Below are 65,979 nucleotides of genomic sequence, written 5' to 3'. Positions count from 1 at the left end.
GGGCTACCTATGGCCATTGAAAGATAAAAAAGCAGGTGTTTGCCTTTGTAAAGAGTAAAATTAGTAACAAGTTACAAGGATGGAAACAGAGGCTACTACGCCAACAAGGAAAGGAGGTACTTATCAAATTAGTCATAATGGCCATGCCAACATATGTAATGGCATGCTTTAGACTTCTTAAAGGATTGTGCAGAGAGATCACATCAAGGATTGCAAGGTTCTGGTGGGGAAATGGGGAGAAAGAGACTTGTGTGCATTGGGCAAGCTGGAAGAAACTCTCAGAAATAAAGGGAAGAGAGGGAATTGGCTTCAGGGACTTAAGAGGCCTTTAATATTGCCTTGCTTGCAAAGCAAATTTGGAGATTCTTAACTGCTCCAAATTTGCTAGTAAGCAAGGCAGTGAAGCAAAATACATGAAGGACCCTAACTGGATAGAGAAAGAACCCCCAAACTTAGCATCATGGAGCTAGAAGAGCATACACAATGCCAGAACACTGCTGTTTGCTGGCTTATGGAAGAGAGTTAGAGATGGAAGTAGAGTAAACATATGGAAGGACAAATGGATAATCGGATCAGAGAAAGGTGAAAGTGACCTTTGAAAAACTTGAGGATTGCTAGTTGGAAAGGGTTAGTGAGCTGATAGAAGGGGAGAAATGAAAAAAAGAAACTCTGCAACAATGGTTTTGCAGAAAAGATGCTGAACTGATTGAGAGCATTCCCATTAGTATACATTGAAGAAAGGACAAAGTATTCTGGAAATTCTCCAAAACTGGAACATACATAGTAAAGACTGGATATGCAGTGTCAAAATAGGAATGTGATCAACACTGAGCCAAAGAAAGAATCAATGCTGAAACTAGTTGGGAGATAAGAAAACATAGTGTTTGGAAAAAGTTACGGTAATTGAATGTAAAGGTCAATTGAAACATTTTATGTGGAAATGCCTGCAAAACTGCATACCAGTAAGCGAGATTACATTCAAAAGGTTAGGAAAAGAGGAGAGAAGATATGACTGTTGTGGGGAGGATGTCGAAACCATAGAACATTTGTTCTTTTTTTGTACAAATGCAGCACTGGTCTAGAAACTGGTTGTAGTGAGATGGGATGGATTGAAAGACAAACAGCATAACTTGTGGCTCTAGTGGGAAACGACCATGCAAACAATCTTAAAGGAACAAGGTCAGGATCAAATAAACCTCACCATTAACATCTTCTGGCAAATTTGGAAAGGTAGGAACAAAAAAATGTTTGAAGACTCTAATCCGGATCCAAGCAGAACAATACAGAAAGCTCAAGGTGATTGGATCGAGTACGAATAGGCAAGAGAAGCAGAACAAGAAAACACTACACTACATGTTAACAATAAGACACAAGTCAGAAGAGAGCCATCAAAGAAAAATGTGATATACCTGTATCCGGATGCTACAATCTCTGCAAGAATGATTAGAACAGGCCAAGGGATAATTGCAAGAAACTGGAGGGGAAGGATTGTGAAGGCAAAAGGGATAGTGAACCAAAGAAAGGGAGATGCAAGCAAGGAAGAAACTGTTGCAGTAAGAAATGCAATGGTGATGGCCAAAATGCAGGGTGGACTAAAATAGTAGTTCACACAGATTGCAAGTCAGTTGTAGATCAGATTAATAGCTGCAATGACTATGAATACAACATTGCAACTATTTTGAAAGACGTTCAAGAACTAAAAGCAGATTTTGAAAACTGTCATTTCTTTTTTGTAACTAGAATAGAAAACGAAATCAGCCATAGACTTAGCACAAGATGTAAAGTTAGTGCATGATGTAGAATGAGAACAAGATTTCCCAATATGGTTGATAGATGCATTTAATATTTTACAATTATGAAAATTATAATACATATATATACACACACATAGTTATTCAATAATATACATAATTATAAATGAAAGTATATAAAACATAAACTTTATATACTTAAATTTTTGGGCGAACTTCAATTGAAGTCCAAGGTCATCCTAATCCAATAATATACAATGCCCAACTCTAAATTTTTCAAACCCATTTGGTTGACTTCGGCTGACCCATTATATTTTAAGGACTAAAGTGAGACAGATCTTACTTACGTAGGATAGAATAGGTGCTTCAAATAATAAAATGTCATGCTTTGAAATTTAGGTATCAAAGTGAAAATTTAGGTATAATTAAAAGATGAAAAATAAAATTAACTTCTCTCACTCATTATTTGAGACACTACATTTAACTTATTACACCCCAAGGATCAAAGTAAATTACCAAAAAGAAAGGACCCTTTTGTAAATTACCAGAAAGTAAATTACAGAAAGGATCAAAGTTAATTACCAGAAAGGACCCTTTTGAGATGCCAATTGTCAAACCACAAAGATGTGGTGGCCCTATTGCCTATTCTATTCAAATAAATGGCCTAATCAAACGCCTGAACTGCAATATTTTGTGCCAAGCCCAACTACAGCCCATACGAACAGAAATCATCCAAAACCACTTGTCTTTTAGTAAAAGCCTTTGCACCCAAACAATCCATAAATGATCTTTCTTAGCACAGATGTTCTAAATTAGTTTATGTAACAAAGCTTGATTCCATTTGACCAGACTTTTAACTCCCAAACCGGCAGTTTTTAAAGGTATACACATCTTTCCAAGCTTGTTTTCAAAGCAGTTGTGGGCAATAGGAATATACTACACCAACATACTACACCAGCTTGGGCAAGCTGGTGCCTGAATCTAATTTTATTACTTCAGGACTGGATTTGCGTAATCATTTGCATTCTGTATGCGTGTTTTTTAGTTGGATTAGACATGTTTTCCAGATTTCTTACTGTCTGGGTTGATTTGGAAGTTTTTATCTTGGCATGACTTTTTATCAGTTGGTATGATTGAATTTAAAGCAAATTTTATATATACTGACAGTGTATACGTTATCATTATTGGATCCATAATACATAGGTAAAAGTTAAATTTCAAATTTAAATTTCATATTGTTGTTATTTATTTAAAACGTACAATGTATATACTGACAATAGAGAACATTAATCCCTAAATTTATAGCATAGCATTTTTTAGATTTTCTTGTGGGTCTAAGACGTTACCCAAAAAAAGTACTACTACGTAATTATTTAGTTAACTTACTATTCAAATCAAAGCAGGTAGATAAAAGCCATTTTCAATGGATTTAAGTACCTATAAATTATTTGCACATTTCAGCCAAATTTGAAGCCAAGACCTCGTTATCTGGTCTGCACTAGTTATCATCCTAGCGGATATACAATTTACAGTCTTGAGTTCAACAAAGATATGGAAACGCCACTTTGACTGTCAACTAGAATACGTGCATTAATGCACTAATTCGTGTATTAATTTGCCCTATCAACCCAACAAGAAGGGACAATAACTCTTGCGTCTTTTAATGGTTTTGGGCGGTTGGCCACTTTGGCTCAAAATTGCATAAAATTGATACTTAGTGCTCAGAGTTCAATAATTTAGTTTCATGTGATACTCAGTGCTCAGAGTTTCCACTCTATTGTACTACTACCTCCGTCCCACTTTGATAATACTGGTTTTTTTTTCACACAGTTTAAGAAAAAGTAGTTAACTTTGTTGGAACAATCAATTTAGGTAGCTATTTTCCTGAAATACCCTCACATTAATTAGAGTACAACTTTATGGGAACTTGAATTGATGGTCAAAAAAGAATCAACTCTCATTAAATGAGGTAGGTTTATAGTAACAACAAATTACATTGAATAAGGGTATTTTAGAAAAATTTAAATATAACTACATTTTTCAATTGGAAAGTGGACTATAATTTGGAACAGACAAAAAAGGAAAACAGAACTATCAAAGTAGGACGGAGTGAGTATTAGTAGGGATGGCAACGGGGCGGGGGATGGGGGAGTTGCCTACAACCTCCCCCCGCCCCCGCCCCATCCCTGCCCCTCCCTGCTCCCCCCGTCCCCCCGCGGGGGCTAATAAAAAATTGTTATATAATTTTATTATGGTTAAATTTTAGCAAATAATCAAATACTAAAATATCAACACATCATCAAATTATTATTCATTATAATTTTACAATTGAAACTTATAAAAACAATCAAATAAAAATTATTTGAATACAATCCAACATGATGAAATAAATATAACTAAAGTAGTCAAGTTTTTACTTTTGGCACAAATACAATCACTAATTTATTATTGTGCTTATACTTTTTTTAAGAAAAAAATGTTATTGTATTAAGTGTAATTAGGGATTTAGTATAAATGTATTAGTAAATTTAGTATAACCAATTAATAATTTGTATTAGTACACATATATAATTATTAGTATAATTAATAATATCAATTATATTATATATACTAATAGACATTATATAATACATATAACTAATAATATCATTATCATAAGTTTGTAACTAATTAAATTATATATTATATATAATTATATACATATATATTTTATATATTTATTTTTTTAAAGCGGGTGGTGAGGCGGGGGTACACTCCCCAGCCCCCCGCCCCGTTTCTAAGCGGGGGAAAAAAAATTCCCCCCATGCCCTCCCCATTAGCCGCCCCCCGCGGGGCCGGTGCCCGCGCCCATTGTCATCCCTAAATATTAGTTTTCACTGTCCATGCCGTACATCTTGTGACTTGTGAGTGACATTAGACATTGCACAAAACAATCCATGGTTAGCTCTCTTGGATCTTGCTTTTCCTCTGACAGGTGATAAAATCTTTCTCTAAAATCTTGCTGTTTTGAAAATCCTTTTTTTTTTGTACTTGTTTCATGTACTTATTTCTAAAATCTTTTTTGGATCTATATTTTATTACATATACTGACAGTATATATACATTATCATGATTAAATACATGATACACGTGTAAAATTTTAATTTCAAAATCAAATTAAAATTAATCATCGTGCATCTAGATTTGATTGTGTATGAAAGATTAATTCTTGATTCATTAATATAATCAACTTTCCAGTTTTCACGTTACTGAAGTAGCTAGATTTCAGTCACAATGATTATATAGCTTCTCACCTAAGGCTTTCCCGCAGTTTTTGTCTTGCAATGAGGGCCCAAATGATGGCGTGCTTGACGAATAGAACACTTAAAAATGTATAGAAATTATTATCATTTGCTGTAATTGTATCAATCTATTGTCTACTCTAATAGATGCATTTTCCTGGAAAAAGCATTACAATCTTTAAAAATGAAGCCAAGTCGTACGGTTGGTTAATATTCTGATTAGGAGTGCAAAAATTGGAGTATATATATTTGAATTCTAAGACAATAAAAACATAGAGACGAACTAAAACTCCTCCTTGATGAAGTATCTTGTTTGATTGAAGACTTTCATTTCAACTAACATAAAATTAAATCTAAAATCCAGTAAAGCTGTTGATGGAAGAAGTGAAGATGGACAATAATCCAGAAGATGAGAGTTTGCTTGATCGTTCACCAGAACCAAGAAGAACGAAGGGTGGTCTCAAGACCATGCCTTTCATCCTAGGTATGCATGGAAATGTTGTATGGCTCTGCATTCTGTCATATTGGACAAAAGTTTTGATCTCTCTCTCTCACTCTCTCTCTCTCTCTCCCTCTTGGTCAGTGAATGAAGCATTTGAGAGGTTGGCAAGTCAGGGGCTATTGCCAAACATGATACTCTACTTAACAAAAGTTTACCATTTTGAAACTGCCACTGCATCCACTATACTCTTTATCTGGTCTGCTCTATCCGATGGTTTGGCCCTTTTTGGTGCTTTCTTGGCTGATTCTTATTTTGGTGGGTTCCGGGTCATTGCTCTTGGATCAATGTCCAGCCTTCTTGTGAGTCTCTTTTACTTATTGTGTAATTTAACATATTGCTTTTTGTTTCTTTTCCCCACATAAAATTCTGGAATTGCTCATCTGTACTAAGTTTTGGACCAATATTTGCAAGTTTTGTATGCAATTACAGTTTAAAGTCATTCTGTTGCTGTTTCTTGAGATAATCAACAGTAACAAATATAGAAAATTTACGACTAACAAATATAATACTTAATTTGAATGATCAGTAACAAATATAGTACTTAATTTGAAGATCAGAAATGTTAAATTTGTTGTAGCTTATCTAAGTATAGCTGAAACGGGGTCAATGCCAGGGACAATTGAATCTAAATATTATGCATCAGAATCTAATTATTATGCATCAGGTGCCTTTACTTATTGGACTATAAAGTCCAGCAACAAGAAAGTTTAGAGCTGTGGAAAAGTTTTATTGATCTTGAACAGATTATGAAACAGGTCTTGATAAACCATTTGATGAATGAAAAATGTAGAAAAAGCTCTGCTTAAGACTTGGGACTGTAAAATGCCCATTCATGGCCAAAATTTACCAATAGAAGTATGATAGGAATGGTTGCTATTGGACGTTTGTGTAATAACGAACAAACACACCATGATGATCTGAGCTTCTGTCATATCTAGTATTGCTCTGCGTGGTTGGACATTTTTCCTTTTTCCTGCCACTTATATATGATAAAAATTGGGTAACTAAAATAAGAATTTTTTATCTAATTCTTAGTCCCCCTTTTGGTTGTTCAGAAATCAAAATATGGTCTGTTTCTGCAGGGAATGGTTATTCTGTGGCTGACTTCTATCATTCTATGGTTCCGCCGTTGAAGCCTTTACCTTGTGACCAGTTGCACAATTGCAGTGCACCAAATGGAGCTCAAATTGTTTCCTTATTGTCTTCATTTTTGCTAATTTCTGTAGGAGCTGGTTGTATTAGGCCTTGTTCTATTGCTTTTGGTGCAGGCCAATTCGACAACAAAAAGAATCCCAACAATGAGAGGGTTATACAAAGTTATTTCAACTGGTATTATGCTTCTGCCACAATCTCAACTGTTGTTGCCATGACTGTAATTGTTTATACCCAGGATCGTTTGGGCTGGTCAGTTGGATTGGAATCCCTGCCATCTTAATGTTTATCTCTGCTCTGATGTTCTTAGTTGGCTCCTCTCTTTACATCAAATCAAAACCTAGTGAAAGCTTGTTAATCGGATTTTTCCAAGTTCTCGTGGCAGCATTCAGAAAGAGAAAAATTGATTGCCCTTCGAAAGACAATTACAAGTGCTACCATAAGACCAGGAAGCCAGAGCTTCTAGCACCCACTGAGCAGTTCAGGTATAGCTGCCACAGTATCAATTGCCATCACATAAGTTCCTTAAACTCTGGCAACTTTTGGTTATGCTGATTTTTGCATCTTCTGCCACTGCCAACTAATGACTTTTCTAGAGAAAATTTTGTAGTTATTAAAATCTTAAAAAAAATCTTAATCTTCACTAAAAAAGTAGTAATCAAAATTAGGAGGTGCTGTCTCCATTTTGCTCCACTCAGGGCAAGATAGGAGAAACACTTTCTGCATGATCAATATAAGTTTACAAGAAAATCACTTTGAAACCATTTCAAGCAGGAACGTTAGTTATTTTAGTTGATAGTTTATATCTATATATACAGGTGTCTAAATAAGGCTTGTATTATTCAAGATCCAGACACAGAATTAACTTCAGATGGAACAGCTTTAGATCAATGGACCCTCTGCAGTGTGGAACAAGTTGAATCACTTAAAGTTCTCCTTGGAGTTGTTCCCATGTGGTCCACAGGCCTAATATTCTTAGTTATCATTGATCAGACTTCTTTTCTAACACTTCAACTGAGTTCAATGGATAGGCACATATTGAATTTTGAAGTTCCAGCTGGATCCTTTACTTTGTTCATGGTGATTACCATGGCAATTTGGATTGCATTTTACGATCGTCTACTAGCACCCTTTTTGGCAAGATATACTGGTAATCCACAAGGACTAAGTCCTATAGTACGGATGGGGATGGGATTGATAATGTCATGTATATCCATGGTATTAGCAGCTATTGTGGAGAGCATAAGGCTGAAAAAAGCAGTTGATGAGGGGGTTCAGGGCGAGCCAGATGCCGTCGTGGACATGTCTGCAATGCTGCTACTGCCACAGATTGTATTTCTCGGATTGGCCGAAGCTCTGAATGCAATTGGACAGTTGCAATTCTTTTACATGGAGTTCCCTAAGAGCATGTCCAGTATTGGAGTAGCAATTTATACATTTGGATCGGCTCTGGCTAACCTGTTTGGGAGTCTTCCGGTGAATATTGTCAATAGCATTACTGGTTCCGGTGGTAAAGCAAGCTGGTTGGCCAACAACCTGAATGAAGGTCACCTTGACTGCTTGCCATCTTGAGTTTCATCAACCTTTTCTATTTTCTGCTTTGTTACCGCTCCTTTGAATCTCATCACAATAGGAATCTGCTGCTTAACAAACCATCAAAAAGGGACCGGTCTTTGGCTTCAGCTTGATCAGTATGTAGTACTAATGTCTACCTTCTGCTTGAATATTGAATCTGTAATGATTCCCTCATGTCTAAAGAAATACAAGCATTACCGATGGAGCTAAAGAAATATATATATATTTGCTTGCGTAGATACCAATCTTCTCCTTGAAGTTGAAAGATAATTAAGTAGGATTAGATCCAATTATATTTGCATGTTGACTAATCAACTCCTTGGTTGATATCGATGAACCAAAATGGTGGTTAAGAACATAGTTAACTTTATCTTGATGTTGACTTCACACACTATTATGCCAGCTAAAAATCCCAATTAAGATGGAAAAAGTACATTGCATTTTCGAGAACCAATTTCGACCTGTTTAATCCAAACATAGTTTTGTCTGAATCCGTTGGGAGTTCCATTTTTTGGATCCATTAAGATCAAAATTAATCGATTGAGCGATGAATTTATTAGATTTGATTCGATTAGATTCTAACGCGTACATTAATGCATCGGAAAGTATATTTATTCTATAATTGAAAGCAAATTCGGTATTTTGATACAAATAATTAGTCAGGTGTTACTAAGCATGTCCATTATTATTAGCCAAATTTATCTTATAATGCTTTGCGTGAAATTGTGAAGATCATGGAAGATGCATCAATGAATTAGACCAATAAAGTCGAACTACTGCGTAATAATCACACCTCTAATGCAAATTGATTATGTTTTTATGTTTGGGTAAAATAATGAATTGCGTGGGGTTTTGAATCAAATGGTGTATGTCTATATTATCTGAAGACAAGGACATATTGGGCGAGAATGCATACATAGGAATGGAGAGAATATATCAAATCAAATATGAGACAAGTACATGCAGATTTGAAATTAACAGATCTGAAAAATCAATAGAAAATAAAGATAATATTTATGTTCAACATATTTTTCATTCAAATGAATCATTATAGTCCAACAGGTTTGTACGAGTCTTCCAGCAATCAAATCTTATTAAAAATTGGTTTGACTCCAAAGAAAATTTTAGATCTTTCAATGATAAAACGGAGAAATTGTGGATCCAAGCAATTACATCTACAGAATCTCGAAAAAGGACTGATATATTTATACAAACTTTATTCTTGCTTAACGCACACTCTACATGTGTGTGTCTCAAATAAGTACTGAATATCAAAATTCGTGTAGCAAAAGAAAAAGAAAAAAAAAATGCAAAGTTGAGCTTTAATTTGCTGCATGTAGCTTTAACCCTAAAAAGTATAAAGATAGGATTTAGTTATTACCCATCAAGAAACTGACATTGTAAAATTGTGAACTGGAATATAAGGATTTGGTAGATGTTGTGATTTTCACAATTACATACCAGTCGCAGCCATTAATTTTTTCAAATCTATCGTTATCTAATCTCCTTACCGCATGATTGATTTTTAATGGATCAATCTTTTCTTACCCATGTTTCGTATCCGGATTACGGAATGCCCAGAATGGAAAAGTCTTTCCACTCAAAATGCTTTTCTAGTTAGAACGATATGGAAAAAAAAATTTTCATTCTAATGTCTGGTATGCATGTTAGAATCAAATGTTCATCCCATTTCCAGTATCTGGTACAATCAATTTTTAGAGGTCAAACTGGAATAAATATGTATAAAATTGACTTAATTACCCTGAAATCTTTTATTGAGCATTACATATTTTTGTATATTTTGTTTATTCGTGCTATACCATTTGTTACTTTATATGAGGAACTTTGACTCTTTTTTTTTTTTTTTGTACATTATGATGGCTTATGTGCTTATTGAAATCATTTGATTATAATATTATATCATTTTTGGATTTTAATTAACAATGTAATCACTAGCTTACAAAAAATTAAATTACGTGAAGTTAAACATTCATATTCTCTATTTATTAGTTTTTACCATTTATGTGAAGTGCCAAAAAGGAATCCTTACATATTTGCCCAGAAGTTTAAAGAATAATATCTTAAAATTAGCAAAGAAAAAATATTTTAAAAATAACTGGAATAGTTTGTAATTATGGTCAATTATTAATTAAACTAACAAAAAGCCTACTAATTGTTAATAAAACAAAGAGATCTATGAGGATAAATTTGACTACAATAATTTTGGACATTCTAGGATAAAGGAGGAAAGAGCTTTTCTTAGAATTTTATGACGAATGAAATTTTCATGAAAAAGTTGGGATGAGTTTTCCAGGAATTCCAACTCAAAAAATCTATACCAAATAGGAAAATGGAATGAATGAGTCGAAAAGACCTTTCTATTCTAGGCGATTCTTGCGTACCAAACGAGAGATAACTGTGTGTACTATAGATAATGACGACTAATCTTACTTTTAATTTGAATTCTAAGTTTTACATATACGTCATGCATCCGAGATAGCTAGTATAATGTCACGCCCAAACCCGTAATCGATAGGTTTGGAGTCAAGCATGAGACCTTACTTGCATCAATACAATACATCTTTATTGTGACTTATAAAATTCACTCAAAATTAAAACTTACAAGTTTCTCAACAATAATAGAACCTCAACTACTTAAATCAAATCAACAGAAACTAAAGTTATCAACATTGGTCCAAAAACTTAACATGGGACGTAACAAGTTCTTAAAACTTTAGAAACCTGCTGGTACTTTAGTCAACAATTCTTAGAGTTCTCCCTTATTTGGTAGGCTTAAGAGTTCTCCCCTATTGCAGAGTACACTCTGGAAAATCTTTACCTTAACTGCAATACCATTTCCTGTGAAATTTCCTCATAACAGCATAGCAGTGAGTATGTTTCTGGAATATAAAGATTCTTACATGTTTTCTGTCATCCTCTGTTTAAGTGTTGAACTATGTTGAGCATTATGAGCCTCGTATCAGTAAATTTCTATCACCAGTAGTGCTTGAGGGACCTTTCTCTTTGGTTCCTAGTAAATAATTTGCTCACACACAGAATTGAAACTCTGGAAATTGTATGCTGAACATTGGACAAGCATATATACAAATATCGTATCATCAATAAATCTCACCTAGACAGGACGATCCATTCATCATTCTACATTTTTATAGTTTTGCTAACATTCTTTTACATACATAATCGAAAATGATCTGTAAAAGACTTCTATTATCCTGCTCTTCTGCTAACTTGAGAACATGTGCAACTCGTGAAAAACCATCATGCTCCTTTAACAAGCTAGCTTCCGTAACCTCTAGCTTCATCTCCTTTTTGGGAAGTCTTGGCTGCTCCAATGCCCATTGCATTGCCCATATTGCCAGAGGCCGCATGTAACCCAGGGATCTGTACTTGCCATCTATGCTCCAAGCCTCTGGTGTTTGAAAAGAGAAGCTGCCGAGGAGCACAAACAACATCACACATGAGCCAAAAGAAGTTCCACCTCAGTATTTGTGGAGTAAAGCTAGAGAGAGACTTATGGAGATAACGCATTTGGACTGCTCAAAAAGAAAAAAAAAAAAAACACATTTGGACCTACCATACAACGGAAGTTACCTAGAAATGCTTACAATCGACTAATCGCCTACAACAGATTTTTTGTTTATGCAGTACTTCTGTGATTTTTGTATACAAACTCCAACTCAAATGGTACATGAGAAATATATATTGACAAGCACAGTCCCAACATCGTCTATGTAAATGGTGAAGTTTCAACATAAAGCTTGACAAAATTTAGATAGGGATCAGAAGTACTAGATCTAGAAACATGAAAAACAGATATAGGGATCAGAAGTACTAGATCCAGAAACAAACAAAACAGATTTTCCATATCTGTATACCCTTCTTCTGTAAGTGATGTCTTAACATACTTAAATGCAGCTTAGGTAAGGAATATCTATCCAAGCCATCATCAAGAAATAAAGGCAAATATGCACAAAATTTGAGGCATCTGCCTGAAGTTGAGAATGTCACACTGTGGTATGTAAAGTTTGTGGTGCATATAGGATACATATCATTCTGAGAAACAATGTGAGCATTGGAAGAGTAACAAGATTGTTATGCCTCCATCAAAAGATAGTTCATCTTCAAACCACCTCTGTAATCTCTTCTGTTTTTAAAAAACTAGTTTTTCAAATACTATAAAAATTTTTAAAAATTACTCTAAAAGGTACTCCAAAAAATAGTCTAAATTTTTTTTAATGTTTAAAAAATATCCCGAAATATATTTTAAAAACTCTACTACTCTTAAATTTTTCAAAATATTTTCTAAAAATATCCCAAAATATACTCTAAAAACTCTGCTACAGTAAAATTTTTCAAAAACACCCCAAAAACAGCTAATCCAAACAACTAATAAGCCCAATATTTTATGAAATGTCAATGCCAATAACAAGTATAAAAACCTGCCAAGAAAAAAAGTAAAAAAAGCCTTTTGAGGCTGCCCAGAAATGTTTTTTCAATTGAGGTTGTAAGGCAACGAAAAATGTTGTATTCTCAAAAACAAAAGTCAGAGTTTGCTTAAGCTAGAGACAGGGTACAGAACTGGAAAGAAAGACAATTTTGAGGTCAAAAAAAAAAACGAAGACAAACAGAGTCAGAAGTTTCTAAATTCTAGGAACTTTCATCATTAAGGGAGAAGAAATGACGGTGTTAACATACCCAAAACCTTCTTTTGCCCAAGCAACTTCATGGACTCCACCTGCTGTTTTAAATGCCATCTCGATTAGATCTTCCTGCATCATGGCTGCAGCAACAGCATATGTAACTCCACTCCATATTTCCCTTGATTGGTGGTGAGACACGTCTGGTTCTCCACTAGGCAGCATCCCGTTAAGAGCTCCAATCCTTCCATCTTTTACCCTTAAGACATTGAAATTGTAAATGGTCTCTAGGGCAATTTTTGCTTTCTCTTCATCAACTATGGGTAATAGACCACAAGCACGAGCATACCTACCAAAATTTTTCTCAAATTAGGTGTTGATTGTTCATGAAAGAAGCAGTTTCTTCATCTTGAACTAACATACAAAATGAAAATTTACATTTTACACTATGTGTTCATGCCCTTCACAACCTTCACTAGATTACAGTAGTATACTTGTTTCATAACTCTTCTTCACTCGACAACCAAACACATTCATTTGACAATCAATCACAGCATATAGAATATGTGAAGAAAATTTATGTACGAAACCTACCACTGTCCAGCCAACTGATCCGCTTGAATTGAAGAACCGGCACTGCAACCACTATTGTCATAGTCAAAGTACGATCCATTCCATAATTTTCCATACACTCTCTTTGCCTTCTGAAATTTGAACCAAAAGTAGTCCTCAGAACCCTTGTCACCAACTTCACCAGCCAGTGCTGAAGCAGCTTGCAGGGCAGCAACCCATAGCCCACCACAGTATGCACTCACTCCAGACATAGACCATGTATCATATGTCTGATCAGGAAACCCTTCATTTTCAATCATCCCATCCCCATCCTTGTCAAATTGATCCATATAAGCCATTGCAACATAGCTGACCGCCAAACAGCTTCGGCAAATTTTTCATCACAAGTTGCGACCACATCCCTATAAACTCGCAGAACAAACTTTGGGTTCAAATCTTTCCACCTATCAGTGTTGTGAAGGCTGAAGACATTTACTTCAAACCATGGATCATTCATTCCAATATCATGAGGAACAGCACCAAGAACTTTTCTTGAAACCAAGCTTCCATCATGCAAAAGTCTCTTATCACTGGGGTCATGCATCAAAACTGCAGCAGCAAAGTCTCTTTGGATGCTAAGTTCAAGTTTTGGGAAGAGCATAAGTAAGGGAAATGACGCATAAAAGTGAACATCATAGGCATTACACATGTGATACTCAATTCCTTCAAGATAGAGGAACTGGCCAACGTTTTCGAGAAATTTCCAAGTTTGTGATGAAATTTAAAAAAATTCTACAAAAGGGGTGATTTTGGTGAGGTATTCCGTAAGGGGGATCTCCGCATTCCATGAATGCGAGCTCACCAGAGCTCGCATTCCAGGAATGCGAGCTCAGCAGAATTTTTCGCAATTTTTTTTTTGAAGGGCAATAGAGCTCGCATTCGCGGAATGCGAGCTCTCCCAAATTTAAGCTTTGGGCATTTACGCTATCCCAAATGACACCTGCATTGGCATTGAGAAAGTGTTGTAAATGCTGTCAATATGATGGTCTATGTACTGGTTTTACTTGCCTGAATAGTCAGATGTGCAACTTCTGGCAGTTATCTGCTGCTGAACTGGGATCACACTGAATACTTTAACAGTACTAACAATGAGATGCCTACGAGAATTATCCGTCACTTGGTATGGTTGCCCAGATTTCTTTTCTGAATTTGTGAAAAGAACTCTGATAGCAGATTTTAGTTCTCCGAGTAGCTCTCCGAGTAGCTGAGCAGGGGAAAGAGCTGGAGCTCACAAAATTTTGTTTCCCCGGGACAGCTTAAAGTCATAGAAATGCAAGCTCTCCCAAATTTAAGCTTATTGAGCTCGCATTCGCGGAATGCGAAGACCCTATTTGCAGAATAGTCTCCAAAAAAGGCCCCAGTTGTAGAATTCCTTTTTTTTTTCATCATAAACTAAGAATTCACCCCAACGTTTTCCTCCCCGCTTTGAAGCAGATTTTTTCCAGAGGCAGAATTCAACGACATAGGAGAATGAATCTCCTCAAATGTTGAACACATTCTTGCTAGGATGTTTGTAGCAGTGTCACTTTGATTGGAATGACTGATGGTGTTTTTGAGAGCTGAAAATGATCTACCGAGTGAAAACCTTTTGTCCTGTGTGGCAGATAAACTATGCACAGCTGGTAATCCATCTGTATAACAAAATATATTTAAGAGCATTCAGCCAAATCAATTTAGCGCTAGACCATAAAGATTTGTTATCCCCATGTACCTGTCCAAATTGATCCTCCTGTATTAAGGTAATAGAGTTCATTGAAAAGAGTGATACGATACCTGAAATGAACCATCTTGAAAGTGAGCTTCATGATACACACAGGCAACAAAGATATGAAAGCTTACCATTCAGGAAGGATTTCGTCTTCAAGAATGGGCCTTTGCCAAGCTTCTATTTGCGACTCCCAATTTTCATGCTCTAAGACTAAGATTCATAACTCAAGGGCAAAGTAACAAACTTAGTAATTTAATAAGTACTATTGAGAATGAGAAGGGCATACATGCTAATTCTATTTTCATCTGTCTTTTCCATATAAATATTTTTGTATGTTTTACAAAACTAAAATGTCACAAAGCCTTCAGCATCAGTTGGAAAATTACCAATAATAGCATCACGTGCAATTGCAGATGCTGCATTTCCAGAAGCTCCATAATATTTTGTATACCGCCTGTATGTACGCATCTGAGTTATGAGAACTACAGAAGCTAGCTTGTGAAAACAAAAATATTAGAAACGTGTCATTCACTACTGGCCTGTGGTAAGTCCTTCCACCTAAGAAGTTCACTTCAGGACAGTCCCATACCAGTGAAAATGTGACACTGCGAACTGTTTCTGCTGGAACACTCAAGGAAGCTGCAATAGCTGCTCCAACAATTGAACCCGGTCTTGAATTTATTAGAAAATAGTTGGATAAAAAAATGGGTAAAATTCAAATATTTAACAATTTAATAATTTTTTTCAACCAGACATGCCACTTAAGAGAGAGAAAATGGATAATTGAATTAAGAGCTTTTATGTATATATATACGTATTAGGCTAAATTCCACTTTGGACCCATAAAATAGCTGCATTTCCACTTTAGTTTTTGAACTTCATTTTTGATACTTTACCCTTTAAAATGTGACATTCATCCCACTTCAATCCTCAAAATTTAGTTTTGGACATTTTACCCTCCTAAATATGAGATCTAATTATCTCTAGGCTTAAAGGAGTGCGCTATTCATGCCACTTCCACTTAATCATGCGAATGATTAACTGTTCAAATGAGCAAGCAAAAACACATGATTACAATGATTTCTAGTGCACTTGGTTGCGGGCAAGAAACAAAGACTCTTAGATTTGTCACAGATGCAAGAAAGCTCGTTAATCTTACAGTGGAAAAGAGGAAACTTGGCCAGCTTGCTTAGCAAAGTTGCTGGCAATCATTGCCATTAATTAATTAAAACTGCAATTGGTAGCATCAAGTAAGTTGCCATGAACGGGTCCAAGTCCTTACATTTTTCTATTTAGGGAGCAGAAAACTTATGAGGGTTCATAAACGATAAAACTTAGCAGACTATTTGTACGAAAAATGCTGGCTAAAATGGAGATAATATCGAAGGAGTTCATAAAGCCATCATCTCCAACAACCATGGATAGTAAAAAGACGTGAAACTATCCTTTCTAGATCAAATTGCACCGCCCAATTTTGTCCCTCTAATTTTCTTCTATCAAAAACATGAGTCCTCGAATGTTGATAATTCCCAAAGATGCCAGCATCTAAAACAGTCTTTATCAGAGTCATTAACAAGATTTTACCCATTAGCCGGAAGGATCAATGACTCCAATCTTTGCTTCATTGATTGTGATGACTCCGGAGCTCTTTTTATTGAAGCTCAAGTTCACGCTCAACTATCAGAAAAGTTATCCCAAAGTACAGCCATAGAGGAGCTAAACCAATATCTCCCCTTAGAGCTCTATGCCCATGATGCCGATAACATACCATTAGCTATTCAAATCAGTTTCTTTGAATGTGGAGGCATGGCAATTGGAGTTTGCATTTCACATAAGGTAGCTGATGCAATGTCGTTTGTGACATTTATGACTACATGGGCTGACGGGATTTTTATATCAATGCAAGTTTAATTCCAATTTTACACCTGTTGGACTGCAAGTATACAGATCGCAATTGTAGTACAAGATGTGTATCGGGTCGATCCCACGAGGAGCAATTTAAACAATTACTAAGCCCTTGTTTTCTCTATTATTTAGACTTATAATTAATTTGAGTAGAGAAAGTATAATGCTGTAGTCTACAAATCTGATATACAAATCTGGTTTAACAAATGCTGAAAGCAAATAGAGAAATTTCACTTAAGAAAGATTCTAGGGATGTAGATTCCACTTATGGCATAAACAACACAAATGAATGGACTTACTTCTTGCTATTATTCTTGTTTAACCAGAGATTCATTTCCAAAGTTTCCAAGTCCCATTTTCATGATGAAATGGCCTAAAGCAATATAGATTTCCCTATTTTCATGGTGAAATACTACTACTACTTTGTTTTATTTCATGAAATGCTAAATAATCCACCTAAGTGTATCTCTATTTTCATGAACATACAACTCAAGCTCTACTCATATGTTTCCATTGTTATTACCAATTCTCATTGAACAATAACAACTATAAACAAGCTATTGGTGATCAATCAATAACAAGTAATCACAGCTACACAAGTAGACAAGTTAATACAAGATATAACAAGTGTAAATTACATTCAATTCATATTATTTAGCCATAAGTTTCATCTACTCCCTAGATAAAAAAAATTAGCTACTCATGAATGATTTAACAATCAAATTCACAAGTTTATTAATGTAAAACATCATAAAGTACAAGTATAAGAAAGATAAAAGAAAATTTAGCCAATTGAAGGTGAAGCTCTCCAATTCCTGCTATACTCTTGCACAATATGATTACAAGTGAAACACTCCAAAAAAATGCTTCTCCAAAAACTCCTATCTAGAGAGAAAAATGTTACAAGATGAAAAACTAGCTACGTATGGTAATCCCCTCACCTCTCCCCTGTGTTTCTGCATAAAAAGTGGTAGAAAGTCTCTCTTTTCCTTCATAATTTCCTCCACTCAGATTTTGTAAAAAGAAGTCAAAGATATGATGTTTCTTTTTGTCTACACTCATTTGGTCTTCTCTTTTGTTGCAGAAGCATGTGCCACCGATTTCTGTCCCTCAAAATAGCTGGAAAAGTTGTGAAAAAGGTAAAGAAAAACGGCTGTGCCACTTGCTGAGGAGAGAGGCAGATCCGAGCCCCAGATCCGAGGGGTGATAATGGATTCGGGCTCGGATTTGTGGATCCGAGGACTTTCCATGATGGATCCGAGGTCGGATCGTTCTGATCTCGGATACACTCCTCCCGAAGTACAGACGAGAGCTCGGATCCCTCTTGTTTACACGGATCTGAGCTCGGATCCGTGTTGATCAATTTTTCCAGTTTTTCACTTCTTTCCTTTTTCTACATTTTTGCTCCCAATTTCTTTTGTACTTTGTCCTCTAGACGATCCTTACATTTCTTTCAACTCATGCATGAATTTCATACATTAATAACCTTCACAATTTCACAAAATTAACGCATTAATCCACTCATTTATCAAGTTTTGAACACTTAAACAATATTTAAGCAATTATCACCAAAAGAGTTCAAATATGGCTTTAATCTTCTCAAAACATACCAAAAATTCATGCCAAATTTGTACAAAATGTACGTTAAATATCCACTTATCAAATTCCCCCACACTTGAATCATTGCTTGTCCTCAAGCAATTTTACACAAAAGTACTTACTACAATGATTCAATAGATAAAACAATATTCGTACTTTTGTCAAATTTAATTCCTCAAAAATCTAGAAACCAATCATTATGTCATTTCTCATATTACACTAAATACTCATAATATTCAATTAAATAAAAATAATTATGCCTTAATTTCAACAAATTCAAATCAATCTCTCATTCTATTCTAATTCCACCAATAAGTAAATCATATAGTCAATTTTATGGCCTTCCTCATCCCAAAACTTAACAATTTAGAGGGATTTATTCACATTTCATCTTATTTAAATAGTGAAAATGTCTTTTTACGCGAAAATCAACACTTTTAGGTGAAAATTTCCGGTTACTCAACATTTCACTTATTCAAATTGCTAAGCATACTCTTAATTCCAATACCTTTTTACACGAATGTCGACATTTGTAAATGCTAACCCCCGATTACTCAGTATGTGAATCATTGGAATAGAAAATTAATAATATTATTCTCTTTTTTTTTCAACACCATATAATTTCTTTTTCCCTCTAAGCATAATTAAAGGAAGCATTTGGCCTTGTCTTGACTATATCAATCACTTACTTATAAAATTAAGTAAAAATGAGAAATATCATTAATCATGCAAAATTCTAAGCATAATTTTTCTTATTTAACTAAATATACTTTCTAAAATGTAAAAATCCTAATTGCATAATAATTCATTCCAAGCCAAATAAGGACTAAATTTTTCCAAAATACATATAGCATTTTATCTAATGGAAGAATTAGACACTTAAAATTTTAACATTTTGGCCATTTAATTGAAAGAATTGCAATGAAATATTGGAAAATATTTTAGAAATATTTTGACAGAGTTTCCCCATAAAAATGGACAAAACTCCCTGCCAACAACCTCAATTTCACAAAAATTATCCTTATGACCATATTTCCAAATATAATTCCAACATTTTTAAGCCATAAACACTAAAATCATGCATTTTAAGACACAATTATCCATAAAATAAAGTAATCCCTCCCCCACACTTAAAATCTACAATGTCCTCATTGTAAAGGAAGGTAAAAGAAACTGAAACTTCCCTCAAATAGGTGGTGATGCAATTTGAAGCCCTTAATCATCACGATCATCCAAATTCTGTCTAAAATGAGACAACAAGGGTATCAAACACCATAAGTAGCACAAGATGATTCAAATAAAAGAAAAATAAAATCTACACAGTTTGTCTTAACAAAAGAAAAGAAAAATAAAGAAATAAAGGATCCAATCCGCTAAGAAGCATCATGGCTGCTCGGAACGAGGGTCTACTGCCTCCTCGGCTCCATGAGGACCCTGTGAGGTACCAATATGGCCCTCCTCCTGCTGAGGTGTCGTAGTAGGGGACCGGTGGATATGAAAATGATTCTCGATCGCACGAAGACGGCAATCATGTCTGTCGAGTCGCTCTGTCATCATCCGCTCGGTCTGGTCAATACGCTCGACGACTCTTGCCTCCATACAACAAATGGCATTGAGGAGCTCTTGCCACTTGGAGCTCGGTGGAGGAGGTGGTCGCGGAACAGGAGGAGAAAGAGTCTGCTGTGCCTCCGACGTCTCTTGAGTTTCCGCTTGTGGTTCAGTGTAAGGCGGAGGTTGAGTGGAAGTCGATGCTTCTCCTGTGTCCCAGACCAGAGCAGCTCCAAAATGCGTAGAAATACCTAAGGATTTGAGTATCGAAGAATTTACCTCCTCGGCCGACCTAGTTACCACAGCTCTCTCGGTTCCAAGAGGAACTTTGAGCTTCTCAAAAATGAGGGATAGCAGTCGAGGAAATCCGAAGCAAGTCTCGCCGGCCCTCATGCAAGCCGTGGTCCGCATATAACTGATGATAATGCTGGGTAGAGGAATACCGGTCAACTGCTCACCCACACCATGCATCATCTTGTCCAAGAAGTAGAGATCACTGTTGCGGAGCTCCCGTTTTCCACTTCTTTTTGGTACCACATTGAAGGCAAAGAGGTAGAAAATCAAGTGATACCTATGCTCGAAGGAATCGGCGTAAACTGTAAGCTTCTTCGTAGTTCCTCTCTCTCGATACTGGCCCTTGAGGCGTCCAACCGCCTCTCCCACCTACCAAGGGTCTCGAGCCTTGAACTCCTTAGTCAATTTGACATCTTCGCCTTCGTCTTTGAGTTGGACGAAGCGTCTCAGTGTATCTCAATTGAGAGCTACTCTCCTGCCTCGAACCCATGAGACAATGAGGTTACCACTGTGGCTCTGTTTGTTTTCTACATTAACGTAGAACTCCCGGACCAGATTGGGGTAGTGGTGCTTGGACAACTGAAGGATGCTCTCCCATCCAAGTCTCTTGAATGCTGTAGAAATGTGATAGTGCACGTCCACCTCCAGTGCCAAGTGCTTCTCAATTATGATCTCCTTGTCCAGTCCAGCTTCATACCACTGTTGGTTTTCAAACGATGTGAATCGTGTGGTATCGTAGTCTGGAGGTGGCTCGTTACGGCTAGTAGATGCGGTCTTCCGGCGAGAGCGTGGTGGCGGCTCCGGCGAAAGAGATTCTTCTTCAGGTGACTCCTCATGCAAAGAGGGTGTGTGTTCCTCACTTGAGGAAGGAGTATGAGTACGAATGCGAGCCCTCCTTGTGCGAGTCATAATACCTACACACAAACAAGATGAATATGCATTAGAAACATTTTAAACTTGCTCCCAAATAATAAATAAGAATTTAAGAAAATTTTGGCAGAGTTTCTCCTTGAAAAAGGGCTAAACTACCTGCCAACAACCTCAAAATTCAAGCAAATATTCTTCCTAACACCTCACAAATCCAATTCTCATATTGAGAATGAATATTACCAACAAGGTTGTCAGGATATGCAAAATACTTCCAATACTTTGAGAATTAAAACCATTTGTAAAAATGGTATAAAATTTGAAAGTAAAGTAGACTATCAATGACAATGTGCTCTAACATCTCCCCATTGCCTTATGAAAAACATCCTCCATTCAAAAAAAAAAAATTATAAAATTTATCACCGTATTAACAAATTTCTTAATTCTAAGCAAACAACCATTACTAATGATATATATTATCACAATGTAGCACAATTGTAGCATTAAAATCCAAAATATATGCATTTCCAAATTCATGTGCATTTACCTAGAAAAATTTGACAAAATAATATCAAATCTATGATTTCCTCAAAAATAAGCGTAAAAATTGTTATAACAATGTAGTACAATTGTATCAAGAAATTTCAACAAATAAGCTTTTAGCACATATACTCAAAAACTAAAAAAAAAAATTGCAAAAATAGGAATTATAAAATCGCAAAAGAAATTGCAAATTGTTACCTCAAATGTATAGGAGGATGCTAGAGGATGATAATGATGAAAAATGAGGAAGAAACAAGTCTAATTTCACCCAGAAATCGAAGAATTTCCGTGCGGCCCGAAATCCCCTTTTGAAAATCAAAAACCACTTTTGATGATGTTTTGTGGTAAAAAAGCTTAGGGTTTCTGATCATACAAGGGTTAGGGAGGTGTTTATGGTGAAAGATTGGAGATTTGATGGATGAAATGGAAGATTGGAGGAAATGGGGTAGGGTTTCGGTGAGAAGAGGGAAGAAATATTTGAAAAGTGCAGAAACGAAGCCTCGTTTCTGCTATATCCGCGAACCGATCCGAGCTCGGATCGGTTCTGGAGGCCTCGGATCCGATAGGACTCGGATCAGTCCCAACAGAAACACAGACGAGCCCTCGGATCTTTCTGGGTTGGAATGGATCCGTGCTCGGATCAGTGGATCCGCGGTAGAATTTGTCTGGGCTTTTCGGATCCGAGCTCGGATCCGTATTTCTCTGCACTAATTGCAGAAACTGCAATTTTTTAAACTTTTTCTCCTTTTTCCGGCCAATTCCAAATCACACATTGGACAAACTTTTTATCAATTCTAACTTCCCACGCACATGTAATATACCATAAACACAATATCCAACCTAAACACATCAAACATATTTGCATTGAAAATCGAGATGTGAGGTTCTTTGATCATTTTTGCACTTTTACACCAAAATGGCATTTTTAGGCACTTTTACATCAAATGAGTCCATGAGCATTTATAACCATGTCATCACCAAAACTCACTTAAATATACTTGAAATGCATAATGTATATATATATGCATGGGAATTTTATGCACTTAAAACACAATTTGGTTGAAAAACTCCCTTTTCACACATGTTCTTCAAGTGCACGTCCAAGATGGATGATAAAACTCCCGTACCTCCTACAAACAAGTGAAATACATCTAATTAGTCAATTAAATTACACTAAAATGTAAGAAACACATAAAAACACACAAATACACTATTATTATTGGGTTGCCTCCCAACAAGCGCTTTTGTTTATAGTCGTTGGCTCGACTCTCTTATAACTTCTTTAACTCTCCATTGTATTTCCTAAGGAGTAAATTACTCCTTTAGGAACTTTTTCTCCGGCCAAATAGAGTTTCAATCTTTGGCCATTTACTTTGAATGGAGCACCATTTTCTCCTTTTATTTCCACTGCTCCATAAGGAAACATGCGAACCACTTCAAATGGACCGGACCATCGAGACTTAAGTTTTCCAGAAAATAATTTAAGTCTTGAGTTAAACAACAAAACCTTTTGCCCTTCTTCAAAATGCTTAGGAAGAATGTGTTTATCATGCCAAAATTTCACTTTTTCTTTGTATATCTTGACATTCTCATACGAAGTCAACCGCAATTCCTCCAATTCGCTTAACTCAAGCATTCTCTTTTCACCTGCAGATTTAAAATTAAAATTAATAGCTTTAACAGTCCAATAAGCTTTATGTTTTATTTCCACAGGTAAATGACACGCTTTCCCATAAACAAGCTTATATGGAGACATTCCCAACGGCATTTTAAATGCCGTTCTATACGCCCATAAAGCATCTTCAAGCTTGTTCGACCAATCCTTTCTTGATCGGTTTATCGTTTTCTCCAAAATAATTTTAATTTCCCGGTTGGCCAACTCCGCTTGTCCATTAGCTTGAGGATGATAGGGGAGTGACTTTTTATGCCTGCATCCATATTTAAACAACAAAGTCTCAATAACTTTATTACAAAAATGTTTACCTTCGTCGCTTATTATTGCCTTTGGGACTCCAAACCTACAAAATATGTTCCGTTTCAGGAACTTAAGCACAATTTTAGCATCATTAGTTTGTGAAGGAATGGCCTCCACCCATTTAGAAACATAATCAACTGCTAAAAGGATGTACTTATTATTATATGAACTAGGAAATGGTCCCATAAAATCAATGCCCCAAACATCAAATAATTCAACTTTCAAGTATGTAGTCAAAGGCATTTCATTCTTTCTTGAGATATTATCTGTTCTTTGGCATTGATCACAACTTTTAACCTAATTTCTAGTATCTCGGTACATAGTAGGCCAATAAAATCCGGATTGCCATATCTTTGCTACGGTCTTAGTAGTACTAAAATGACCTCCCGTTTCAAGAGTATGACAATGCATTAAAATGCTATGTACCTCCTCCTCCGGAACACATCTTCTAATTATTCCATCTACACAATGTTTGTAAAAGAATGGTCCCTCCCAAAAGTAATGTTTAGCATCATTTAAGAATTTTTTCCTTTGATGAGAATTCAAATCATTTGGTATCACTCCACTAGCTATAAAGTTAACTAGATCAGCATACCATGGTGACTTATAAATTGCCATTAAAAACTCATCTGGAAATTCTTCTTTAATGGAAGAATGGTCTTCTTGCGGCATGTTCTCCAGTCTAGAAAGATGATCAGCAACTAAATTCTCGGATCCTTTTTTATCTTTGATCTCCAAATCAAATTCCTACAATAATAAAATCCATCGAATTAGTCGCGGTTTTGCATCTTTCTTATTTAACAAATACTTGAGTACTGCATGGTCGGTATAAATGATAACTTTAGATCCTACTAAGTACGATCTAAATTTATCCAATGCAAAAATCACTGCTAGCAACTCTTTCTCTGTTGTTGCATAGTTGACTTGGGCTTCATTTAACATTTTACTTGCATAATAAATGACATGAAGTCGTTTATCACGTTTTTGCCCAAGAACAGCCCCAACTGCAAAATCACTTGCATCACACATCAATTCGAATGGCATGCTCCAATCCGGTGATGCTATTATGGGTGCGGAGACAAGTTCCTTCTTCAACCTATTAAAAGCAAGTAAACACTCATCATTAAAGTGAAAAGGAACATCTTTTGCAAGTAATTCACATAAAGATTTAGCAATCTTTGAGAAATCCTTAATAAACCGTCGATAAAATCCCACATGTCCAAGAAAGTTGCGAATGCCTTTCACATTGGTCGGTGGAGGCATTCTCTCAATAACCTCTATTTTGGCTTGATCAACCTCAATACCTTCTGAGGAAATTTTGTGGCCTAGTACAATACCTTCACAAACCATGAAGTGACATTTTTTTCAATTGAGTACAAGGTTTGTTTCTTCACATCTCTGTAAAATTAGATCTAAATTGTTAAGACAATCATCATAAGTAGATCCAAATACAGAAAAATCATCCATGAAGATTTCCATAATTTTCTCATTAAAATCAGAGAAAATTACCATCATGCATCGTTGGAAGGTGGCCGGTGCATTGCACAGTTCAAAAAGCATCCTTCGAAATGCAAAAGTACCGTAAGGACAAGTGAATGTAGTTTTCTCTTGATCTTCCGATGCAATGACTATTTGATTGTATCCTGAAAAATCATCCAAGAAACAATAAAATTCATATCCGGCCAATCTTTCTACCATTTGATCAAGAAAAGGAAGAGGGAAATGATCCTTTCTAGTAGCTGCATTCAGTTTTCTGTAATCAATACAGACTCGCCAACCAACCACAACTCTAGAGGGACATTTCATCATTTTTACCATATACTATGGTTATCCCCCCTTTCTTTGGCACTATATGAATAGGAGAAATCCACACACTATTAGAAATTGGAAAAATTATACCTGCATCCAACTATTTAAAGATTTCTACGCTTACCACTTCCTTCATGTTTGGATTTAACCTTCTTGGAGTCTCAACCACTGGTTTAGAATTCTCTTCCAATAAAATCCTGTGCATACAAATAGTTGGACTAATTCCTTTGATATCAGAAATTGTCCATCCTATAGCCTTTAAATGCTTCCTCAAAACACGTAAAAGCTTGTCTAATTGTTCCTCATCTAATGTTGAATTTACAATCACAGGCAGTGTCTCTTTTTCTCCAAGAAATGCATATTTGAGGTGCTTAGGCAGCGGCTTAAGTTCAAGCTGCGGTGCTTGCTCACATGATGGTGGAGGTAGCCCTTTGCTCAGTCCTAACTCCTCATATGCATTTCTCCTTTTATAAGGAACCTATGTCTGCAAAAATTCAGTCATTTCTTCAATCTGTTCCTCTTGTATACTTATACCATTAAGACAAAGTTCAAGAGAATCATTATCAAGATTTACTTGACTCATTTCTAATGCCAATTCATCACATATGTCGACTGAATAAACATGGTCGGTAAAAGAGGGATATTTCTCCACTTTACTCAAATCAAATTCCACTTCCTCTTCACCGATTTGAAACTTAAACTTACCTCGTTTGACATCTATTATTGTACCTGCAGTGGCCAGAAATAGTCTACCAAGTATAATAGGTACATTAACATCTTCCTCCATATCTAAAACAACAAAATCGACAGGAATAATGAATTTCTGCACTTTAATGAGCACATTCTCCAATATACCCATTGGATGTCTAATAGACCTGTCAGCCAATTGCAAGGAAATGTTAGTACGTTTCAATTCTTTCAACCCCAATTGCCTAGTCACAGTTAAAGGGATCAATGACATACTTGCACCAAGGTCACAAAGTGCTTTAGAAAATTCTACATTACCGATAGTGCAAGGAACTGTGAAACTCCCTGGATCTTTCAACTTGGGTGGCAATTTGTTTTGTATAATTGCACTACATTCTTCCATTAATGCAATTGTCTCACTATCTACCAACTTCCTTTTCTTGGTCATTATCTCCTTGAGAAATTTTGCGTATGAAGGAATCTGCAAAATAGCATCCACAAAAGGAATGTTAATATGTAATTGTTTAAAAATGTTGACAAATTTCTCAAATTCTTTGTCATTTCTTGAAGGCTTCAATCTTTGAGGGAATGGCACCGGTGGAGGAATTGGTGTTGCATCTTCCATTTGTAGTTCATTTTCCTCCATCTTTTCTTTCCCTTTTACTTCCTTGCTTTCCTCTCCTAACTCATTCAATTTCTTATTTTCTCTTCTTTCAATCTCTCTTCCACTTCCAATTACCGGCGGCTCAACTAATTCTTTACCACTACAGAGGGTTATAGCCTTCACATGCTCCCTTGGGTTCACCTCAGTCTTGCTAGGTAAATCCCCTTGGTTGCGATTATTAACCGCATTAGCAATTTGGCCTAATTGGACCTCAACATTCCTGTACATATTGGTGAGTTGGTCCATTCTTCCCTCAATTCTTTCAAACCGTTGAGTAGTGGCACTAGCTAACTTTTCAATTTTATCATTTGATACATTGGCTAGCTTTTCAATTGCCAATTCCCAAGTTGGTTTGGACTCATGCAGTGGTTGCTTTTGTTGAAAACCCGGTGGATTAACTGGTTTTTGTTGGTTCCCTTGATCTTTTCATCCAAAATTCGGGTGATTACGCCATCCTAGATTATAAGTATTGGAGTATGGATTGTTTTGGGGTGGACGGTTGTAATTGTTGAGATATTGAACCTGTTCACTGTTAGAACACATAAAATCATCATGATCTCCGCCGCAAGTGGTACAACATGCAACAACTACTCCTTGATTAGAACTAGAACCAACTTGCCTATTAAGCATCTTAACCACATTATCCATTTTTGCACTTAACATATTCAAGGTGTCTACTTTGAGCATACCTGCGGTTCTCCTTGAATTACCTCGTTCGTTTGCCCATTGGTAGTTGTTAGCAGCCATTTCTTCGATCAATTGCTGAGCTTCCTCAACTGTCTTTCCCATCAAAGCTCCTCCCGTTACAGCATCTACATGCATCTTTGTTGGATAGGTGAGACCATTGTAAAATGTTTGGACTACTAGCCAATCGGGTAGACCATGATGAGGGCATCTTCGTTGTAATTCTCTATAACGCTTCCAAGCTTCATACAATGTCTCTCCTTCCTGTTGAGAGAAACTAGTTATATCCATTCTCAATTTAGCAATTTTTTCAGGTGGAAAGAATTTATTAAGCAAAGCCTTAGCTAATTCATTCAAAAGTATTTGGAGGATGAGATTGTAGCCAAACCTTGGCCTTGTCCCTTAGTGAAAATGGAAACGATCGAAGTTTAATTGCATCTTCACTAACACCATTAAACTTAATTGTATCACAAATTTCAAGAAATGTTGACAAGTGAGAATTTGGATCCTTGGTAGCATTACTTCCATATTGAGATTGTTGAACCATTTGAATCAGTGATGGTTTTATCTCAAAATTATTAGCGTTTACCGTTGGCCTTACAATGCTAGTTTGAGAACCTTGTGCTCCCGATAAAGCAAAATCTTGCAGAATTCTCCTATTTGATTCATTTTCTGCCATTTCTTCCTCAAATTGTAATTCTATCAAGATATCTTCTATTGGCTGCCAAACCTCTTGTTTCTCTTGATGTGATGTATTCCTCCTCCGTCTTTTTAATGTTCTTTCAATTTCAGGATCGAAATGTGCAACTTCGCGATTTGATCGGTGCATACACTACAAATAAAAACAAGAGAAATTTTGCAGTTTTAATTCAACAACTTGGATAAAAATAATGAAAATATCTAAATTAATAGAGATGATTAGGCCCTAATATTGCCGCTCCCCGGCAACGGCGCCAAAAAATTGACGGAATTTTTATATCAATGCAAGTTTAATTCCGATTTTACACCCGTTGGACTGCAAGTATACAGGTCGCAATTGTAGTACAAGATGTGTATCGGGTCGATCCCACGAGGAGCAATTTAAACAATTATTAAGCCCTTGTTTTCTCTATTATTTAGACTTACAATTAATTTGAGCAGAGAAAGTATAATGCTGTAGTCTACAAATCCACCTAAATGTATCTCTATTTTCATGAACATACAACTCAAGCTCTACTCATATGTTTCCATTGTTATTATCAATTCTCATTGAACAATAACAACTATAAACAAGCTATTGGTGATCAATCAATAACAAGTAATCACAGCTACACAAGTAGACAAGTTAATACAAGATATAACAAGTGTAAATTACATTCAATTCATATTATTTAGCCATAAGTTTCATCTACTCCCTAGATAAAAAAAATTAGCTACTCATGAATGATTTAACAATCAAACTCACAAGTTTATTAATGCAAAACATCATAAAGTACAAGTATAAGAAAGATAAAAGAAAGCTTAGCCAATTGAAGGTGAAGCTCTCCAATTCCTGCTATACTCTTGCACAATATGATTACAAGTGAAACACTCCAAAAAAATGCTTCTCCAAAAACTCCTATCTAGAGAGAAAAATGTTACAAGATGAAAAACTAGCTATGTATGGTAATCCCCTCACCTCTCTCCTGTGTTTCTGCATAAAAAGTGGTAGAAAGTCTCTCTTTTCCTTCATAATTTCCTCCACTCAGATTTTGTAAAAAGAAGTCAAAGATATGATGTTTCTTTTTGTCTACACTCATTTGGTCTTCTCTTTTGTTGCAGAAACATGTGCCACCGATTTCTGTCCCTCAAAATAGCTGGAAAGGTTATGAAAAATGTAAAGAAAAATGGCTGTGCCACTTGCTGAGGAGAGAGGCAGATCCGAGCCCCAGATCTGAGGGGTGATAATGGATCCGGGCTCGAATTTGTGGATCCGAGAACTTTCCATGATGGATCCGAGGTCGGATCGTTCTGACCTCGGATACACTCCTCCAGAAGTATAGACGAGGGCTCGGATCCCACTTGTTTACACGGATCCGAGCTCGGATCCGTGTTGATCAATTTTTTTCCAGTTTTTCACTTCTTTCCTTTTTCTACATTTTTGTTCCCAATTTCTTTTGTACTTTGTCCTCTAGACGATCCTTACATTTTTTTCAGCTCGTGCATGAATTTCATACATCAATAACCTTCACAATTTCACAAAATTAACGCATTAATCCACTCATTTATCAAGTTTTGAACACTTAAACAATATTTAAGCAATTATCACCAAAAGAGTTCAAATATGGCTTTAATCTTCTCAAAACATACCAAAAATTCATGCCAAATTTGTACAAAATGTACGTTAAATATTCACTTATCATCGGCTGCCACAAATCGCTGCGAAGCTGAGGGAACTCTGCCACCCAGTTTTGACTTAGCAGGCCATCGTTTTCCTCAGCTAAACTTCAAGATTGCTAGTTCTCTTCAACTGGTAAAGAATGAAAAGATGGTGACAAAGCGGTTAGTGTTCAACAAAGAAAAGTTGGCAGCACTTAAAGAACTTACTTCCTCTGCTGCCATGGGTTCGCTGGTGAGGGATCCCACTCGGTGGAAGCTGTTTCTGCTTTTATTTGGAAGCATTTTATTGGATTGACAAAGGCTAAAGCTGATAATACTAAACAAACTTTTGCCGCATACCATACTGTCAATTTGAGAACCAGAATGAGCTTGCCGGCTTTTGATCATCTGTGTGCCTTTGGAAACCTTTTTGTCACCACATCTGCCCTATTAGTGTCTGACAAAAATCAAGAACTTCATGATCTGGTATGGCACTTGAGGACAGCATTTACAAAAGTCAATGATGAATTCATTAAGAATGTTCAGAGTGGGATGCCATATCTAAATACCTTGAGTAATGAAATGAAACCACTTTTTGAAGAAGATATGGGCTCTTGTTGTTTCTCCAGTTGGTGTGGATTCCCAGTTTATGAAGTGGACTATGGATGGGGTAAGCCTGTTGTGGTCTGCACTTCAGCTGTTCCAATGAATAATGTGGTAATTTTGATGAGTACAAGATGTGGTGATGGAATAGAAGCATGGATTAACATGCTGGAGGATGAAATTGCTATTCTTCCTGAAGAGATCCTTTCACTTGCAACCGATCATCTCTTGTCATGCCCCTGACAAACGCTGCGATCGCTGTGCCATTATAAAAAATTTAAGCCTTGGTGACTTGTTAAATTGTTGTGTGGTTTTAAGTAAAAAATAAATTTTTTTTTTAAAAAAAGCCACAAATAGTAGCGTAACATTTATCTACAAGTCACAGTTGATCTTGTAATTACGTAAATAGTGACCCTCATTTACAAGTTACAAGGGAGTCAAAAGAATGAAGGTCACCCTTGTGTGATTTGTAAGTGGGGATCACAAGATCAATATTTAAAACTAAATTTTTATGACGTAAGACTATACCTCCTTGTGACATAAAATCATACTTATTGTTTTTTTTTACTATATTAGTTTTTTGTCATAAAAAGAAAGTTTTTGTAACTTACAACAATTTGACAAGTGATCAAAGCCTAAATTTCTTGGAATGTGTTCTCAAGAACATTATTAATCAACAATATGACTTCACCGTTGGAATGGAAACTCTTAGTGTTTGTCCCAAGAATGAACATTGGCCAAAATGGCATTTGTCAAAATTACAAAACAGAAACCCTGAAAAAAACTCAATTTCCAAAAACAAATTTTCTTTTTGATAATCTCGGAAACATGAAACAGTGATCGTGATTCATAGCCTAAGCAAACACTAAGACTGTTGACCTAGAAGGAGCTTTCGTCCTGCGAAGAAAGTTTGTCCTTGAGAGATCAAAACGAGATCACCCCATGCAGATGAATTCACAGACCATGAATTTGAATGTGAGGGATGTTTGCAGCGATGGTTGAAGGATAATGTAAACTTGAATGTGAAATCAATGAATTGCCTACATACGATGAATTTGTTGCTTCATAAAAGATTCTTATAAGATGATCAAAGATCTATGCATTAAGAACATAGCCTTGCATCCTTAAAATGGGAAACTGGAAGAAGAGAACAATCAAATTGTTGAATATGGCGATTAAAGAAAAAAAGATGTTATTCTGGTTGGTAAAAGTTTAATTTTCAAAAGGAAAAAAGGCATGAACAGAAAGAATGTTCTGATCAGTGTGTTCAATCTCATAAATTGTGCACAATTACAAACTCAGTTACAATATTACATGTTTGCAACTAAAACTAAACAAACCACTTTTTGGAGGTAATTGTTGAAGTGTTCTACAAAGTGCCACCGATAATAATGGTGAATAAGATCACACATAAAGTGATAGAGACCAAGATTTTAATGACGATTCGTTTAGCCTAGTGATCTCAAAGAAGGCCAAGAAATGAAAGGAGTATTCAAAAACTAGCAAAACAATAGCAACACGACAAGATTTCAAGTCAAATACTCTGCCGAATTATTGTGGAGTATGCTGAGATCATTTGAAGTTTGTAAAGTTCTTAGTTAGTCACAATTAGGCGGTATATCCTCCTTTTCATTTTCTCTTTGAAATTTTTTAATAAACAGGTTGGACATATGCCTAACCCCTCACTAGTTCCCGGTAATTTTGATTTAAAAAAAACCTACTAATTGAAAATTTTGGACTTTTAATAATTGATATCACTATTTTGAGGACAACATATAGGCTACTTTACCTTCTGGATATTATCAACTATAGTCTTAACCAAATGATGACCAGAAGTGCGCAGCAATCATCATTGAAGAAAATCTTTGTTGACTAGTCAACTATTATATCTCCATCCTTAGCAAAAGAAATATCTCTAGAAAACTACATTTTCGTCTTCAAAATTCTTGGAAGAACCAGCCATGCCTAGAAATGAATATGCACTTGTACATATTACACACGACTTTCACCTATGAAAACTATACTGTGGAAAAATCCTTACCTTAGAATTCAAGTAGCTTGAGAAGAACTCAAAAACACTACCTCTGGTAACGAAAACCTTAACTTGAATTAGTTGATGTGTTGATATTCAATTGCCCCTACAACCAAATTTAATTAGTTAAGACACTTTAGTTCATTTCAGGTGAATAATATAAAGCGCAAATATAGCATTAGGTGATCTCTTATGGTCTTTCCAGCCTTTTCCTCACATCCAAACATCCAATTAGACATTTTGCCCAGTTACATTAACTTGTCAACTATTTTAACATTACCAATTTCTAATGTGAAGGCTAGTTGTCGTATTAGACACGTAAAGTATTCAACAATTTTTCAGCCAAAATTTCAACTCAAGGAAATTAAATAGTCAGGATCATGAATTAATATAAAGAAAACCATGACTTCCGCGAAAGGACTTCAACAATAAACATAGAGACATCCACAATAAGTAGTTGCCAGGAGTTTATCATTTTGATTCTCGATGAATGCGGAAAATAAATGTATACGAACTATGGAAGCCGTCATTAAATATAAAACAAGAGAATCATCGTGTATTGTAGATGTGATTAGCATGTAGTAGTTGCAATTATTGGTCTAGTGCATTCTTGCACCTTGTGATGATCTTCAAAACCTCATTCAAAGCATTAAGATAAGAGTAAATTTTATATACACTGAAAGTGTATACACTATCACCGTTTGATTCATGACATTTATGTAAAAGTTAAATTTCAAATTCAAATTTTGCATAGTTATCATTCATCTAACGCTGATAGTATATACACTGTCAGTATAGGAAAGATTAATCCTTAAGATAATAAAACTAAGATTACAAGAATGGATGCACTAATGAAAAAACCATATCTGCTGTCAGCACAAGGACAAATTATTGTAATTATAGTAATCAAGCTAGGTAGGATGGATTGAGTTAGGTGATTAGGTGCGAAAGATTGTAAGTTTGAGATTCTAAATTCAAAACCTTTCACTCAAAAAAAATGATAGGTAATTAATTCGCATGGATGCGCTCAATGTCACCAAAATCATGTTAAGAGCACAATGCATACAACAAGTAATATTTTTATATCTCCATCACTAATGCATGCATTTGTTCTCAATATGTCTGTACTTTTGATAAATCGCATCCATTATTTGATTCAAAACCTCACGCAAATCATTAAAAAGGAATATGATAATTAATAATCATCTTACAGTAGAGATGTTTTTAGCACTTAGTCGTTCTGGTTATTGGTCCTCATCATTCTACCTGTCATGATCTTAAAACCGAACGCTAAGAATTAGAAAATAAAATAAGGTAATTATGTTAAAGCAAGTTGGCTCAATTGATAAGAAAAAATTACTTCTTTACCAAAGATCTGTAATAATCTCTATAAACGATTTATGATCCCTACAAATCCGCCCAAATTTTTTATTATATATATATATATATATATATATATATATATATATATATATATATATAAACACTCGTCCCCGCATCTAAATTTAAAGTCTCTACGGTACAATTTGAAAGTATGATCTAACATGGGATGTAACACCAAAACTAGGAATTGAAGGTGCGTCAAATATTGCAAGATTTACACCAATCAAACAATACAATATTACATATATATATAAACACTCGTCCCCGCATCTAAATTTAAAGTTTCTACGGTACAATTTGAAAGAATGATGTAACACCAAAACTAGGAATTGAAGGTACATCAAATATTGCAAGATTTACACCAATCAAACAATACAATAGGGGTGTAACAACCATAGATGTAACACAGGATCCAAAATGATTTGAAATTTGGGTAGTAATCTTAGTTTTCCTTAGTACGTATTTTTTAAATATTTTTGTTTAATGTTATTATTTTCTAGTTATATTCGTTTCAACGAGTGAATGCGCGAAAATTGGGTTGGTGAAACAATTTACGAGCACATGTGCCACTGACCAGTCCGCTGAATCTCAAGGCCCTCAAAGCCGGATCCATGTCAAACGCCATTTCTCTCATTAATTTCCGTTCTTGTATGAAAGTTTTTAGTTGTCTCGTATTAATAATTAATTTCTTAATTTTATTATTTCATGTTACTGCTGTGTGCCCAAAAATTGGCAATGTTAATAGACTGAGCCTTATCTTTAACTAAGTTGTGCGAACATTGGAGCTAAATATTATGGTCAAATTAAATATGAGTTGAGTCTGAACTTAATTAAAGCTCAGCTTGATTAAAACTTGGCCCCAACAATTGGATGCACATAATATATGCACTTTATAACAATACATATTGTAACTAGGGATGGCAATGCTAATGGGGCGGGGAAGTGTACCCCCGCCCCGCCACCCGCTTTAAAAAAATAAATATATAAAAAATATATATGTATATAATTATATATAATATATAATTTAATTAGTTACAAACTTATGATAATGATATTATTAGTTATATGTATTAAATAATGTCTATTAGTATATATAATAAAATTGATATTATTAATTATATATGTGTACTAATACAAATTATTAATTGGTTATACTAAATTTACTAATACATTTATACTAAATTCCTAATCACACTTAATATAATAACATTTTTTTCTTAAAAAAAGCACAAGCACAATAATAAATTAGTGATTGTATTTGTGCCAAAAGTGAAAACTTGACTACTTTAGATATATTTATTTCATCATATTGGATTGTATTAAAATAATTTTTGTTTGATTGTTTTTATAAGTTTCAATCATAAAATTATAATGAATAATAATTTGATGATGTGTTAATATTTTAGTACTTGATTATTTACTAAAATTTAACCATAATAAAATATATAACAAATTTTTATTAGCCCCGCGGGGGAAGCCGGGCGGGGCGGGGGGAGCGGGGGATGGGTGATGGGGCGGGTCGGAGGGAGTTTGTAGGCAGCGGGGCGGGGGATGGGGGAGGGGTCCCCCGCCCCAACCCCGCCCCGTTGCCATCCCTAATTGTAACTTAAAAAATTAATAGTTCTTGGATAATCTTATAATAATACAAGAATATTAAACTTATATTATGTATAATTATGAATTAAATTGTGAGCTTAGTCTAACCCCGGTTTAAGTTTGAAACTTAATAATTTTGTGAGTTGGGTATGAGCCTTGTGAACCCAAGCCTGAAATCTGAAAAGCTAAAAGTCTTGTTTCTTTTGTAAGCCAAATTTAAACTTGTCAAATCCCGACTCATTAGGTCTGATTGACAGCTCTACTATACGTTGTCTTGATTTAGGCCTATTGTAACATTCTTATCAATTTTTGATACATTTATGACATTGGATTTTGTGTTGGTTGATTATCAATAGTTTGTGCTGAAGGTTTTGTAAGATTTCCTGAATCCTATTTTGAATGTTGATCGCGCATATCTTTTGGTTATTTAACAAGAAGATAATTGATCTCTTTTTTGAATACGTGTCAGTTGGTACTAGAACAGGTTTCTTGTAGGATGGTGTAGCGTAAGGGTGTGCCTAACCTGATTGATGGAGTTAGGGGTTGTCCTGTGATTCAAGTAATTCACAATAGCTTCCATCGCAACGACGCAAACTTCCACTTCATAAGCTGCTGCAAAGGCTTGAATTACAAGGCTACTACAAGATACCGGTACCCTAATAGGTATCAGATATATGAGAATAAAGACCGGATCTATGAGAATAAAAATAAGATCCATGGGATTATGTCAACAATTATTGTAACGACAGTTAATCTTTGAGAAGAAGAAGCTTGAGGAAGGAAAGGCATTATTTTTCATAGGTAGACGGCACCAATTTAAATTCTCCAATCGTGGATCACAGGTTAAATCCACGTCGGATGGTACCATGAATTATTAGCAGTTTTCTCGTTGTTTCTTTTCCTTTTCCAATTGGAAGTTTCTAGTTGTTTCGTGTTTCTAGGTGGTTTTTTATTTTTTTATTTTCTTTTATTTTCGGCTTTTCTACTAGCTGTTTGTATATAAATAAGCTTAGTTTAGAGATATTGTAACATTCTTATCAATTTTTGACAAATAAATGTAATATTGAACACTTTGTGTTGGTTGATTTATCCATATTTTCTTAAATGCAGTCAAGGTTCTATAAGATACTTTGAATCTTGCTTTGAAGGTTGATCATATAACTTGTTAGGGGAGAAACATCTCGAAAAAATCCATTAAAAAATCCAATATGTAAGTTAGGAATCCAAATCTGACCAAAAAATTTAAATTATTCAGTCTCAGACACTTACATATTAAACGCTCTCTTTCTCTATCACTAGGATCAATGTGAGACATAATCCCTTACTCATGAACTTAACAAATCTCCCCCTTTATAAGTAACCCCTCACATTAAATCCAAATTTACAAACTCTTTTTCAAACCCACTTTTAATATTCAACACAATCCCACCTTAACACCTAAGGTCACATCTTCTCCCAATCATGGACTCACTCTTCTTCAACATCCAAGTCCATCTGGATTCCCAACCCCTATCAGCCCTTGACTCTTTGATCTACAACCAACTGAACCTTTTGCCAAACCCATGGCGCACTTGTCCAACACCAGCCAAACTCCTCGACACTTTCGGTCCACCACCAAGAAGAGAATTTTTACTGGTCCAACTCCAAAAAGAATTTATTTGTCCATGAGTAGTCCAGTCTTGCAATGTAAAACTCTGATACCACTTGTTAGGGGAGAAACACCTCAAGAGAGTCTATAAAGAGGCCAATATGTAAGTCAAAAATCCAATTTTGACTTAAAAGGTTAAACTATTAGGTTTCGGACTCTTACTTACATATTAACAGCTTTTTTTCCATTTCTCGGACCAATGTGAGATATAATCCTTTACTCATGAACTTAACATAAGTTTGGTTCTATAGAAAGAATTCCCTATATCTCTTGTTTGAATATGCTTCCGTATCAGACAATTTTATCTCGAGTCATCAATGCCACGTTTGGTATCATATAATAAGTTTGGAATAGGTATTATGTGACGCCCCCACTTCTCCCTAAGGCGAACCAAAGGGTATCCGCGGGACGCCTGCCCAGCTCTCGCCAGGACTCATTACAATCCATCATTCAAAAGCCCGAAATACTTTAAGTAACTTCAATACATAATTAAAATACTTCAAATATCTCACACTTACAATTATGTAGCTTTCCAAGCTTAAATACAACCCAACGGAAAAGGGGTACAATAACCATCCGTTATAATATAACTTAAAATCTTCAAAAGAAAACAATCTAGTACTACTCACGAGTACCCTTGGTCTCGAACCCTGTAAAAGAAAACCACAACGTGGGATGAGCTACACAGCCCAGTGAGGTTCCAAGACACTCTAACAGTTCAAATAAATCAAGTAAGTTGGGCATATCATATGCATGGTTCAAGGTTACACAATGGCATGTTATCATGAGGTGATAATCATTGCACGGGTAATTTGAGACATGTATCATGATATGAGACATTTATCATGAGACAGTTATCATAGTTCAAGACATTGGCATGTATAGTTCACGAGTGATTGGAGCTTATTACAGGTGCGAGTAATTAAGCATGTTACAGGTATGGAGCATTAACATGAAACAAGTATCATGATATGAGTACATTGGACAGGTAACAGGCATGGAGCATAACACAGGCATGGCTCAGGATTTCATGTTGGCATTTTAGCATGAAACAATTATCATGATACAAAATAAACATATACTGTAGGATACGGTGTTCCAGTGGAACTCTGTCGGTCATCTGCACCTTATGACTTCCGGATCCCCTCGGTTTGACTGGCCATCACCTTATCCCTCCAGTGGTAATACTCGAGTATACCGAAACGGTGGCCCAGGATTCCAACCTACCCGACCGAGCCCAGTCCTGGCTCGAGTAAGTCAGTAACCAAGGGCAGGGCCCAAGTTCAGCTTAGAGCTTACAACATGCACAGGTAGCCAAGTAATTCGGCAAAAGGTAAACTTCACATTTGAGTAGGTCGAGTGAGGTAAAGTACACACTCGCCTAACAATAATGGACAGCTTCATATAACATGTGATTCATGATAATCAAGTAATCAAGTGGATACTTAGCACGTAAGCACGTAAGCAATACAAGTTGATTTCATGGGAGCATGTAATTCACGGATATCGAATAGTCATGTAGATTGGAATTCATGTGAGCAAATAGTCAGGTAATCAGGTAGTCATGTGGGTTGGTAAACGGTTCACGGTTAACGGTTAACGGTTAACGGTTAACGGTTCACGGTTCACGGTTGACGGTTAACGGTTGAGTAGTGATGGTTAATTGACAGGCATTTGTCATATTAATAGGTCATCATTAGCCATTATCCCATTTTTACCACGTGAGAGTCGAGGAGATTCACTCCAACGACGTATGCAACCTTAACATACCAAGTTATGTTATTCGAGTATTTCCAAGCATGAGTTATTCATCTCAAAAGAGAACGAGTGCGATAAAGTACACACTCGACTCCATTTTTAAAAAAAAACCGAGTAGGCTAAGCAAGCAATCTAGCAAGTTAAGCATGTATCGAGTTCATATGGTCATTTGATATGGTTAATCATTTAACCAATTCATGTAGATATGTAATGCAAGTATACATTCCTTAAATAGGCATGAGTATGGTAAATACTTAACATATAGCTGAATTTTATCAGAAGAAACCATTTTCAAATTCTATCCACAAACAGCTCGTTTTTGAGCATCAAGATACAAGTCCTGTCCTGTCTCCTGGAGAGAAACGAAACAAGACAGTGATTTTCAATCGAATGGTGTGACTCACTCAAGTGGAAACAGAATGTAAAATTGGTACCAATGGAAATTTGGGAATGTCTAGTTTCCAATGCCACAAACGGCACTTGATTTCGACATCGGAGCGAAGAGTTATGGCCGATACAAAATGACTGCCTGGGCAATACGGGATTCATTTTCCAGTTTTGCTAACTTTGGAAATCAACTCATTTGACCAACCAAATCATGTTATTTTTCAATGAAATTTTGTACACACTCACAATAACATGTAATCAACATAATCAAGTCATTAGAATCTCAAAATTTTACACAAAAATGGTCGGACAAGGCAGGGGTAAAATGGTCACTTTTGCTCCAAGCACCTCCTATGATTTTCTACCAACAATACAACATTAATCCACTAATTTAAACACTAAACCACCATTAATTTCATCATCAATCATCAAATCAGTCCTCAAGTCATTGTGGGAGTTCATAGAGCCCACACATCAAAATCCAATATAAATAAAGCTACCCGCATGAAAATACAAGCTTATAAGTGCAATACTACTTCCATAAACTAAGATTCAAGAGGTTGATCGTCTATTACCTTTTTAGATGATAAAACCAGAAATTTTAGTCACCAAAAACTCCAAGAAAAACCGTGAGATGATGTCCTTCTTCTAGCTTAAGATGATCACCAAGTGCTTAGCAACGTGTGTTCAAAGTTTGAGGTGATTTGGTGGAGGATTAGTGAAGATTTGAAGAAGAAATTGAAGAAGAAACTTGTTTCTTTTCTCTCTTGAGGTGCACGGATGGAATGGAAGCAAAAGAGTCAGCAATTGAGGTAAGTATGTGGAGAGTTTTAATCTAGTGTGATGCACCCATGTGAAACTAAAATGTGTGGCTCTCATTGATTCAAAGGTCAACTCTTTTTCCCGCGCGTTTCGTGTTCGATTCCTCTCGAATTTGTTTCACTAGTGCACTAAACCTCTAATGCACTTATATTCATATAAATATTATTCACTCTCAATTGTCCCAAAATAAGGGTCTAAAGTTCCTAAATTAAATCGCGCGTGTGAAAATGCGTATTTCCAATTTAGGCGCGATAACGCGAAACTTCCGAGAAATTCTTATAACGACAGTACTAATAACTATCACTTGAGTATTTAAACATTAAAATACCTAATTTAGATCCATTGTACATGTCTCCAATATTTCAAACTTATTGTACTCTCAATCGGTCAAGATTTCCAAAGACGTGTTTACTATTTTCACTAAACGAGCTTCCGGAAATTAATTTTTGAAACAAGTCACTTTAAAAATATAATGAAACTATATTTCCATGTAATTAGGTCTCAAGAGCTTAGAAAATAATATTCGGAGTAAAAGGCCAAATAAATAATTAAATAAGTTAGAAATAGGAGATTAAATAAGTAAATTTTTTTGCGAGTTCTCACAACCTCCCCTCCTTAAAAGAATTTCGTTCTCGAAATTCATACCTTCTGTAATCTCAAACAGCTCTGAACCGTGTGGTGTGTTCCTGTCATGCGTTCTTTCAGACGCCACTGATCGGTTTCTCCTTCCATTGACTTGTCGAGGGACAGTTCCATTTCCCTGTTGAGCAGTGGTTTCTCGTGGATACCTCCTTGGACAGTCATGAACTTTATGATTCGTACTCCCACATCCCATACACTTTCGTCCCTTTAGCCAACAATTTTCTTCAGTGTGATTCGTCCTTCCACAATATCCACAAGTCGGACGAGGTGTTGTGACCTGACTTGCTTGTGAGGTTTTCTTTGAACGTGTCTGTCCTACTGAAATTCCTCGCGACATAGTTCCTTTTGGTTCCTTTATCATGAGTGGTGCAGGAAGTAACAGTCCTACTCCATCCACTTCTCTTCTAACTTTGGGTGGTGGTCCATTTTCTCCTAGTGTACTGTCAGATGCATCTCTTTTCCTGGCTTGAAAAGCTCTCAGTTGAGATTTTGTGCTTTCTACCCTTTGCGCTTTTTCGAAAGTGTCACTAAATGTTTCAACCTGTGCTGCTGACGGGTTTTTACTTTAAGTGCAAGTTTAATTCCGAATTTACACCCGTTGGACTGCAAGTATACAGGTCGCAATTGTAGTACGAGATGTGTATCGGGTCGATCCCACGAGGAGCAATTTAAAACAATTATTAGATACTAATTTACTCTATTATTTAGACTTACAATTAATTTGAGCAGAAACTTCAGATTTTAATTCAACTACAAAAATTCTTAAATAGATAAATGCAATTTCACAATAGGAGTAGAATTCACTAAATATTAAGATCTAGGGATGTAGATTCCACTTATGACACAAAAGATCTAAAATGAATTAATTCAACACTTGTTACTACTCTTGTTTAACCAAGGATTCATTTCCAGAAATACCAAAATCACATTCTCATGATAATAATGGGTTAAAACAGATTAGTTTGTCCTAATCTCTTGGTAAATACTAAATCTGTTCTTATTCACACATGAAATGCAGATTTCATCCACTTGAATGTATTTCTATTCTCATGAATATACAACTCAAGTTCTACTTGTGTCATTCCATTATTTTTACCATTTCTCAATGAGTAAAAACAACTATAAACCTGCCATTGGTGATCAAGCAACAACAAGTAATCCAACATACACAAGTAGATAAGTTAATACAAGACATAACAAGCATAAATCACAATCACTTCATATCATTTGGCCATAAGCTTCATCTACTCCCTAGATAAAGGAAATTAGCTACTCATGAATGATGAAACACTCATAACTTCATTAATGCAAATCATCATAAATTTACAAATACAAAAAGAATAAAGAAAGTCTTAGCCAAGATATGGTGAAGCCTTCCAAAAATCTCCTTGTCTTGAACTTAGATGATTACAAGATGAAACCTCAATTGTCCCTTGCAAGTACCTAGCTAGAGAGACTATGTTTTTCTGTCAGAAACTAAGCTACGAATGGTTCCCAGATCTCTCCCCATATCTCTGCATAAAAAAACACTCAAATGCTCCATTTTTCCAAGTCAAATTCTATCCTTTGATTCCCAAATCTCCACTTTGTTAGCATAGTCAAAAACCAATATTTTTGACTTGAAAATAAGCCACTTTTCTTGCCCTTTTGTCTTCTGAAGCATGTGCACCGAATTCCCTTGCATCTTATAGCTGGAAAGTGGTATGAACACAAGAGAATTGGCTGAGTCAAATTGCAGAATTTCGGCTATAAAACGCGCCTACACAAAACGCGGTTACAAGTCACGTTTTGTGTACTCGCGTATTCACTTTGGCCTTACTTCATCTGCGATTTTCTCTATCATAAAGGCCGAACTAGCTTTTGTGAAAAACACAAAAGTTGTAGCCCTTTGAGTTAGCTTTCCAATGCTTCAAGAATCATCCAAATCGGAGTTTTGTAGCCTGAGCTATGATCGAAATACTGTCACCTGTTCAAACCTCTGTTTTAACTTCCGACCACAGAATGCAGCTTCTGTATTCCAATGTTTTGTCCATGAATATGGCAGAAATGGATTTCGATGTCTTCATACGAATTGTAGGTCTCTTTCTTAGCTTTAAAATGGTATAAAGATCACCTCAATCCGATAAGTGTAGCTCCAGATATGGTCAAAATACTGAAGAGTGTCAAAACTGACTTGTATTGCATTTCCTCACTTGAACGTTTTTCACTTCATTCTTCTTGTTGCCACTTGAATTCATCACCAAATCTCTATTTTTTACCTCATTTGACATCCTTTGGTGAATGAATCATCATTCCTGCATAAAAATGAAGTTTTTACTATTAAAATCAATAGAAATGCAATATTATCCACTTTTACCAAAAATATATAATTTTACCAAAAACCTCTTTATTTTAATTATAAAACTAAATAATCAACTCAAAATTAACTAATAAAATGCACTTAAAAATACGTAAAATAAACTCTTATCAAATACCCCCACACTTGAATCATTGCTTGTCCTCAAGCAATATAAAATTCCAACCATCAATGATCCAAAAATTGAAAATAAACATATGTAGTATTTCAACTCCATTTCCTTGAATCAAGGTAAATAACCCTTATGTGATCTTTCCATTAAGTTCAAGTACTCATAATATCAAGCAAAGAAGAGCCAAGTATACCATAATTTTACCAATTCAACTCAACTTCTTATTTTTATCCAATTTCGCAAGCAAGCAACTCCTATAGTCAATAAAGATGCTAACTAATCTCATGATCAACTTCTTATTTTTCTTAAAGAGGGATTTAATTTACTTTTTATTTATTTTTTTATTTATTTTTTATATATATATATTTTAAGGGTTAAATATTACTTAAGTTGTGAAAAATGCCTTTTGACGCGAAGATCAACATTTTTAGATGCAGATCCCCGGTTACTCAACATTTCACATACTCAAGTTGCTTTGCATACTCTTAATTCAAGTACATTTTTACGCGAATGTCGACATTTGTAGATGCCAACCCCCGGTTACTCGGTATGAGAATCATTGGAGTAGAATAACCCATTTTTTTTTATTTTTTTTTTCAATATATATATATAAAATAAAATTCCCTCTAAGAGTAATCATGAGAAGAGTATGACACTTATTAACCATATTAATTTCTTATCTTATAAAATTAGATAAAAAGAAGAATTTTCATCAAATATACAAAATGTAGGCATAATTTTCTCCACTTTACTAGATATACTTTCCTATAGATGTAAAAATTATAATCACATAAAAATCATTTCCAAATTTCATGAGAAAAGAAGTATCAAAACCGCATATATTTATTTTAAAAGGATAAGTGACAAAATTTTATTTAAGGTTTTGGAAAAATTTTGACAGAGTCTCCCCTTAAAAGTGGACTAAAACTCCCTGCCAGCAACCACAAGAAACACCATTTAAGCACAAGAATTATATCAAACACAACTAAAACCACAAGTATCACACATATTTCTGCCCCCCACACTTAAATTACACATTGTCCTCAACGTGTAGGGAAGAAATGAAACAAAAGAAGAAAAGAAAAGAAAGAAGTACTCCCCAAGTCAATGGCTGAGATCCTTATCAGCCACTAATCACGAACCACTGTCAAAATACAAGTACCTACCACATAGAAAACAGAAAAATAAAATGAAGTTAACATCTTAAGTTCCACAAGTTAAGATAATTAGGCAAGCAAGTTCATCAACTAAAGATAGCTTCTGCAGTGTGCCAAGTCAGTCATCCCCCTCGGCATCATCGTCATCCTCTGCATCACGATTGGGCGGTGGATGAATGCCCAAATGATCTTCAATTCGGCTTAGACGATTCCTAACGTCAGCGAACTGGAATGCAAAGTCCTCCATATGATCAAAAAGTCGCTGCCAATTAGTTTGTGGTGGAGGAGGAGGTGGTGCTGCAGTAGAAGGTCCAGCTTCATCCCGACCATGTCTAGCCTTTTGTCTCCGCTCCTGAACAGGGCGTGGAATGTCTCCCGTGCCAATACCAAGGCGGCGAAGAGTAGTGATAGTCATCTCAGCACGTGGTGGAACATACTCCCGCCGCATGCCTTCCAAGGGAACCTCAAAACGGGGGAAGATTAAAGTCAGTAGACGAGGAAATGAAAGTTTGAAGGAAGTTGTCTTACGCCTCGCCGTAGACCTAATGTGGCTGATGATGATGTTAGGCAATGAAATCCGAGCATATGGAGATGTCCGGTTATGGAACATGTAATCCAAGAAGTAGATATCGCTCTTGCGGACCTCCGTGTGCCCCGTCTTCTTTGGGATGACATTGTGAGCCATCATGTAAATGATAAGACGATGACGAGGTTCGAATACATTCGCCAATATGGTCTCCTTTCTGGTAGAGCGAAAAGGTTGGTACTCGAGACCAAACCTAGCCATGGCCAACGAGGGATCCCACCTCCTATTCGGGGGAACAAACTCCTTCTTCAAGTCTACTGGACGTCCGTCATCCATACACCCCAAAATAGCAGCCAAATCTTGCCGTGACAAGGTGATTCGTCTTCCACACACCCAGGACTCAACTATTTCTCCACTATGGCGCGCCTTACTTTCAATATTGGCGTAAAACTCGCGCACCAAGTCTGGGTAGTAATGGTTTGGAAGGGTGAGAATCGGAGCCCATCCAAGCTGAGCAAAAGCCTCCGAGATGTTATACATCATCTCCACCGTTTGGTTCACGTGCATCTCAAATAGGAACTCCAAGTTAGCATGCTCCTCATGCCATTCTTGATTCCTTCGATTAGTGAATCTTGCACTGTCAAACACAGATCTTCCCGGTCCACGAGAGCTGCCCTCACCAGGCTGTCGACTAACCGGTGGCGGAGAAGGTGAACTCTCCTCCTCAGACACGTCCATCTCTTCATTAACCTCTCTCTCCTCACTACTAGAGGATGAAAATACCGCTCTTCTTCCCCTTGGCATAGTACCTAAAAGAAAGTGTTGCAATTAACCACATATATGTAGACACAATGCACAATTTGGCAATGAATGTTCTAAAATGATCCAAATAACCTCCAATTTATCCCTTCAAGTGACAACACGTCCAATAACTAATGTATAGGACCAAACAAGAAGAGCCATAATTTATGCCCAAAAATTACTCAAAATCACCAATTGAAACAAGATATGCAGTAATTATAACCCAATCAGTGAAATTAGCAACAATTATGATTATAACTACTGAGAATTAACAATAATAACATGCCTTTAACTATAATCATGTTTAAGCAAAAATTAACCAATTAACTCACTAAATCAACCAAATTACTCAATATATACAATGCATATGCCCAAACATCATCAACTAACCATCCTTAACCATAATTAATCATCACCAATGGCTCAAAAACATCCTAAATCCATTTTCCAATTTCCTCCAAATATAGCAATTGTGAATTTTTAAAGCAATAATGACCAACAACTTGCTACATTTAAACATGTAAACATACTTAAACAATCTTAATAAGCATGAATAAATTCAAAAATGGTCAAATACATCATCAAATTTTCGACATTAAAAGATGTCAGATAGCTCAGGATAAAAAAATATGACTTTCTAAAATCAAAAGATTTGATGAAGAAACTTACCTCAATTACGTAGAAGGATGTTTGGTGATGCTAAAAATGTCAAAAGCCCTATGAAACAACCACCAATTGACCTCAAATAGAAGAAATTAGAGTTTAAGAACCCTAACCTTTAATCCGTCAAAAACCTGATTTTAGGTGTTTTTCTTGGATTTTAATCGGTTAAAAAGGGTATATGAAGCTCAAAAGGTGTTGGGGTGATGATTTCTAGCAAGATTATGGAACAAAATGGAAGATTTGTGAGTTGGGTAGAAGAGAAGAAGAAAAACGCGCCTGAAAAATTAAGAAGAGAGGAAAAAAAATGATGCTGAAATCGCGTTTCTGAAGGCTATATTCAGACACAGAAACCGCGACTAAAAACGCGCCTTCAACTCGCGTTTTTTAAGTCGCGTTTCCTGCACAAATCTTGCAGGACTGAAAACGCGACTGTGTTGGAAAACGCGACTTCGCGTCGCGTTTCAGAGGTCGCGTTTTTGAGTCTTGATCCAGGCTTGAAAACGCGACTTCCATTAAAACGCGACTTTAGGTCGTGTTTTGAAGGCGCGTTTTCTTTTCTGCAGGCGCAGAATTGAAAACGCGATTCTGAGAAACGCGACTTTTAGTCGCGTTTTCTTTGGAAAACGCGTTTTCTGCTTCGATTTTTAGCAGAATTTCAACTTTTGAAAAATTACAAAAGGTACCCCAATGACTCAGAATGCATCATAGATCATTTGTTTGCCAATTTTAATGACTGGAATAAATGTAAAACATTAAAAACATGCATTTTACCCCTTTATAATGAATCAAAAACACCTTTAACACAAATCGAGGGGTTGAGTTGTTTGATCAAAGTTCGCCTTTTTTGTACTCAATTGGTCATCCTTGCCTTCAATTGCCAACCCTACATTACAAAAACAACAATTTAGCTAAAACATTGATTCAAACCACAAAATCACACCAAGTTAACAAATATAACCTAAATATTGGGTTGCCTCCCAATTAGCGCTTTTGTTTATAGTCGTTGGCTCGACTGAAAAAGTTGAATCACTTTAGAGCATTAGAGAGAGATTTTCTCCCCATGGGTCGAAACTCCCGAACCAATCCACCATGTGGTGAACCATGCATTGATCTTCATAGTCCAATTTCCTCAAATGCCAAGGAGGAATATTAGACTTGTCATAGAGAGGCTCAACTTCACCTTGGAGTGGATTTTGCTTGTCTTTTCTGAATTGGCTCAACTTTTCACCATTTTCTTCATGGAATGGAGAATTTATTAAGCCAACTTCCATCCTTATCTTCTCCTCCTTTGTTCCTACACCATGAAAGTTAGTACCAAGGACATTTATAAATTTAACTTCTTCGGTCCTTTCTTGGTTAACCTTTTCATCATATGGCATATTAGAAACAAGAGCAGTAGGCTCTATATTCCTTTCTTTATTATCCAAATTGAATTCCAATTCCTCACCATTAACCCGTAATATAAGCCTACCTTTTTCTACATCAATTATAGTTCGTGCAGTGGCTAAAAACGGTCGTCCTAGAATAATTGGCATTCTCACATCTTCTTCAATATCTAAGATAACAAAATCCACAGGTATTATAGATTGTCTTACTTTTATGAGCACATTTTTCAAAATACCCATGGGACGTGTGATTGACCAATCCGCCAATTGCAATGTAATATTGGTAGCTTTTAGTTCTTGAAGTCTCAATCTCCGGGCAACCGATAACGCCATAAGTGACACACTTGCACCTAAATCACATAAAGCATTAGAAAAATGCAATTGACCAATAGTGCAAGGAATAGAAAAACTTCCCGGATCTTTCAATTTAGGAGGGAGTTTATTCTTAATCAATGCACTACACTCTTCCGTTAATGCTATCATCTCATTATCTACAATTTTCCTCTTCTTTGACATGATGTCTTTCAAGAAACGTGCATAAGAGGGAATCTGTGTTATAGCATCAATGAAAGGAATGTTAATGTGCAATTGTTTAAACATTTTGAAGAACTTTTCAAACTCCCGATCCTGTCCATCTTTCTTCAACCTGTGAGGAAAAGGTATCACATTAGAATTTAATTTGGGATGAAGTGCATCAATATCAATGATAACATGATCATTTTGACTTTCTTGCTCCCCTTCAATTGCTTGCTTCTTGTCTTTTTCACCACCTGAATTTTCAAAATCGAATCCCTCAACCGTTTTACCGCTTCTAAGAATGATTGCATTGACATGCTCTCTCGGATTCACTTCGGTTTTACTTGGTAATTCACCAGGGTTTCTATTGTTAATCACATTGGCAATTTGACCAATTTGAACCTCCACATTCCTGTACATTGTAGTGAGTTGATCCAGTCTCCCTTCTACTCGTTCAAATCTGTCCGAAGTCACCTTAGCAAGTTTTTCCACCGCGATCTCCCAACTTGGTTTAGTTTCAGCCTGTGGTTGCCTTGGTTGAAATCCCGGCGGATTGGTTGGCCTTTGTTGATTGCCTTGATCTTTCCATCCAAAGTTTGGATGATTTCTCCACCCCGGATTGTAAGTATTCGAGTAGGGATTATTTGGAGCATTTCGGTTGTAATTATTGACAAATTGTACCTGCTCAGAATCAACACACTCATTAATATCATGTTCACCTCCACAGAAAGAGCAACAAGCTACGTGAGCATTAGATGAACTTGGACCAACTCCACCTTGTCTACTTAGCAATTTCATCACATTATTCATTTGAGCACTCAGCATATTGAGAGTGTCCATTTCGATCATACCTGCGTGATGTCTCGTATTACCTCTTTCATTGGCCCATTGGTAGTTATTTGCGGCCATTTCTTCTATCAAATTCTGAGCTTCTTGGGGTGATTTACCCATTAAAGCTCCACCTGCGGCTGCATCAATAATAGTTTTAGTGGAGAAAGATAAACCATTATAAAAGGTTTGTATGATTAACCATTCAGGCAGTCCATGATGTGGACATTTCCGAAGCAAATCTCTAAACCTTTCCCATGCCTCATATAATGATTCTCCCTCCAATTGACTAAAACTAGTGATATCCATTCTAAGCTTAGCAGTCTTTCCTGGTGGAAAATACTTATTTAAGAATGCTCTTGATAAATCATCCCATCCGGTGAAAGTATTAGGAGCATGAGAGTGTAGCCAAAGTTTGGCCTTATCTCTCAATGAAAATGGGAACAATCTTAGCCTTATAGCATCATCACTAACTCCATTCATTTTAATTGTATCACAAATTTCCAAGAATGTAGCTAAGTGTGTATTAGGATCTTCTACTGCATTACCTCCAAATTGAGATTGTTGAACCATTTGGATAAGTGATGGTTTAATCTCAAAATTGTTAGCATTTACCGTAGGCCTTACTATGCTTGTTTGAGATCCTTGTGTTCCCGGTAGAGTATAATCTCGTAGAACTCGCCTATTTGGGTCATTTTCGGCCATCTCTTCCTCAAATGGTAGATCTATTGAGATTTCCTCTATAGGTTGCCAAATCTCTTGTTCCTCTTGCTGTGGTGGATGCCTCCTTTGTCTACGTAGTGTCCTCTCAATTTCTGGATCGAAAGGTGTAACTTCCCGAGACGCCCGGTGCATACACTACAAACAGAAATAAGAGATATTATGCAATTTCAATTGTCAAAAACTGATTACAATATAAGATTAAATATAATCTAAAAAAAATAAAGCTGTCTAAATTAATAAAGATGATTAGGCTCTAATATTGCCGCTCCCCGGCAACGGCGCCAAAAACTTGACGGGTTTTTACTTTAAGTGCAAGTTTAATTCCGAATTTACACCCGTTGGACTGCAAGTATACAGGTCGCAATTGTAGTACGAGATGTGTATCGGGTCGATCCCACGAGGAGCAATTTAAAACAATTATTAGATACTAATTTACTCTATTATTTAGACTTACAATTAATTTGAGCAGAAACTTCAGATTTTAATTCAACTACAAAAATTCTTAAATAGATAAATGCAATTTCACAATAGGAGTAGAATTCACTAAATATTAAGATCTAGGGATGTAGATTCCACTTATGACACAAAAGATCTAAAATGAATTAATTCAACACTTGTTACTGCTCTTGTTTAACCAAGGATTCATTTCCAGAAATACCAAAATCACATTCTCATGATAATAATGGGTTAAAACAGATTAGTTTGTCCTAATCTCTTGGTAAATACTAAATCTGTTCTTATTCACACATGAAATGCAGATTTCATCCACTTGAATGTATTTCTATTCTCATGAATATACAACTCAAGCTCCACTTGTGTCATTCCATTATTTTTACCATTTCTCAATGAATAAAAATAACTATAAACCTGCTATTGGTGATCAAGCAACAACAAGTAATCCAACATACACAAGTAGATAAGTTAATACAAGACATAACAAGAATGAATAACAATCACTTCATATCATTTGGCCATAAGCTTCATCTACTCCCTAGATAAAGGAAATTAGCTACTCATGAATGATAAAACACTCATAACTTCATTAATGTAAATCATCATGAATTACAAATACAAACAGAGTAAAGAAAGTCTTAGCCAAGATATGGTGAAGCCTTCCAAAAATCTCCTTGTCTTGAACTTAAATGATTACAAGATGAAACCTCAATTGTCCCTTGCAAGTACCTCGCTAGAGAGACTATGTTTTTCTGTAAGAAGCTAAGCTACGAATGGATGTTCAGACCTCTCCCTCTATCTCTGCATAAAAACTACTCAAAAGCTCCATTTTTCCAAGTCAAATTCTATCCTTTGATTCCCAAATCTCCACTTTGTTAGCATAGTCAAAAACCAATATTTTTGACTTGAAAATAAGCCACTTTTCTTGCTCTTTTGTCTTTTGAAGCATGTGCACCGAATTCCCTTGCATCTTATAGCTGGAAAGTGGTATGAACACAAGAGAATTGGCTGAGTCAAATTGCAGAATTTCGGCTATAAAACGCGCCTACACAAAACGCGGTTACAAGTCACGTTTTGTGTACTCGCATATTCACTTTGGCCTTACTTCATCTGCGATTTTCTCTATCATAAAGGCCGAACTAGCTTTTGTGAAAAACACAAAAGTTGTAGCCCTTTGAGTTAGCTTTCCAATGCTTCAAGAATCATCCAAATCGGAGTTTTGTAGCCTGAGCTATGATCGAAATACTGTCACCTGTTCAAACCTCTGTTTTAACTTCCGACCACAGAATGCAGCTTCTGTATTCCAATGTTTTGTCCATGAATATGGCAGAAATGGATTTCGATGTCTTCATACGAATTGTAGGTCTCTTTCTTAGCTTTAAAATGGTATAAAGATCACCTCAATCCGATAAGTGTAGCTCCAGATATGGTCAAAATACTGAAGAGTGTCAAAACTGACTTGTATTGCATTTCCTCACTTGAACGTTTTTCACTTCATTCTTCTTGTTGCCACTTGAATTCATCACCAAATCTCTATTTTTTACCTCATTTGACATCCTTTGGTGATTGAATCATCATTCCTGCATAAAAATGAAGTTTTTACTATTAAAATCAATAGAAATGCAATATTATCCACTTTTACCAAAAATATATAATTTTACCAAAAACCTCTTTATTTTATTTATAAAACTAAATAATCAACTGAAAATTAACTAATAAAATGCACTTAAAAATACGTAAAATAAACTCTTATCAGCTGCGGCCAGGGCATCTTGAATTTCCAAATCTAATTCTTGGATAAACCGTCTTATTCTCTTCCGTTCAGTAGCCACCAATTCTGGGGCATATACAGATAATTTCGTAAAACGTGTTTCATACTCAGCTACACTTAAAGTTCTTTGACGAAGCTTTATGAAATCATCTTCTCTCTTTTCTTGGACAAGTGGAGGGAGAAATTTCTCATTAAACTCATGCACAAAGTTTATCCAAGTTCTCGGAGTTTGATCTTTTTCCCACTTATTTCTTATAACATTCCACCAGGCTCGGGCTGCTCCTTCAAGTTGAAATACAGCAAAGGTGACTTGTCTCTCCTCTGTGTAATCCAAGGCATCGAATATATTTTTCATATTCTCTAACCAATTCTCAGCCACCTCTGGATCAGGTCCTCCAGCAAACTTGGGCGGGAAAAATTTCTGAAACCGCTCTAAAGCTCGATCCTCCCCTATTTCTTGGTTTCCACGTTGGTTTCCTTGTCCAACACCTTAACCTTGTTGAGCTACTAAGAGCTCTAGGATATCCGTCATGCGAGTTAAAACTTGTCCCATTTGGTCATTTCCTCTCCCAGCACTTAGCTCAGCATTTTGGTCAATATAAGATCCATTATCTACTCTTTCATTTCGGGGTTGTCTAGGTTGACGTCCCTTTCGTTGTTCTCTAGTTTCCATGTTCACAACTAATCCATACACATAAGTATAAATCTCACACTAAACCATAGTCGAACTACACACATATGCCAGTAACAACCTTTAAAAGAAAAGAAATCACATATACAAATATCATTATCACTATGCAAGTAAACACAAACTAAAGTTCATTAAATCATAAAACAAGTTATGGCCAAGCAAAGTTCATGCCAAGTCAAAGTCAATAACAAAAATAAACAAGTGATTATCACAGGTACATTCATCTCCAAGGCGCAAACTTTTAAGTTCTACTCCCATCGTCTCACTATGAAAAATCACAAGTAGGAACCCACTAGATTAATTGGAACTAGATGATTCTCGTCCTCTAACATGCTCGATTTCCATCTCACCACAAGGATCTTTTGGGTTACGATATTTTCCATCTCTCGTTCTTAATCATTATGCCATCCCAACCAAACAATTAGTAGTTTCCTATAACCATTCTCATGAAATATTAATTCATTCATATTCCCCACAAATGGAGATATCAAGCCCCTTAGGGTTGTTTTCCACCCTCAAGTACTCGGGTACAAGAATCCGAAATAAGGTAATTCACAACTCGAGCCGGCCGGTCCCAAGAGTAAATCACCACATTCGAGATTCCTACCCAACATACATATCAAATTCCCTCCAATTATCAAGATAAAGGTTTTACAACTTATAACATTCATGATTCACAACTTACATTTCTAGAAGGGCACTTAAGCCTTTACTCAATCACACAGTAAGGACCATAACACCACTTGGCCCTATCTTGCTCATTTGTAGAGACCACGCGAAGTGGCTCTAAATTTCATCGCTGCAAGCAATCATTTAACTTTTAAACCAGTCCCACAGTCCGGCATCCTAAACATTTAAGCCTAGGATACACTATAAAGATCTGAAACCTAAGCTCTGATACCAACTGTGACGCCCCCACTTCTCCCTAAGGCGAACCAAAGGGTATCCGCGGGACGCCTGCCCAGCTCTCACCAGGACTCACTACAATCCATCATTCAAAAGCCCGAAATACTTTAAGTAATTTCAATACATAATTAAAGTACTTCAAATATCTCACACTTACAATTATGTAGCTTTCCAAGTTTAAATACAACCCAACGGAAAAGGGGTACAATAACCATCCGTTATAATATAACTTAAAATCTTCAAAAGAAAACAATCTAGTACTACTCATGAGTACCCTTGGTCTCGAACCCTGTAAAAGAAAACCACAACGTGGGATGAGCTACACAGCCCAGTGAGGTTCCAAGACACTCTAAAAGTTCAAATAAATCAAGTAAGTTGGGCATATCATATGCATGGTTCAAGGTTACACAATGGCATGTTATCATGAGGTGATAATCATTGCACGGGTAATTTGAGACATGTATCATGATATGAGACATTTATCATGAGACAGTTATCATAGTTCAAGACATTGGCATGTATAGTTCACGAGTGATTGGAGCTTATTACAGGTGCGAGTAATTAAGCATGTTACAGGTATGGAGCATTAACATGAAACAAGTATCATGATATGAGTACATTGGACAGGTAACAGGCATGGAGCATAACACAGGCATGGCTCAGGATTTCATGTTGGCATTTTAGCATGAAACAATTATCATGATACAAAATAAACATATACTGTAGGATACGGTGTTCCAGTGGAACTCTGTCGGTCATCTGCACCTTATGACTTCCGGATCCCCTTGGTTTGACTGGCCATCACCTTATCCCTCCAGTGGTAATACTCGAGTATACCGAAACGGTGGCCCAGGATTCCAACCTACCCGACCGAGCCCAGTCCTGGCTCGAGTAGGTCAGTAACCAAGGGCAGGGCCCAAGTTCAGCTTAGAGCTTACAACATGCACAGGTAGCCAAGTAATTCGGCAAAAGGTAAACTTCACATTTGAGTAGGTCGAGTGAGGTAAAGTACACACTCGCCTAACAATAATGGACAGCTTCATATAACATGTGATTCATGATAATCAAGTAATCAAGTGGATACTTAGCACGTAAGCACGTAAGCAATACAAGTTGATTTCATGGGAGCATGTAATTCACGGATATCGAATAGTCATGTAGATTGGAATTCATGTGAGCAAATAGTCAGGTAATCAGGTAGTCATGTGGGTTGGTAAACGGTTCACGGTTAACGGTTAACGGTTAACGGTTCACGGTTCACGGTTGACGGTTAACGGTTGAGTAGTGATGGTTAATTGACAGGCATTTGTCATATTAATAGGTCATCATTAGCCATTATCCCATTTTTACCACGTGAGAGTCGAGGAGATTCACTCCAACGACGTATGCAACCTTAACATACCAAGTTATGTTATTCGAGTATTTCCAAGCATGAGTTATTCATCTCAAAAGAGAACGAGTGCGATAAAGTACACACTCGACTCCATTTTTAAAAAAAAACCGAGTAGGCTAAGCAAGCAATCTAGCAAGTTAAGCATGTATCGAGTTCATATGGTCATTTGATATGGTTAATCATTTAACCAATTCATGTAGATATGTAATGCAAGTATACATTCCTTAAATAGGCATGAGTATGGTAAATACTTAACATATAGTACTTAACACTTAATAATCATGAAATAAACATGTCCTAAACTTATTCAAATACGTATTCCTATATGGAACACTCACCTAATCAAAACAAGTGAGTAGTTCTCAAACAAGCGTTTTAGGTGTCCGCTCTGAGATCCTCTTGAAGGTCCCCTCGAGTGCCTGAGCAAACAATCGTTGTCTATTACACACTATCGTTTAAAATCCCCAATTATCACGAAGGGTCACACACTAGTACAATCTAGAAAATATCGCAATGATGAGCCTAAATTTCCTCGAAAAATCAAGGCCCAAGAGTGGAGTTCAAAAACTCAAGAATAATCCGATTTTTATCCCCAAAATCATTGGATGGAAGCAAGTAGGTACGAAATCAAGAAAATCATTTTCCAAACGAATGACCGAAGTTGGATGAAGATGCGACACGTCACCATCCGGCCAAGAACTGGCCGGATATCCGGTCGGATTTCTATGAAAATGTTTCCCGCGCAAATATTTTCAAAAAAGCTAAGAATTATCGGATTTAGGGGCATTGTTGGAAAAATCATAACTCATTCTCTGAAAGTCCAAAATTGGAAAACTTGGTACCATTGGAAATCTCTTTGAAAGTACTAAAAGTTCTTAGAAGACACTTTTCAATGAATCCGAGTGGAAGACATTCAAAAATTGGCTCAAAGTTGGTAACTTGAATTACCAAGACAGATTTAAGTTGGTTTTTGGCCAACTTTGGAAATTCGGCAAAATGCACTTGTTTTGAACTAACCTTTGAAATTTGTAAATAAATTAATGTTGCAATCCAAGAGTATAACAAAACAAGCGGAACAAGAAACTGAGTTTTGAGCACCAAGATATAGTAGCTCCAAGTTGCTGAAAAAGTTAAAACTGTTGGGCTATTTTCCAGGTTTAAAAACTAGATTCGAAGTATCATTTGGTCACCGAGTTGGCATTGGAAATACATCAAACTTGGTACACTAAATCTTCCATGTGTGAACAATATTTCTACCAAGTTTCATACAAAAACTCTCACGGTAAGGTAGTCAATTAAATAACCAAAGTTTATGAAGAGTTTCAAGGCTAAACTACCTTCTCACTTTTCTTTTGTTTACAAACTTTTTGTACCATGAAATCAGTTCCAAATCTCTCCATTATTGAAACCAAGAGTTCATAAACACCCACTGAGCAATTTAAAGACCATTGACATCCAAATTTTCGAAATAAAACTCTCCAAATCAGATTTGACCATTTGGCTAAGAGAAAACGAAAGTTTTCCAGATTCGATGAGCGAATTTTGTGACATCATTTGTATATCAAAATAGTCTTAGAATATTACCAAATTTTGCAGAATTAAGCCTCCATATGAGGATTACTCTTCTATCAAATTTTATTTGAAAATTCACACGGAAAGGTAGTTAACTAAACCATCAAAGTTCAAGAAATTTTCCAAGGTAAACTGTCTTCTAGCTCTTCTTTCCTTTTTAAACATTTTGTCCAAAGCAACCAACCCAAATCTAGTTTATTTGTGAAACAAAGTCCAAGGAACATCTAATATAAAGTTTGGTAGATGTTGGACATCAAAGTTTCCAAAACAACAAGTCCCAAATCATTGTTAGTTACAAATCTGTCCAAGTGGAAATTTCTATCACTGTAGTAGTTTCAAAATTTGGCCACAACTCACTCAATTCAACTTGGAATTGGGTGTGGTTGATGGCGTTGGAAATCTCTCTCATAAAGCTGAATTTTATCAGAAGAAACCATTTTCAAATTCTATCCACAAACAGCTCGTTTTTGAGCATCAAGATACAAGTCCTGTCCTGTCTCCTGGAGAGAAACGAAACAAGACAGTGATTTTCAATCGAATGGTGTGACTCACTCAAGTGGAAACAGAATCTGAAATTGGTACCAATGGAAAGCTGGGAATTCTAGTTTCCAATGCCACAAACGGCACTTGATTTCGACATCGGAGCAAAGAGTTATGGCCGATACAAAATGACTGCCTGGGCAATACGGGATTCATTTTCCAGTTTTGCTAACTTTGGAAATCAACTCATTTGACCAACCAAATCATGTTATTTTTCAATGAAATTTTGTACACACTCACAATAACATGTAATCAACATAATCAAGTCATTAGAATCTCAAAATTTTGCACAAAAATGGTCGGACAAGGCAGGGGTAAAATGGTCACTTTTGCTCCAAGCACCTCCTATGATTTTCTACCAACAATACAACATTAATCCACTAATTTAAACACTAAACCACTATTAATTTTATCATCAATCATCAAATCAGTCCTCAAGTCATTGTGGGAGTTCATAGAGCCCACACATCAAAATCCAATATAAATAAAGCTACCCGCATGAAAATACAAGCTTATAAGTGCAATACTACTTCCATAAACTAAGATTCAAGAGGTTGATCGTCTATTACCTTTTTAGATGATAAAACCAGAAATTTTGGTCACCAAAAACTCCAAGAAAAACCGTGAGATGATGTCCTTCTTCTAGCTTAAGATGATCACCAAGTGCTTAGCAACGTGTGTTCAAAGTTTGAGGTGATTTGGTGGAGGATTAGTGAAGATTTGAAGAAGAAATTGAAGAAGAAACTTGTTTCTTTTCTCTCTTGAGGTGCACGGATGGAATGGAAGCAAAAGAGTCAGCAATTGAGGTAAGTATGTGGAGAGTTTTAATCTAGTGTGATGCACCCATGTGAAACTAAAATGTGTGGCTCTCATTGATTCAAAGGTCAACTCTTTTTCCCGCGCGTTTCGTGTTCGATTCCTCTCGAATTTGTTTCACTAGTGCACTAAACCTCTAATGCACTTATATTCATATAAATATTATTCACTCTCAATTGTCCCAAAATAAGGGTCTAAAGTTCCTAAATTAAATCGCGCGTGTGAAAATGCGTATTTCCAATTTAGGCGCGATAACGCGAAACTTCCGAGAAATTCTTATAACGACAGTACTAATAACTATCACTTGAGTAGTTAAACATTAAAATACCTAATTTAGATCCATTGTACATGTCTCCAATATTTCAAACTTATTGTACTCTCAATCGGTCAAGATTTCTGACGGGATTTTTTTTATCAATGCAAGTTTAATTCCGATTTTACACCCGTTGGACTGCAAGTATACAGGTCGTAATTGTAGTACAAGATGTGTATCGGGTCGATCCCATGAGGAGCAATTAAAACAATTATTAGATACTAATTTACTCTATTATTTAGACTTACAATTAATTTGAGCAGAAATTTCAGAATGTAATTCAACTACAAAAATTCTTAACTAGATAAATGCAATTTCACAAAAGGAATAGAATTCACTAAATATTAAGATCTAGGGATGTAGATTCCACTTATGATTCAAAAGATCTAAAATGAATTAATTCAACACTTGTTACTGCTCTTGTTTAACCAAGAATTCATTTCCAGAAATACCAAAATCACATTCTCATGATGATAATGGGTTAAAACAGATTAGTTTTTCCTAATCTCTTGGTAAATACTAAATATGTTCTTATTTACACATGAAATGCAGATTTCATCCACTTGAATGTATTTCTATTCTCATGAATATACAACTCAAGTTCTACTTGTGTCATTCCATTATTTTTACCATTTCTCAATGAGTAAAAACAACTATAAACCTGCCATTGGTGATCAAGCAACAACAAGTAATCCAACATACACAAGTAGATAAGTTAATACAAGACATAACAAGCATAAATCACAATCACTTCATATCATTTGGCCATAAGCTTCATCTACTCCCTAGATAAAGGAAATTAGCTACTCATGAATGATGAAACACTCATAACTTCATTAATGCAAATCATCATAAATTTACAAATACAAAAAGAATAAAGAAAGTCTTAGCCAAGATATGGTGAAGCCTTCCAAAAATCTCCTTGTCTTGAACTTAGATGATTACAAGATGAAACCTCAATTGTCCCTTGCAAGTACCTAGCTAGAGAGACTATGTTTTTCTGTCAGAAACTAAGCTACGAATGGTTCCCAGATCTCTCCCCATATCTCTGCATAAAAAAACACTCAAATGCTCCATTTTTCCAAGTCAAATTCTATCCTTTGATTCCCAAATCTCCACTTTGTTAGCATAGTCAAAAACCAATATTTTTGACTTGAAAATAAGCCACTTTTCTTGCCCTTTTGTCTTCTGAAGCATGTGCACCGAATTCCCTTGCATCTTATAGCTGGAAAGTGGTATGAACACAAGAGAATTGGCTGAGTCAAATTGCAGAATTTCGGCTATAAAACGCGCCTACACAAAACGCGGTTACAAGTCACGTTTTGTGTACTCGCGTATTCACTTTGGCCTTACTTCATCTGCGATTTTCTCTATCATAAAGGCCGAACTAGCTTTTGTGCAAGACACAAAAGTTGTAGCCCTTTGAGTTAGCTTTTCAATGCTTCAAGAATCATCCAAATCGGAGCTTTGTAGCCTGAGATATGATCGAAATACTGTCACCTGTTCAAACCTCTGTTTTAACTTCCGACCACAGGGTGCAGCTTCTGTATTCCAGCTTTTTGTCCATGAAGATGGCAGAAATGGATTTCGATGTCTTCATACGAATTGTAGGTCTCTTTCTTAGCTTTAAAATGGTATAAAGATCACCTCAATCCGATATGTGTAGCTCCAGATATGGTCAAAATACTGAAAAGTGTCAAAACTGACTTGTATTGCATTTCCTCACTTGAACGTTTTTCACTTCATTCTTCTTGTTGCCACTTAAATTCATCACCAAATCTCTATTTTTCACCTCAATTGACCTCCTTTGGTGATTGATTCATTATTCCTGCATAAAAATGAAGTTTTTACTATTAAAATCAATAGAAATGCAATATTATCCACTTTTACCAAAAATATATAATTTTACCAAAAACCTCTTTATTTTAATTATAAAACTAAATAATCAACTCAAAATTAACTAATAAAATGCACTTAAAAATATGTAAAATAAACTCTTATCAAATACCCCCACACTTGAATCATTGCTTGTTCTCAAGCAATATAAAATTCCAACCATCAATGATCCAAAAATTTAAAATAAACATATGTAGTATTTCAACTCCATTTCCTTGAATCAAGGTAAATAACCCTTATGTGATCTTTCCATTAAGTTCAAGTACTCATAATATCAAGCAAAGAAGAGCCAAGTATACCATAATTTTACCAATTCAACTCAACTTCTTATTTTTATCCAATTTCGCAAGCAAGCAACTCCTATAGTCAATAAAGATGCTAACTAATCTCATGATCAACTTCTTATTTTTCTTAAAGAGGGATTTAATTTACTTCTTCTTTTTTTTTTTTTCTCTTTTATATATATATATATATATATATATATTAAGGATTAAATATTACTTAAGTTGTGAAAAATGCCTTTTGACGCGAAGATCAACATTTTTAGATGCAGATCCCCGGTTACTCAACATTTCACATACTCAAGTTGCTTTGCATACTCTTAATTCAAGTACCTTTTTACGCGAATGTCGACATTTGTAGATGCCAACCCCCGGTTACTCGGTACGAGAATCATTGGAGTAGAATAACCCTTTTTTTTTTTTTTTTTTTGATGTATATATATAATAAAATTCCCTCTAAGAGTAATCATGAGAAGAGTATGACACTTATTAACCATATTAATTTCTTATCTTATAAAATTAGATAAAAAGAAGAATTTTCATCAAATATACAAAATGTAGGCATAATTTTCTCCACTTTACTAGATATACTTTCCTATAAATGTAAAAATTATAATCACATAAAAATCATTTCCAAATTTCATAAGAAAAGAAGTATCAAAACCGCATATATTTATTTCAAAAGGATAAGTGACAACATTTTATTTATTTATTATAGTTAATAACATATATGTGTATAAGGTTTTGGAAAAATTTTGACAGAGTCTCCCCTTAAAAGTGGACTAAATCTCCCTGCCAGCAACCACAAGAAACACCATTTAAGCACAAGAATTATATCAAACACAACTAAAATCACAAGTACCACACATTTCTTCCCCCACACTTAGAATACACATTGTCCTCAATGTGTAGGGAAAGAAAAGAAAAGAAACAAAAGAAAGGAACAAGTGACTCCCCAAGTGAGATGACTGCAGTCCAGTGAAGCCTTGAATCATGAGTCATCGACCGCTCAACCATCCACAGTCAACGATCTACTAGTTACTGCCACAAGTTCCAATATTCAAAATAAGGAATGTAAGTTAACATTTTTCAAACAAAAGATAAAAATAACAAGCAAACAAAAGAAAAGCCAGCCAAAGGGCAGCCTCAATCATCCTCTTCATCGTCATCTTCATCATTATCGATGGGAGGTGGGCGTGTGCCTAAATGATCTTCAATTCGGTCCAGGCGAGTATCCATTCTGGCTAAATGATGGTCGATGTCGTCCAAGCGACCGAAAAGCCGCTGCCAGTTGGTCTGTGGCGGAGGAGGAGGTGGTGCTGCAGTAGATGGTCCAGCTCCATCGCGACCATGTCTAGCCTTTTGTCTCCGCTCCTGAACAGGGCGTGGAATGTCTCCCGTGCCAATACCAAGGCGGCGAAGAGTAGTGATAGTCATCTCAGCACGTGGTGGAACATACTCCCGCCGCATGCCTTCCAAGGGAACTTCAAAACGGGGGAAGATTAAAGTCAGTAGACGAGGAAATGAAAGTTTGAAAGAAGTTGTCTTACGCCTCGCCGTAGACCTAATGTGGCTGATGATGATGTTCGGCAATGAAATTCGAGCATACGGGGAAGTTCGGTTGTGGAACATGTAATCAAGGAAGTAAATATCGCTCTTCCGAACCTCCGTGTGCCCCGTCTTCTTTGGGATGACATTGTGAGCCATCATGTAAATGATAAGCCGATGACGAGGTTCGAATACATTTGCCAATATAGTCTCCTTTCTGGTAGAGCGAAAAGGTTGGTACTCGAGACCAAACCTAGCCATGGCCAATGATGGATCCCACCTCCTATTCGGGGGAACAAACTCCTTCTTCAAGTCTACTGGACGTCCGTCATCCATACACCCCAAAATAGCAGCCAAATCTTGCCGTGACAAGGTGATTCGTCTTCCACGCACCCAGGACTCAACTATTTCTCCACTATGGCGCGCCTTACTTTCAATGTTGGCGTAAAACTCGCGCACCAACTCTGGGTAGTAATGGTTTGGAAGGGTGAGAATCGGAGCCCATCCTAGCTGAGCAAAAGCTTCTGAGATGTTGTACATCATCTCAACTGGTGGACTGACGTGCATCTCAAACAAAAACTCCAAATTAGCACGCGCCTCATGCCACTCCTGATTCCTGCGAGTGTTGAACCTAGCACTGTCAAATACCGATCTTCCCGCTCCACGGGAGGTGCCCTCACCAGGTCGACGGTTAATTGGTGGAGGAGAAGGTGAATTCTCCTCTTCAGTCACCTCCATCTCTTCATTAACCTCCCTCTCCTCACTACTAGAGGATGAAAGTACCGCTCTTCTTCCTCTTGGCATAGTACCTAAAAAATATTTCAATTATTCACATGTACTACAACTCATTTTTTTGGCAACAAAAGTTCAGCATTAATCCAAATAACCTCAAATACAATTGCTCAAGTTCTAATCATTCAATGATCGTACAAGACATATTTTCTGCCTAAAGTTGCCCAAAATCACCAAATTACACAAGATATGTATCAATTATAATTCAATTAGTGAAAATAGGAGCAATTATGATTATAACTATTTAGAATTAACAATAATAATATGCTTTTAGCTATACTCATGTTTAGGCAAAAATTAAACTAACTAACTCACCAAATCAACCAAATTACTCACTATACACAATGCACATGCTTAAACATCATCAACTAACCCTTTTTAACCATAATTTAACATCACCAATGGCACAAAAACATCCTAGTTCCTTTTTCCAATTTCATTTAAATATAACAATTGTGAATTTTAAAGTACTTGAAAACCAATAAATTGCTACATTTAAACATTTAAACATGCTTAAACAATCATAATAATCATGAATAAAATCAAAAATAGCCATGAATCTCATCAAATTTTTGAAATTAAAAGATGTCAGATAGCTCAGGATAAAAAATATGAACTTCTAAAATCAAAAGATTTGATGAAGAAACTTACCTCAATCACGTAGAAGGATGTTTGGTGATGCTAAAAATGCAAAAAGCCCTATGAAACAACCTCCAATTGACCTCCAATTGAAGAAATTAGAGTTTAAGAACCCTAACCTTCAATCCCTCAAAAACCTGATTTTAGGTGTTTTTCTTGGATTTTAATCGGTTAAAAAGGTTGTATGAAGCTCAAAAGGTGTTGGGGTGATGATTTCTAGCAAGATTATGGAGTATAAATGAAAATTTGTGAGTTGGGTAGAAGGAAGAGGGAAAAACGCGGCTGGAAAAATTGGAGAAGTGAAGAAGAAAGGCTGAAATCGCGTTTCTGAAGGCTATATTCAGATACGGAAAACGCGACTAAAAACGCGCCTTCAACTCGCGTTTTTGAAGTCGCGTTTCCTGCACAAATCTTGCAGGAATGAAAACGCGACTGTGATGGAAAACGCGACTTCGAGTCGCGTTTCTGAAGTCGCGTTTTTGAGTCTTGATCCAGGCTTGAAAACGCGAATTCCATTAAAACGCGACTTTGGGTCGCGTTTTCTTTTCTGCAGGTGCAGAATTGAAAACGCGATTCCTAGAAACGCGACTTGTAGTCGCGTTTGCTTTGAAAACGCGTTTTCTGCTTCGATTTTTAGCAGAATTTCAACTTTTGAAAAATTACAAAAGGTACCCCAATGACTCAAAATGCATCATAGATCATTTGTTTGCCAATTTTAATGGCTGGAACAAATGTAAAACATTAAAAACATGCATTTTACCCCTTTATAATGAATCAAAAACACCTTTAACGCAAATCGAGGGGTTGAGTTGTTTGATCAAAGTTCGCCTTTTTTGTACTCAATTGGTCTTCCTTGCCTTCAATTGCCAACCCTACATTACAAAAACAACAATTTAGCTAAAACATTGATTCAAACCGCAAAATCACACCAAGTTAACAAATATAACCTAAATATTGGGTTGCCTCCCAATTAGCGCTTTTGTTTATAGTCGTTGGCTCGACTGAAAAAGTTGAATCACTTTAGAGCATTAGAGAGAGATTTTCTCCCCATGGGTCGAAACTCCCGAACCAATCCACCATGTGGTGAACCATGCATTGATCTTCATAGTCCAATTTCCTCAAATGCCAAGGAGGAATATTAGACTTGTCATAGAGAGGCTCAACTTCACCTTGGAGTGGATTTTGCTTGTCTTTTCTGAATTGGCTCAACTTTTCACCATTTTCTTCATGGAATGGAGAATTTATTAAGCCAACTTCCATCCTTATCTTCTCCTCCTTTGTTCCTACACCATGAAAGTTAGTACCAAGGACATTTATAAATTTAACTTCTTCGGTCCTTTCTTGGTTGACCTTTTCATCATATGGCATATTAGAAACAAGAGCAGTAGGCTCTATATTCCCTTCTTTATTTTCCAAATTGAATTCCAATTCCTCACCATTAACCCGTAATATAAGCTTACCTTTTTCTACATCAATCATAGTTCGTGCAGTGGCTAAAAACGGTCGTCCTAGAATAATTGGCATTCTCACATCTTCTTCAATATCTAAGACAACAAAATCCACAGGTATTATAGATTGTCTTACCTTTATGAGCACATTTTCCAAAATACCCGTGGGACGTGTGATTGACCGATCCGCCAATTGCAATGTAATATTGGTAGCTTTTAGCTCTTGAAGTCCCAATCTCCGGGCAACCGATAATGGCATAAGTGACACACTTGCACCTAAATCACATAAAGCATTAGAAAAATGCAATTGACCAATAGTGCAAGGAATAGAAAAACTTCCCGGATCTTTCAATTTAGGAGGGAGTTTATTCTTAATCAATGCACTACACTCTTCCGTTAATGCTATCATCTCATTATCTACAATTTTCCTCTTCTTTGACATGATGTCTTTCAAGAAACGTGCATAAGAGGGAATCTGTGTTATAGCATCAATGAAAGAAATGTTAATGTGCAATTGTTTAAACATTTTGAAGAACTTTTCAAACTCCCGATCCTGTCCATCTTTCTTCAACCTGTGAGGAAAAGGTATCACATTAGAATTTAAATGAGAATTTAATTTGGGATGAAGTGCATCAATATCAATGATAACATGATCATTTTGACTTTCTTGCTCCCCTTCAATTGCTTGCTTCTTGTCTTTTTCACCACCTGAATTTTCAAAATCGAATCCCTCAACCGTTTTACCGCTTCTAAGAATGATTGCATTGACATGCTCTCTCGGATTCACTTCGGTTTTACTTGGTAATTCACCAGGGTTTCTATTGTTAATCA

The 65,979-nt window shown here is 36.1% G+C and overlaps 4 protein-coding genes, 2 non-coding genes and 2 pseudogenes across 6 annotated transcripts in view; 5 read left to right on the top strand and 3 right to left on the bottom strand.

The window, feature by feature from the left end:
- The first annotated feature begins 5,343 nt into the window (after window positions 1-5,343).
- On the top strand, window positions 5,344-8,463 carry LOC113738719 (protein NRT1/ PTR FAMILY 1.2-like; annotated as a pseudogene).
- Window positions 8,464-11,428: 2,965 nt separating this feature from the next.
- On the bottom strand, window positions 11,429-16,457 carry LOC113738730 (uncharacterized; annotated as a pseudogene).
- Window positions 16,458-16,608: 151 nt separating this feature from the next.
- Window positions 16,609-17,150, top strand: LOC140009962 (stemmadenine O-acetyltransferase-like). The gene is made up of 2 exons (XM_072056314.1): window positions 16,609-16,673; window positions 16,775-17,150. Exons 1-2 carry the CDS (start codon window positions 16,609-16,611, stop codon window positions 17,148-17,150), a joined length of 441 nt encoding a protein of 146 aa, XP_071912415.1.
- A 10,857-nt stretch (window positions 17,151-28,007) lies between these two features.
- LOC113687485 (small nucleolar RNA R71) lies at window positions 28,008-28,114 on the top strand. Its single transcript, XR_003447767.1, has one exon. It is a non-coding gene; the product is annotated as a small nucleolar RNA R71 (small nucleolar RNA).
- Window positions 28,115-30,320: 2,206 nt separating this feature from the next.
- On the top strand, window positions 30,321-30,997 carry LOC113738738 (stemmadenine O-acetyltransferase-like). Its single transcript, XM_027265993.1, has 2 exons — window positions 30,321-30,404; window positions 30,473-30,997. Exons 1-2 carry the CDS (start codon window positions 30,321-30,323, stop codon window positions 30,995-30,997), a joined length of 609 nt encoding a protein of 202 aa, XP_027121794.1.
- An 18,580-nt stretch (window positions 30,998-49,577) lies between these two features.
- Window positions 49,578-49,684, top strand: LOC113687437 (small nucleolar RNA R71). Its single transcript, XR_003447758.2, has one exon. It is a non-coding gene; the product is annotated as a small nucleolar RNA R71 (small nucleolar RNA).
- Window positions 49,685-61,867: 12,183 nt separating this feature from the next.
- Window positions 61,868-64,631, bottom strand: LOC140009961 (uncharacterized). The gene is made up of 2 exons (XM_072056313.1): window positions 64,461-64,631; window positions 61,868-63,078 (listed from the first exon to the last, which is right to left on the bottom strand). The coding sequence occupies exon 2, from the start codon at window positions 63,071-63,073 to the stop codon at window positions 61,868-61,870; it is 1,206 nt and encodes a 401-aa protein (XP_071912414.1). The 5' UTR covers window positions 63,074-63,078; window positions 64,461-64,631.
- Window positions 64,632-64,720: 89 nt separating this feature from the next.
- Window positions 64,721-65,979, bottom strand: part of LOC113738745 (uncharacterized) — a 1,722-nt gene continuing 463 nt past the window's right edge. The window contains exons 1-2 of the mRNA XM_027266003.2: window positions 65,005-65,979; window positions 64,721-64,923 (exon numbers count right to left, since the gene is read on the bottom strand). The exon at window positions 65,005-65,979 is cut by the window's right edge and continues 463 nt beyond it. Coding sequence (XP_027121804.2) covers window positions 64,721-64,923; window positions 65,005-65,979 — 1,178 coding nt within the window. The remainder of the gene's footprint in view (window positions 64,924-65,004) is intronic.

The sequence above is a fragment of the Coffea arabica genome, chromosome 6e (genome assembly GCF_036785885.1).
Source record: "Coffea arabica cultivar ET-39 chromosome 6e, Coffea Arabica ET-39 HiFi, whole genome shotgun sequence".
Lineage (NCBI taxonomy): Eukaryota > Viridiplantae > Streptophyta > Magnoliopsida > Gentianales > Rubiaceae > Coffea > Coffea arabica.
This window is presented reverse-complemented; position numbering and strand designations above follow the sequence as displayed.

Bases quoted from the DNA above. Each gene is read 5' to 3' on its own strand.
- LOC140009962 (XM_072056314.1), top strand. From the start codon at position 16,609: ATGGAGATAATATCGAAGGAGTTCATAAAGCCATCATCTCCAACAACC. The intron at 16,674-16,774 runs GTGAAACTATCC...TAATTCCCAAAG, and splicing joins ACCATGGATAGTAAAAAGAC to ATGCCAGCATCTAAAACAGT.
- LOC113738738 (XM_027265993.1), top strand. From the start codon at position 30,321: ATGGTGACAAAGCGGTTAGTGTTCAACAAAGAAAAGTTGGCAGCACTT. The intron at 30,405-30,472 runs GTGAGGGATCCC...GGATTGACAAAG, and splicing joins CTGCTGCCATGGGTTCGCTG to GCTAAAGCTGATAATACTAA.
- LOC140009961 (XM_072056313.1), bottom strand. From the start codon at position 63,073: ATGCCAAGAGGAAGAAGAGCGGTACTTTCATCCTCTAGTAGTGAGGAG.